This window comes from Lactuca saligna, chromosome 5 (assembly GCF_052625555.1).
Source record: "Lactuca saligna cultivar CGN05327 chromosome 5, ASM5262555v1, whole genome shotgun sequence".
Taxonomy (NCBI): Eukaryota; Viridiplantae; Streptophyta; class Magnoliopsida; order Asterales; family Asteraceae; genus Lactuca; species Lactuca saligna.
In genome coordinates this window covers 42,070,457-42,142,545 of record NC_136421.1, presented here as the reverse complement: position 1 = coordinate 42,142,545, position 72,089 = coordinate 42,070,457, and the positions used below count along the sequence as shown (strand labels likewise).

Genomic DNA, 72,089 nt, shown 5'->3' with positions numbered 1-72,089 from the left:
CATGTTCACAATTCGGGATAAACACCCTTTTAACCAGTTTTACTTAAACAAAAGACTCAGAAGGAGTATTAAAAATATATTGGTTTACAGTGTCATCAAGTGCCTTAGCAATTTTATACATACATAAATCTATTATTTAGGCATGAAAAACATCATTGTGATTTAGTTTTGGAACTTTTAAACTACCACACACTTATGGATAAATGTTGGACTTTTAGAAACAAATATTCAAAAACAGTCAGGCCTCGATAAAAGGCTACTTTTATACTAGTAGAAAATATAGGATTTTCTAGGAGTTTTCAAAACATATACAAACAATTACATTGAACAATTTCAAACATTTTCATCATACTTATACAAACAATGACATTAATTACTTATGAACTCACCAGCTTAAATGCTGAACTACACTTTCAAAATAACTTGTATTCTCAGGTCACCAGTAGATAGGTATGATGACCAGGTTTTGCGAGACGGAGCAGTCAAGACTCGTCTTTTATTTTGATTACATGTAGTAATATATTATTACTATGAAAGAACACACATGTATTAAACTATTACTATTAATGCAACAGACGATGTTGTTGCTTGTTTACTACTTTGCATTGTTATGATACTGTATATGAAGTCATCCACCCTCGAACGATTCCGCCGTTCTGGTTTGGGGGTGTGACATATGATTTATATGGCAGTAGGCTAAGACCATGTGGGGATTTCCATGACACCCAGAGTAAGACCCTGGAGGGTTTCCAGGGCATCCTTATATGTTTGCATGTGTAGCTTATGTGATTGATGTGGCTTATGTAACTTATTTGGCTGATATGATTTTTGTGATTATGTAGATTGTATGGGGTATGCTCTGGGGAACTCACTAAGCTTCGTGCTTAGAGTTTTGTTTATGGTTTCAGGTATCATCGGTTTAGAAAGGAAGGGCCCAACATGATCGCAACACACACACTCGTGTTTTCGCTTTATGTGATTTTTTGATGTAACTCTTAAAAATGCTTTTATTAAATTGTTTTTGAATGGTTGGATTAAGTAACATTTTTATTTGACTATAATGAAAAATGAAATTTTTACCCAAGATTTTTGGGTCGTTACAGTAAATTTTGCCATATCTGATCGTCTCTTGCAATCATTGCTGAGATCAACAAGAACCCGCTTTTATACCACTTGTTAGGACAAAAAACGAGATGACGAGTGCGGAATCTGAAGAACAATCATGAATTAATCACCATAAAGTTGCAAGTAATTTGTCAAAGTTTTTGCATATCATTGATTTCGAAATTGGACATACAAAAAAACCTTTTTAGGAAAAAGCTTACCTAACAAGCTTGGCTAATGACTATATATATATATATATATATATATATATATATATATATATATATATATGAAAATAAAACATGAGCCAAAAAACTAAAAACCCTAAAAAGACTAAAAAGTCTTCGATAATTAATAGAAATGTCAAACCAGTTTCAATATCTCAAACACTCAACATTTGGATCAGAATTAGATTTGACTTTTGAGGCCATGCATGGAATCTTCACCTTTTTGCCCTATTTTAGCCTAATAAGGCCGTCCGGTATGGTCGCAACGGACGGGTTCGTGGTCTAGCTGGCCACGAACCATGATCGTGCACACCATCCCGGTGGCTAGTGGTGGTTCGTGGTCGTGACGAGCCGTGGTCGGGACAACGAATGCAAACGGAAATTGTGATTGGGTGGCACAGTAACGGTCATATTTTAGGGTTAATTTTTTTTTTTAAATTTACTATTCAAACAACATTAAACCACTTCTATAAATACCACATTTATTCATTCATTTTACTCACACAATTCTTTTCTTCTTCTCACAATCACACACTTCTTTTGTTTCATAAACTCAAATCCAATGGCTCTTAAAAGGTTGAATTGGTTAGAAAATGAAGAAGCGAACTTAGCATTAGCCTGGGTAGCTGTTTCAGAAGACCCAGAAATACCTCCTAATTTTTGGGTAGAAGTTGAAAACGTTTTCCATGATTTAATGGGTTGCCAAAGTCGTAATCTTGATGAAATATGTTTCAAGTTTCGCGACATGATGGTAAAATGCTTTGAGTTCAATGGGATTTATAACTCTGTTATAAATAATGTGGACGAAGCCGACCCGTTTGTTGTTGCTATGCACCACTATGAAGATACGAAACACACGCCGTTTAAACACGTTAAAGCTTGACGAAAATTAAGAGAGTCCCCAAAATTTAGTGATTAAAAATAACGGTTTAAAACTAGTTTAAGTTCTTTGTGGTTGCATTTTTATTTTTTATTATTAATATTTTTTATTTTATGTTGTGTGATTTAAATTAATGTAATCTTTGTTTCATTGAATAAAAAACTAATTTTAAAAAAATAAATGTTTTATTGTGTTTGTGAATTAAATTTAAATAAAAAAACTAATTTAAAAAATATATGTTTTATTGAATAAAAAAATATGTTTTATTGAATAAAAACCTAATTTAAAAAAATATGTTTTATTGTGTTTTAATGTATTTTTGAATTAAATTTAAATAAAAAAAATAAGGTGGAGTGGTGTGTTTAGTGGTAAGTATCTCATAGTTAGTGGTAAAGAATGTAGTGTTGATGTGGCACCCACCACATATGTGGTATGTGGTGGGTATAACGGATGGTCTAAGAGTTAAAGACATACACTGGACATGCATATCTAAAAAGCACTGATTTTTATGATGTGGTTGGTGTTGGAGACTCTTTTGGAACTTTTGGACAAGTACACATATGGGTTGAGTGATTATTACTTAATCCATGTAGTGTTTTGGACCTTAAAGTTGAGATCTGTACACTTTAGAGGGTTCCATTAGATAAAGTTGGAAACTTTATCCATCTAGACCCTATTATGGACTAGATATGAGTTAGAGACCCTTTAGAATTGAAGAAAATGGTAGAATGTGTTAGGTTGCTAAAAACCATGTTACCACGGTGTGGCAAGGCGACCACAACGTGGTAGCAGGACTGGTCGCGACTATTTTGTCGTGTTCAACATCACGACGTGGTAAAGGACTGCCACGGCGTGGCGGTCAAGCTGAATTTGCTCTTCTTGATTTTTTTGACCATTTGACCTAGTTTGACCCATGGGTGAATTTTGGGAGTTTTTGATTATGTTGAGAATTAGTCATTTGATGGCCAGGTGTCGGTTAGAGCGGAGATTTGGAGCCAGGACCTCATCAGCTTTTGTCCAGTTATGAGGTGAGTTTTCCCTCACTGTACTTACAGGTCGAAGGCACTAAAGCCGACCCATTGGATTGAATAACTTGTTATGTGATAGTATGTTATTATGATCTGTATCCTGGTAGATCGGATGATGCTATGATTAGTGATTTGTAGATCTACTTGACTATCTATAGACTGGTTATATATTTATCTGTTATATGTTCACATATTTGGTTGGTGATTGAGGCTTTACTGCTTTGTGTGTGAGCCAATAGGTCGGGGGAATTCCAACCTAATGGTTGATTGTCCCCGAGAGTATTCCATCTCAAGGATGACAAGACTCGTTGTATATTGGCATTCCAACTCGGAGGTTGAAGTCCAGGGCCCAAATTTGATCCATTTAATGCCCATAATTCCCAAAATAGGAATCTTCTCGAAACCAGATGTTATAACATTGCTATTTCCGAAAATATACAAGTAAATTATGTAGATTGACAACACCATTCTTCATATAACATGTATTTCAAATATTTAATTATTGATAGGCTATACCTTCTGAGGTCCACACTTCACCATCCTCCTTCCAAACGGAAAATGTCATATGCGTATAAGAGGTTATTTCTTTTCAAAGTCTCGTTGCATAATCTATTAGGATTATCTTCATGTAATGCTAAACAGTAGTTATATGTTTATGTTTATATATTATTACATTTGAAATCCTAGTGTTACGTCATGTCAAAGAAAACTTGAATGAACATCATTATCGTTATATTTTGTTCATCTAAAAATAATGTATACATGACACAAATAATATTATAGGTCTTTATAATATAACACATGATAGGGAAGCACACACTTGCCCGTTTACCATGGCCAATATTCTCAATCCATTCATGTTGACTTTGAATTATATTTAAAACCTAACCACATTCTCTTCGAAATTAAACAACATATATACTTTGAATGCTTCCCAAAACAAGTTCCCACAATTCGATTTTTCTCACTCCTAGATTTCAAATTTATAACCAATTTTCAACAATAAAGCTCGTGATATGTATTTGGGAAAATGTTTAATGATCATGCCAATGGAATGAACCATATCAGATATGATGGTAGAATTCTCAACCTCCCAATGTAGTCCCTTGGTCCCATGAAAAACTAGGATCACGATCTCCATTCTCTAGTTTGCTCACCTTGTATGGCAGGGGCAAGATTTTATGGTTTATGTTCATGGAAACCGTATAGAACATGTTGCTTAAGTATTTCCCTTTAAGGGAGGAACATGTTATGATTATCAAATGTCACATGCATTTTAGAAACGTCTAAATCTACATTGAGTTGGATCATCAATTAAAATCAATATTAATCGAACCAAAATTGCAAACTAGTGTTGAATTAAAAAGTGAATATTACTATGTAATCCACATCGACTAGATTATCTTTCTTAATATGGATAATTATTCTAAGATTTTTTTTTTTAGATTTTAACAATATATAAGGAAGCTGGAAACATTAAATTATTGATTTTGTATCTATGGTGTTTGAAATAAAGTTGTTAAAACTTTAACACATATGCTAGTAAAAACTTGAAGTCAAGAATGAGATTATGAAGCATCAATCTACAGTATCATACCGAAACACGTTATGTCCAATCTTTGTCAGATACGTGATACGTGACATCTGAAACATTCTTTCCTAAATATAAGAGTTTGAAATAGTTTAATACAATCAATTCAAAAACTATACTCTAGGTGGGAATGAAGGATCTGTAGTGTGACATCCCCATTTTCACGGTCAAAAAAGACCGATTTTGTTTATGCTTTATGAAAATCAAAGTACCTCTTTTAATAAAAATGTTGCGGAATTTATTCCCAGAAAAACACGATAAATACGTTATCACAGCATTTCCAAAGAAACGTATTTTATTCATTTTAAAATATTTGGGATGTCATCGTCAATACAGAAACATAGGCATAAACAGAACTTACATTCATTTACACCAGTGATCTATATCTCCTTAATCTCTCAGTGTAATGTCACTTCATATCGACACCTGTGATGTAAATAAACTGAGTGGATCAGGTTGGGAAACCTGGTGAGTACATAGGGTTTTCAACCCACATTAATATAATTATTATGTTTAAACAATCAAACAATCAACCCAATTACCCATCCCCATTATCTTCTTTAGTCTTAAGGATCTACCCTAAGAATCAGCTATTCCTCGTTCACTTATTCCTAAGGATCGTCCTAAGGAATCGGCACGAAGTCCATTGCTGCCACGGTTTACACAACGGGCATTAAGTCTGCATAGTCGCCAGGGTTTAGGCATCAAGTCTGCATGATCACCAAGGTTTAGGCATCAAGTCTGCATGATCACCAGGGTTTAGGCATCAAGTCTGCATGATCACTAGGGTTTAGAGTACACTGGGTGAACACATCGTTCATAACACCTACAGGTTGCGAGCCTGCTAGTGTTCCACTGGACTGTCTAGAATAGTCCATGGTTGTCATCCATACTCTGCTGAATGACGAGACCATCATTTGGGAAAGGCTTCTCACATCGTCCACCTCTCACCCTCACCTCGTGGTCTATAACACCTCTCAACTCATCATCCAACTCATAATCCATCTATTACATCTACCTATGTTTTACCCCAACATTATTGTAGATATAAAATACATATACAGTTTAAATCATTTAAAACATGTATAAAATCGTTCATCTAGCATAGACAACAAGTACACGAATAATATGCACACATAGCATGTAATTTATATAAAATACTTCATATCTATGTGTAAGATGAAAGTAACTATGCACTCACTTGAAAGGTGGTGACTCTGCACTCGAACAGCTCTTCGATACTCTCAAAACAATTTCCTTTGATAAAACCTAGTATCAATACCACTAGGGTTTAGTCTAACGATAACTGTGACAAATTAATAGTTTGACTATTATTATTATTATATAAGCGTTAAATAAAACTCAATATAACTCATAATAATATCCCAAACAATTATTTTAAGGACCTAATAACATTACTATAATTATTTGGAAGTTATATTAAAAATTGCGTAAGTGTAGCTCACTTACAACGAATTTTAAAGAAAACCGGGCTTTGCTTGGAGCAGCATTTCCGAAACCGAAAGACCCTTTTTCTCGGGACTTCCCTCGGTTTCTAGGGGATCACCTAGACTTTAGGGGACTCAAAAGGAGATAGAGAGAGAAAGTTCTTAGAGAGAGAGTGAGAAAATGTGTGAAAAAGTTGGAGACCCTCGCCCCCCTTTTATACCCAGCGAGGCCTCGGATTACGCTGGGCGTAATGCTCGGATAAGAGTGTTAGCGAGCCTCCAGCTGCCTCGCATTTGGAAGGGATAAGAACCGAAGTACGCTGGGCATACCCGGCCTCGGAGGCGGGGCGTAGATGCGATTCTACGTGGCGTGATCCGAAGCGAAGCCTTGGTCAGCAAGCAACGGCTCAGATGCGGCCACGTCATCAACCTCTCGTAGATTTCGAAATTTTACACTCCGACTTCTAAAAATCATATCTTTCGCATACGAGCTCCATTTTCAACATTCTTTATATACACGCGTAGGCGGGAACGTACTCTACAACTTTCGTTTAGACTCCATCGGCAAATTTTGACTTTATTTTAAAAGTTATATTATTAACAGGCCGGGACAGGATTGGTCCGTTAAATTCTCATAACTTCTTCATCTGACGTCCGTTTTCGCCCATATTTTTCTCGTTATGCTACTCTTAACGAGATCTTCGATTCTTGTTTAGGTTGTGTCAGCTAAAAACCGCTCGTTCTAATTTTCGAATTTCGGGTTGTACACTGCTAATCTGAAACTTCGAAAAATCATAACTTCTTCATATGGAGTCAGATTTGGGCGTTCTTTTTATGGACGCTCTCGGTTTAACGTATTCTACAAATTTCGTTTAGATCTATAAGGCTAAATCTCACTCTATCGTAAATTCACTATTTACGCTTCCCGATGTCGTGCCGGTTTCGTCGCGAAACTTCGACGGGTCATAACTTCTTCGTTATAACTCGGATTTCGGCGTTCTTTATATGTACAGAAACCTTGTGACATATTCTACAACTTGGTTAAAATTATTTTTTCTAAATATTTTTTTTCGAAAAGTCATTTTCGACACTTATTGCCTCTAATTTGACTAGCCTGGATCTGCGGGCGTTACATGTAGCCTATGTCTAACCAATCCATTTAATGGCATCTTGCATTCCCTCCACCGTCTAACTGACGTTTAGGGATATAGTTGTAGATACATTAGTCTTAAACCTTAACTGTCATTTAGGTATATAGTTGTAGATACTACAAAACCCTATTCCAGATCGTTTCCTAATGCGGGGCTATAACCCAAAGGTCGGTTATCGCAAGGCTTAATGCCTTTGGGAAAGAGAGAGGTATATCTATTTGGTTGTGGGTAATGTATATTAGTTTTTCTTCGGCCATGACGTGGTGAAGCCTCACCACGATGTGGCGATAGATTTTGGGTTGTGGGAGTTTAATGACTCACCACATCGTGGTGATTTTGCCACAACGTGGTGGCGGCTGTTGGAGAAAAGCCTAAAGTTTAAGGTTTGAGCCCTATTTAAACTCCTTAATATCTCATAACCTCCCTCACATCAACCTGCATCTCTCCAAATCGTCCCTCGGAAACCCTAGATCCCTTGTGTGAGTTTTTGGCCTAAGAGTGTGTGTGTTTGGTGCTTGTGAAGGAAGAAGGTGGTGGAAGATCTTATTAGGGGTCCAAAGCAACGTAGTTTCAGGACTTTATCTTCCTCAAGCATCTCAAGAAGGTATAAAGTCTTCATCTTGATGAGTTAGTTAATAGATCTATGGATTTTGCCCATTTTTTTGTATGTCTTATTGTTTTGGAAGGTTGAATCTCATAAAGCTTGCAGCTTTATGAATCTACAGGCCATTTGAAGCATTTGGCTCTTTGGATCTGAATTAGATTTAAGTTTTGATGCTATGCATGGAATCTTTGCCCTTTTAACTTAATTTGACCTAATAAGAGTTCAAGACATGGATTGGCCATGCATGTCTAAAAAGCACCGATTTTTATGATGTTTTGGGTGTTAGAAACACTTCTAGAGCCTTTGGACAAATAACCTTAATGAATGAGTGAATATTGCTTAAGCCATGTAGTGTTTTGGGCCTTAAAGTTGAGATCCATACAATTTGGAGGGTTCTATTCGATAAAGGTGGAAACTGTATCCATTTAGACCCTATTATGGATCAGATTTGAGTTGGAGACCCTTTAGAATCGAAGAAAATGGCTGAATGAATTAAGTTGTTGAAAATCCAGTCACCACAGCGTGATAAGACGACCATGACGTAGTGGCAGGGGATGGTCGCGACTATTTTTGTCGTATTCGACGCTACGACGTGGTAAAGGGATACCACGATGTGGCGGTCAACTGAATTGACTATTCTTGACTTTTTGACCGTTTGACCCAGTTTAACCAGGGGGGGTTATTTTGGATTATGTTGAGAATTGGTCTTTTGATTGTTAGGTATCAGTTAGAGCTGAGATTTAGAGTCGGGGCCTCACAGGTATTGTTCAGATTCAGAGGTGAGTCTCCTCACTGTACTCGTGGGTTGAAGGCACCAATGTCGACCTACTAGGTTCTGTTATATTAGATGTCTTTCTGACTCTTGCATGGTATGTTGGGCTAGGTCCATGGAACAGGAAGGTCTAGGCCCATTGCATGTTATGTTGGTGCTAATTCTATTTGTGATTTTTATATTTGTGTGATCAGGCTAGGCCCAATGGTTTGGCAGGGCTAGGCCCATTATGGTGGGTTGGGCCCAATGTGAGGGCTATGGCTAATGGTATGTATGGTATGTGGTATTTTGAGGAATTCGCTAAGTTTATGCTTATGATTTTTATGGTTATGCTTTTAGGTATTTCCGGTTCGAAAAGGAAAGGCTCAGCTTAATCGCAAAGCATCCCCATGTTCTGAATTATGATGATTTTGGGATTGTACTATGATAACTATTTTCTTATAAAGTACTTTTGAATATTTAGAAAAAAAAATAATGAATGTTTGACTTAAAGATAATTAATGTTTTGATTGAATTAAAAATGAAATCTTTACTTTATAATTTTTGAGATGTTAGAGATACATTAGACTTAATGGTTTGTTAATACAGTTTTCTTTTAACTCAAAATAAAACATTGCAAACAAAAGGACCAATTTTACAAACGCCCAAAATTTTATTCATTTTCTACATTCCACATAAAGTTTTATATTTTTGTGAATTAACCCAAAATGTTATTGCAACAATTACGGGACAAAGCGACAACATTACGGCGTGAGTTGGCCACGTGAGTATCTCCTCTTGCTTTAACATATCCACTGACTCCTAGTGGTAGCTACACAGTTTCCATCACGTGACTCTCCCCGCAATTCAAGGTATATCATCCACCTCTTATTTGCCTTTTTTTTTTTTTTTTTTTTTTTTTTTTTTTTTTTTTTTTTTTTATAGATCTAAAGCGAACAAAAAGTTTCATAAACAAAAATTAGCATCACCTTTATAAGAGGTGAAACAAAATATGAAATATGTATTTTCTAAATAGGAACACGTTTTGGTAATTATCTTTGCATAACGAGAGCAAGAAACCAATGAATTGATACTCTAAACCATTCAAGGTCGACGATGTATGGTTAAAGGGACATTGATATAAAAAATTTCTAACATAAACGTACATTGACATAAGAAAAGATAATGAATAAACACTTAACATAATTTTATTGATATGTTAAGATGTTTGTTATTATACAAACTGTTATTGTATGTTGTTATCATATGTTTTAACTTAATAAAATCAGGAGTATGGCTTTATAGATAATTAATTAATGTCATTATAAATGATGCTTATTAAATTATGCTACCTAAAGAAAGAGAAAGTATTTATTAACTGATCCCTAAGAGGATTGCTTCTGCAGCATTTCCATGTTACATGGAACTTTCCCATTTCCTTTTTCTATTATTATTTTAATCATATCAAATAAATTGGAAAACTAATTTAGAGAAAACATATAATTAATTTTATATTATATACACAAGAACTTTGTAAATGAAAAAACTAGTACAAGACCCATGTAATGTACTATACGGATAGATTTTAAAAAAAAAATCTCAAAGTGTAAATATTAAATATTTTTTAAATCAAAATTTCGAAATAAATAGGCATACTAAACTAATGAACCAATATGATAAAAAAATCACTGATGAAAAGATCATATGGAATATCAATAATTGACTTGTCATGATTTAAACCATCAACATTTCTTTTTTCTATACATAATAGATTTTTGTTAAACAGGAAAATCTAATATACTTGTAAGTTAACACGTAACTCCACCTAGATCCGTGACGTGATTTGAACCCTCAACATCAAAGAAGCAGGACACTACCTGATATTGTTGGGCTAGAAACCTGATTTTTAAATGTTATTGTTTCTTCAATATCAAAGTTTTGAACACTTAATCTCATATTTTTTGTTAATCTTAGAACTTTTTATTTTGACCAGATGTAGGAATAATTTAATATAGCATTCACAATGTCTTGTCTTCTTCCGTTAAAAACTTGTGTGTATATATATATATATATATATATATATATATATATATATATATATATATATATATATATATATATATATATATATATATTAAAAACTAAGGATCAACAAATTTTAAAATGATATATTTCAATAGGATTTGACGGAAATAAAGAATTATTAGTCATTTAAAAAAGTTGTTGAAGTGTTAACCATAGTTTGCAATAACTTCAACCAAATCAATCTATTTTTAAACGATTGGTTAGTAGTTAAAAGATAATATCACCAAATTAGTAAAATTATTCAATGCCCAAAGTAAAACTCGGAACCTCCAATTTAAGATGCAAAACCTTTACTAACTGGCTAGTCACACATTATTTATCAAATCACTCTAGTAATCATGAAATGAGAAATTAGTAAGTACCTTTAATAAAAACAAATAACTGAAACATCAACCATAGTTTGTTATAAATTAAACTAAATCATTTTTTAATCATGAAATTAAAAGTAGTCATTTCACTTCTCATACAATCTTCATATGGTGAAAACTATGCTTACGTTTTTACATCAACTATGAAATGTTATCATATCACATAAATATTTAACCTTTTTTACATTATAAATGAAATTGACACTAAGTGTAAAAATTAGAATTAAATGATCTTTATTGGTTATTATGGACCAAATTATAATATGGCGGGATGTATGGAACCATTGCACAATCATTAAGAAGTGACGAAAAATGTTGAGATTAAAAAGATCCACAAACTTGTATAAACAGTCAAAATGCATGAAAATTCATTTTTTTTTTTTTTTTTGCTGTAAAATTAACATAAATGATGCAGCCAATATTAATTATGTCTTATTTGATAAAAGACATACAAATATAAAAGTATATTTGAGATGTCTCCTATAATAATTCAATCCTTAACTTTTGGACTTATGATTTGTTGGTTGAAATTACATGTAAATATGTAATTAGTAAATAGGGTAATTTTGATTAATTGATGGATACTTTTAAATAATGAAATCTTTTAACTTATAAATGTGCCAAAGAATCTACTTTTCACTTTCAAATATATGTTTTCTATATTTGTCCAATAATTAGTCTTTTAACATGCAATATTAGAAAACACACACACACATATATATATATATATATATATATATATATATATATATATATATATATATATATATATATATATATATATATATATATATATATATATATATATATGAGTAGTGTTTTTGTCATGTGTTACCATAGTAGACATTTTAATTAATGTGTTGTCACTTGTCAATTTATTAGTTCTTCATTTTAAATTTATTAGGCATCCTCATTAATATGATGCTATTTGTTAATGTATCTATTCTCTATTTAAATTTTAAAATTTATATTATTGTTTTCATTAATTCACAAATAAAATCTCCCTATACTAATAAAAGAGTAGTGTTTTTGTCATGTGTCACCATATTAGACCTCTTAATTAATGTATTGCCACGTGTTAATCTATTAGTTCTTTATTTTAAATTTATTAGACATTCTCATTAATATGATGCTATTTGTTAATGTATTTATTCTCTATTTTAAATTTTAAAATTTATATTATTGTTTTCATTAATTCACAAATAAAAAATATCTAATATATATTAAAAATCAATTTTACATATTTATTTGAATCAACGATTATAATTTCATATAACTAATAAAAATATCTTTTAAATTAATAATTAATTTAAAATAACCGATTAATAATTTTGATTTTTACTATAAAAATTTGATTAATTTTATAACCGTGGTTATAAACTAGTATATATATATGTATATATATATATATATATATATATATATATATATATATATATATATATATATAGAGAGAGAGAGAGAGAGAGAGAGCTAGGTTAATGTGTTTCTTATATTTATTGTGTACTAGAATACACAATAGAAATTTAGTAAAAATTAAATAATTATCTGGTTAAATAAAGATAGATATTAAATTATTTACATAATTGTATGTATTTTAATAATATCCATAATTATAATTATCCTTTATGGAAACTAATTAAATTCATCATTAATGTCAGCAATAATATTCTTTCAGAATAAATTCTTATGTGGAAATGGGAGTAGATCACGATGGATTTTATCACCAAACTGCCAAAGACAACGAAGGGTTTCAATGCTATTTGAATCATCGTGGATCGACTGACCAAGCGCACTCACTTTCTAGCGATACAGGAGAGTTCATCGGTTGAGAAGTTGGCCGACTTGTATATCCACGAGATCGTTGCTCACCAGAGGGTGCCGGTCTCTATTGTATCAGATCGCGACATTCGGTTCACCTCCCATTTCTGGCAGAAGTTCCACGAGGAACTGGGCACTCGACTGCACTTCAGTACAGCCTACCATCCACAGACAGATGACCAGAGTGAGCGGACCATACAGACTCTCGAGGATATGTTGAGAGCATGTGTCATTGACTTCGGTGGGAGTTGGGACTCCTACCTACCTCTTGTAGAGTTCTCCTACAACAAGAACTTTCGTTCCAGTATTGGTGCCCCACCATATGAGTTGTTATATGGACGGATATGTTGCACCCCAGTATGTTGGGGTGAGATCGGTCACAAGGTGATGCGATGCACAGAATTAGTTCTGCAGACTACCAAGAGGATTCAGCAGATCAGACAACGGCTGCAGACCGCACATAGTCGACAGAAGAGCTACGCCGACTAACACTGATCTGAGATGGAGTTTCAGGTCGGTGACATGGTACTCCTGAAGGTCTCACCCTAGAAGGGTGTAATTCACTTCAGGAAGAGGGGGAAATTGGGTCCTCGATACATCGGGCCGTTCAGGATCATTTCCAGGGTTGGCAAGGTGGTGTATAGACTAGAGCTACCAAAGGAGCGTAGTCAGATCCACAACACTTTCCATGTGTCACAGTTGCGAAAGTGCATATTAGATGAGGAGGCAGTGGTGTCATTGGATGACATACAGGTCGACGAGCGCCTGAATTACATAGAGAGGCTAGTGGCCGTTTTGGAGAGGAAAGTGAAGGTTCTACAGAACAAGGAAGTACCTTTGGTATAGGTATAATGGGAGCACTGAAGCGGATCTAAGTGGACTTAGGAGCCGGGGTCTGAGATATGGAGCATTACCCGAAGTTATTCACCGTAGAGGATGTAAAATCAGGATTTCCAGGTATGATAAAATGAGTATTTATTTTCGAAGTTATGAGAAGTAACTTGACGAGTTGGCACCTTAACTCGTCAAGTAGTATTGCAGCTTGGTGACGTGGAAAATGAATGGACTCTACGAGTCGGCAAGTTGACTCGCCGAGTCAGCGCTGTTAACAGAAACCCTAATTCTCTCAGGCCTGGGCCTATTTAAAGGCACTTATAGCCTCCTTGGCCCCTTCCCATCAGTGTCTTCATCCCTTGAGAGAAACCCCAGAGCTATCCGTGAGCTAAAAAGGAGAGAGAGGCTAATTGGAGGTCATTTCTTTGAGAAGAAGGTCAAGGGTGTTGCAATGATCTTCGAGGAGGGTTGGTGGATCAGTTTCATCCTCATTTCAAGCTTCAGATCTGGTACAAGCTCTTATATCCCTTGTGTTTGAGTAGATTTCCTTTGGTGGTTAAGTTAGGGCTTGTATCACCTAATTGATGGGGTTTTGGGTGCATCCAAACCCTTTTTCCAGTTATTTTGTAGATCTAGACCTTGTGAGGTCCAGAGAACCTGAAAGTAGGCGGCCATGAAGGAGTAACCTTGGAGATTTGAAGCTATGAAGCTTCAGTGGAGTCATAGATGTATTGAGCAAAATACACCATGTATGAGCCTCAAGTTCAGAACTTTACGTGACTTTTGGGTGCTAGAAGGCCATATCTATAAGTTATAGAAACAGATCTGACCTCAGAAGGTCGAATGAGTGTTGCTATGGAGGAAACTAGTCGAGTCCATAAGGGAACTAGATGAGTCGTATCGGGCTGCCCCACGATTCATGACCAGTGGTAACCCGTCGAGTGGAAGGTTCACACGATGAGTCGAGTGAGACTTTAAAAGGATCCATAGGACACACTTGGACTCGCCGAGTCACCCATGTGTACTCGACTAGTCTGGTCAAATTTTGACCGTCGACTAGAGTTGACTTTAGTTGACCTTTGGGTTTTGGTCAAGCGGATTCAAGAGAGGTCAGAGAGGGGTAAAATGGTCTTCTACCCATTATTAGAGATGAGAACATGAGAGGATTTTAATTAGAGATGTTATCAAATTGATAGGAGGAGGCTAGGACGGGATATTCAAGCACGAGAGTTTATCCGACTTCATACGAGGTGAGTGCACCCACCTTGAGCCCTAAGTGCACCCAAATGGCTGTGAGACTTTGTGAGTGAGATAGAGGCCATTTGTTCATCATTTTGTGTGATTTTTGCAAGAAGGAAGGAGAAGATCAAGCTTGAAGAGTTGGGGAGCTTGGATCTGCTTTTATTTCATCAAGGGAACCTTCTTGAGGTAACTTTCAGAGCTAAAACTTCGTATTTTGGTTGATGTGTCAATTCTAGGGTTTCTTCTTGCCTTATTTGGCTTGATTTGGAAGTATGAAAGGTCCCATGAAGGAATGGAACCTAGATCTGGACCTTAGCAGGTCCAGAAGTCCCCAAATAACAAGCTTTATGTCCATTCTTTTGAGTTGGAAGCTAGGGTTTCCATATTAGAGGTTATTTCTCCAAAATGAGCCTTGTATGCGTTGCATGGCGACCAAGACTGAGACTTTACATGACAAATGAGCTTGGGAAGGCCAGATCTATGTGTGTATGGAACGGGTCTGACCGCAAAAGCTAGTTTTAGCTGATGCATGGCATGGACTCGCCGAGTCTGAAGAACAGACTCGACGAGTCGCTTGAAGATTGTCCTTGTGACCACCCAGTGTGTAGTCCTGCCGAGTTATAGGTGACTCAGTGAGTCACAGAGAGTTAGAAAGGTTTTGACAGGTGGACCGAGTCGACTTGGGACTCGCCGAGTTGTCCTTGCGACTCGGCGAGTTGAGTCGCGGTGGCCCCGTGATTAATGCCCAGGTGGAACTCGTCGAGTCAGGGAAGTACTCGACGAGTCAAAAGGGAAATCCTTGCAAGTTGGAGAAAACGCGTAGACTCGCCGAGTCACTATAGTGCACTCGCCGAGTCCGGTCAATTTGACCAAAGTCTGTTGACCAAGTCGACCAGTGTTGACTTGATAAGAATGTTCAACCCTAGTGGTACAAGTAATGATTATAGATTCATGATGTCATAGGAGGATTACAACTCGGGGGTTCGAGCACGAGTGATTCCAGGGTTCACGAATTAGCGAGACATACAAGGTGAGTCTTCTCACTATAATATACCCGGAAGGGTTTGACTGTGTGATCGGAAGGTCGAACGTGATATGAGATATATGTCTTATGTGTAATAAGTTATTCGTTATATGTGCCATGTGTGATATGCTTGATATGGGCCGGAAGGCAATATGTTATGGGCCGGAAGGCGTGGTCATGTGGACCGTAAGGTTGACGTGGGTAGGACTGGAAGGTTTACCCAGTTGGGACGGAAGTCCCCTGAGACACATGGACCGGAAGGTCAAGGCCTGGAAAGGCGTACGTGCATAGGTTGTATTTTGGGGAACTCACTAAGCAATTATGCTTACAGTTGTTGTGTTATGTGTTTCAGGTACTAGCGACGACCGTGGGAAGGCGTCGGCGTGATCGTACACACACTCGGGGAAATCGTTTTGTGATTTTGTTATGTAATTGGTCGTGACGAAATCGTTACATTGGAACCTAAATTTTATTACTCGATGTTTTTAATGATTGTAAAAAAAATGAAAAATTGGTTTTGAAATTCATGACGTTACAAGTTGGTATCAGAGCCTTGCTTTGAGGGATTCGGGTACACCTTCAAGCGTAGCTGAACTCAAACCGGGGATTTGAGAAAAATTTAAATTAATAAATCAATAAAAATTGATAAGTGATTTCGAGACAACCAAAGAAAAAGGAGTGTGTACGGTCAGCCAGCGCCCGAACGGTAAAATCCCTAAAATGCTCTTACAATATGTGTTATGAGATATGATATAACATGATACGCATGCTAGTAGACTAGGTATACATATTAGGACTAGAGTGGCCTGATTTTGTGATGCCTTAGTCTAGGGAAACCTGCTTCTATGAGGTGCTTGAGAGCGAGTGGGTAGCTAGTGCGTGAAAAAAATAGAGTACTCAGGATTCGGGGTTTGGGGAGGAGGACTTGGGGTGAATACTGACGCGGTGTAATTGGTAGTATTGGGCCCGTACTACTAAGGACACCGGGTCAGTGGGCAGCCCAAGTAAAAATCCCTGGGTATCGGAGACTGAGTAGGATTGCGTTATCGAGTGAAATTATGCCCGATAGAGTCTCTGATATTTTTATGTTGTATTTCAGAGACATCATGGTTGGACCACGACACAGACCTGGTACGAGTAGTGTGACTGACGAAGAGCTTCGTCAGATGATTCATGAGGAGGTAGCTGCAGCGATCCGGGCCGAGATTCCGGAGATGTTTGGGTCTATTAAGACCACGCTGATGGAGACATTTGACGAGCGGTACGCCGCGTTGACTGAGGCAGCCGCCGCTGCAGCTACCGCAGCTGTGGCCGCTGCCAGACCACAGGGAGGTGACTCATTGCTGTTCCGAGAGTTCAGCAACACGAAGCCACCGGAGTTTGACGGGACGCAGGATCCGATCGCTGCGATGAGATGGATTGCTGATATCGAGGGATGCTTCTACACTTGTTCATGTCCGGAGCATCTGAGGGTATGGTTCGCCTTGAACCAGCTCCGCCTGGGAGCAAAGGATTGGTGGAAGTTCGTGACGGTGAACTTCACTCTGGAAGAGGCCTCAGCTATGACGTGGGAGAGGTTTACTGCTATGTTCAGAGACGAGTATGTTCCCCCGGTTGAGAGGGAGCGGTTGGTTCAGGAGTTCTTGACCCTCAAGCAGGGTAATGATTCTATTACGGTGATCACGCGGAAGTTTCATGAATGGGCGATGTTCTGCCCCGAGCAGGTGTCCACGGAGCAGGCTCGGATGAGTCGGTATTTGGGAGTGCTGAGGAGGGATATCCGGGAGTTCGTATCGAACTCGTCATATCAGACTTTTGCTGAGCTTCAGGCAAATGCCAGGAAGCGTGAGATCGAGTTGGAGACCCAGGCCAGGGAGGAGGCCGAGTCTCAACGGGTGGATCGGCGGCCGGCTCAGGCTCAGTCTCAGCCGGCAGCCAAGCGGACCAAGTCCGCCGATTCGAGATCTGGAGGTCCGAAGGGCCGCACTTGCGGAAAGTGCGGCAAGGGTCACGAGGGGGCATGCCGATCGGGTGCTTGCTACAAGTGTGGCAAGGAGGGGCACATTGCCAGGGATTGCCCCAAGGGATTCATGGTTTGCTTTCATTGCAACCAGACCGGCCATCGGAAGGCCGAGTGCTCCCAGCTTCGCCAGGGATCCACGCTTGCTGCCAGGGTTCCCGAGATTCGGCCAGTGAAGGCCGACGCTCCGAAGGCTCGTGGGAGAGCTTTCCAGTTGACTGCGGAGGAGGTCCGCGCAACGCCTGATGTCGTAGCCGGTATGTATTCTTTCATGTATTTACCTTTATGCTGAAATATTGTGCTTATATTATGATATGCGTAGGTACTTTTCTCGTGAATTATGTGCCTGCTTTGGTATTATTTGACTCGGGTGCGAGTCGGTCTTTTGTTTCGTTGGCTTTTAGCCAGCACATCGGTACTGATCGGGAGGTGATGAGTCGACCCCTGCGAGTTGCTATAGCAAATGAGAAGGCGGTATACGCCACTGAGGTGATTCGAGGATGCGTGCTCGAGATTTTTAGGATCGAGTTCCCTATAGACTTGGTTCCTATAGCTATGGGAGATGTCTGCGTTATCGTGGGCATGGACTGGTTGAGTAAGTTTGGAGCAGTCATTGACTGCGAGAGACAGCTGGTGATGATTCGAGACCCTAGTGGGGGAGTACTCATGGTTTATGGCGAGGGGACCCGGTGTGGGTCGGCGTTTTGTTCGGCTGCCAGGGCAAGGCAGAGGTTGCAGCGGGGCTGTAATGGATTCATAGCCTATGTGATGGATACTCGAGTGGCCGCGGGAAGGCCCAATTCAATTGATGACGTTTCGGTTGTATGCGAGTTTTCGAATGTGTTCCCCGAAGAGTTACCGGGTGTGCCTCCGGAGAGGCAAGTGGAGTTTCGCATCGATTTGGTTCCGGGAGCGGTGCCCATCGCCAAGGCGCCTTATCGTCTCGCTCCACCGGAAATGCAGGAGTTATCCTCGCAACTTCAGGAGCTATTGGGGAAGGGATTCATTCGACCAAGTAGCTCACCTTGGGGAGCGCCGATTTTGTTCGTCAAGAAAAAGGATGGTTCACACTGGATGTGTATCGATTACCGGGAGTTGAACAAGTTAACGGTTAAGAACCAATATCCGTTACCTAGGATCGACGATCTGTTCGATCAGTTGCAGGGGGCATCTTGGTTTTCAAAGATTGACTTGAGGTCGGGGTATCATCAGATGAGGGTTCGAGAGGAAGATATCCAGAAGACTGCTTTCAGGACTCGCTACGGACATTATGAGTTTGTGGTGATGCCTTTTGGGCTAACCAATGCCCCGGCCGCGTTCATGGATCTTATGAACCGGGTGTGCCGGCCGATGCTGGATCGGTCAGTGATCGTATTCATCGATGATATTTTGGTGTATTCGAGGACTAGGGATCAGCATGAGGAACATTTGAGGGAGATTCTTGGGGTTTTGAGATCGGAGAGACTGTATGCCAAGTTCTCCAAGTGTGATTTCTGGTTACGAGAGGTCCAGTTCCTCGGGCATCTTGTTAACCAGAAAGGGATATTGGTCAACCCAGCCAAGATTGAGGCGGTGTTGAGGTGGGAGGTGCCGAGATCGCCCACCGAGATCAGAAGTTTTCTGGGTTTGGCTAGATATTATCGCAGGTTTATCAAGGATTTCTCCAAGATCGCTGTTCCACTTACTAGGATGACCCGGAAGGGTATTACATTTTCATGGGGATCGGAGCAGCAGTCCTCATTCGAGATGCTTCGTCAGAAATTGTGCGAGGCTCCGGTGCTTGCACTCCCGGAAGGGATGGAGGATTTTGTGGTGTACTGTGATGCCTCTATATCGGGTTTGGGGGCGGTGCTTATGCAGAGGGGTCATGTGATAGCGTACGCTTCTAGGCAGTTGAAGCCTCATGAGTCGAGATATCCCACCCACGACTTGGAATTGGGGGCGGTGGTGTTTGCCCTCAAGATTTGGCGACACTATTTGTATGGGGTTCGGTGTACGATATACACGGACCATAAGAGCTTGAAGTACTTGATGGATCAACCAAATCTGAATATGCGACAGAGGAGGTGGTTGGATGTGGTGAAGGATTACGATTGTGAGATCCTGTACCACCCGGGCAAGGCTAATGTGGTAGCCGACGCGTTGAGCCGTAGGGCGGATAGTGCCCCGATCCGAGATAATTGCATGAGACTGACGGTATTGACCCCGATTTTGGATATTATTCGAGGAGCTCAGGTAGAGGCTGCGAAACCAGAACATCAGAAGAAGGAGCGGGTGGTAGGTCAGGTATCAGGATTTGTCACGGATGGCCGAGGGCTTATGACTTTTCAGGGTCGGATTTGGGTACCGTTTGTGGGCGGTGCGCGTACTATGTTGATGGAGGAAGCACATCGATCGAAATTCTCGATTCATCCCGGTGCTACGAAAATGTATTTGGATCTCAGGAAGGAGTATTGGTGGCCTTGTATGAAAAGGGATGTCGCTTGGTTTGTCGAGAGGTGCTTGACTTGTCTGCAGGTCAAGGCTGAGCACCAGCGACCGCACGATAAGCTGCAACCGCTAGAGATTCCCGAGTGGAAGTGGGAACAAATCACTATGGATTTCATCACCAAGTTACTGCGGACTGCGAGGGGAGTCGATGCGATTTGGGTGATCGTGGATAGGCTGACGAAGAGCGCTCATTTTCTAGCCATCAGCGAGAGCTCTTCTGTGGAGAAGTTGGCCGAGCTATATGTGAGGGAGGTAGTATCTCAACATGGAGTGCCGATCTCGATTATTTCGGACCGTGACGTGCGTTTCACTTCCAGGTTCTGGAAGAAGTTTCATGAGGAGTTAGGTACTAGGTTACATTTCAGTACTGCATATCATCCCCAGACAGACGGTCAGAGTGAGCGGACGATTTAGACGCTCGAGGACATGCTTCGGGCATGTGTGTTTGATTTCGGAGGAAGCTGGGACACCTATCTACCTTTAGCAGAGTTCTCGTATAACAACAGCCATCATTCGAGCATTGGTATGCCACCCTTTGAGCTGTTGTATGGGCGGAGGTGTCGCACCCCCATCTGTTGGGGTGAGGTAGGACAGTAGGTTATGGGTAGCACGGAGATCGTACTTCAGACGACCGAGCAAATTCAGCTGGTCAGGCAGAGGTTGTTGACCGCTCAGAGCCGACAGAAGAGTTATGCAGACAGATGCCGGTCCGAGCTTGAGTTTCAAGTTGGTGATCTAGTACTCCTGAAGGTCTCTCCTTGGAAAGGAGTGATTCGGTTCAGGAAGAGGGGAAAGTTGGGGCCCCGATATATTGGTCCTTTCCGTGTGATCGCGAGGGTGGGTCGGGTAGCCTACCGTTTAGACTTGCCAGCAGAGTTGGGGCAGATTCACGACACGTTCCATGTGTCGCAGTTGAGAAAGTGTATAGCCGACGAATCGGCGGTTGTTCCATTAGGGGATATTCAGGTGGATGCAAGCCCGAATTATGCTGAAAGACCAGTAGCCATCAGAGATCGGAAGATCAAGGTTTTGAGGAACAAGGAGGTACCCTTGGTATTGGTTCAGTGGCAGCATCGGAAGGGATCAGAGATGACCTGGGAGCCGGAACGTAAGATGTGTGAGCAGCATCCGGAGCTATTTGCCTAGCGGGACTTCGAGGGCGAAGTCTTGTTCTAGTGGGGGAGAATTGTAACAGCCCGGATCCCCAGGTATCTTTACTTTCATATTTTTGATATTCTGTGAGGGGACTCGGCGAGTTGGAGGTCGAACTCGCCGAGTCGAGTCGCGGTTTTGGACGGAGGTTCGCGTTCGGACTCGGCGAGTCCAAGGGATGGACTCGGCGAGTCCGTGCTGTTTAATGAAACCCTAATTTTCCGGTCCTAAGCCCTATTTAAAGGACCTTATGGCCTTCATTTGCAGCCACCTTGAGCCCTAAGTGCACCCAAACGGCTGTGAGACTTTGTGAGTGAGATAGAGGCCATTTGTTCATCATTTTGTGTGATTTTTGCAAGAAGGAAGGAGAAAATCAAGCTTGAAGAGTTGGGGAGCTTGGATCTGCTTTTATTTCATCAAGGGAACCTTCTTGAGGTAACTTTCAGAGCTAAAACTTCGTATTTTGGTTGATGTGTCAATTCTAGGGTTTCTTCTTGCCTTATTTGGCTTGATTTGGAAGTATGAAAGGTCCCATGAAGGAATGGAACCTAGATCTGGACCTTAGCAGGTCCAGAAGTCCCCAAATGACAAGCTTTATGTCCATTCTTTTGAGTTGGAAGCTAGGGTTTCCATATTAGAGGTTATTTCTCCAAAATGAGCCTTGTATGCATTGCATGGCGACCAAGACTGAGACTTTACGTGACAAATGAGCTTGGGAAGGCCAGATCTATGTGTGTATGGAACGGATCTGACCGCAAAAGCCAGTTTTAGCTGATGCATGGCATGGACTCGCCGAGTCTGAAGAACAGACTTGACGAGTCGCTTGAAGATTATCCTTGTGACCACCCAGTGTGTAGTCCTGCCGAGTTATAGTGACTCAGTGAGTCATGGAGAGTTAGAAAGGTTTTGACAGGTGGACCGAGTCGAGTTGGGACTCGCCGAGTTGTCCTTGCGACTTGGCGAGTTGAGTCGCGGTGGCCCCGTGATTCATGCCCAGGTGGAACTCGTCGAGTCAGGGAAGTACTCGACGAGTCAAAAGGGAAATCCTTGCAAGTTGGAGAAAACGCGTAGACTCGCCGAGTCACTATAGTGCACTCGCCGAGTCCGGTCAATTTGACCAAAGTCTGTTGACCAAGTCGACCAGTGTTGACTTGATAAGAATGTTCAACCCTAGTGGTACAAGCAATGATTATAGATTCATGATGTCATAGGAGGATTACAGCTCGGGGGTTCGAGCACGAGTGATTCCAGGGTTCACGAATTAGCGAGACATACGAGGTGAGTCTTCTCACTATATTGTACCCGGAAGGGTTTGACTGTGTGACCGGAAGGTCGAACGTGATATGAGATATATGCCTTATGTGTAATAAGTTATTCGTTATATGTGCCATGTGTGATATGCTTGATATGGACCGGAAGGCAATATGTTATGGGCCGGAAGGCGTGGTCATATGGACCGTAAGGTTGACGTGGGTAGGACCGGAAGGTTTACCCAGTCGGGACGGAAGTCCCCTGAGACACATGGACCGGAAGGTCAAGGCCTGGAAAGGCGTACGTGCGTAGGTTGTATTTTGGGGAACTCACTAAGCAATTATGCTTACAGTTGTTGTGTTATGTGTTTCAGGTACTAGCAAGGACCGTGGGAAGGCGCCGGCGTGATCGTACACACACTCGGGGAAATCGTTTTGTGATTTTGTTATGTAATTGGTCGTGACGAAATTGTTACATTGGAACCTAAATTTTATTACTCGATGTTTTTAATGATTGTAAAAAAAATGAAAAATTGGTTTTGAAATTCATGACGTTACACTTTACTTAGAGTGGTAATTATGTGTGACCAGAAGGTCTTATATGCTATGCAGAGTATGTGATATATGTTGATATGTGATATGTATGTGTTATGTTATGTTATGAGTAAATGGACCGGAAGGTCATCATGATATGGACCAGAAGGTCAAGATGAGACGGACCGGAAGGTCGATGAGGAGGACCGGAAGGTCACTACGGGTAGGATCGGAAGGTCTACCAGGGTTGGGACGGAAGTCCCCTGAGACACATGGATCGAAAGGTCCCATAGAGCTATGGTCTTGAGTGGTGTATGTGTTGTATATGGTATTTTAGGGAACTCACTAAGCATTTATGCTTACCGTGTTATGTGATATGTGTTTTAGGTACTTGCGAGGATCGCGGGAAGGTGCCGACATGATCTGTACACACTGATGAAGATTTATGTACTTGAGATTCTGGGGTTGTTTATTGAGATAATATGTGATACAATGGGTTTTGAAATTGTTCTTATGAAATTACTATGATTAAAAAAGAAAAATTGTTTTGGAAATTCACGTTGTTACAGAGGACTTCGAGGACGAAGTCTAGTTCAAGTGGGGGAGAATTGTAACACCCCAACTCTCAGCTATAAACTTTATAGCCTTAAATTCATTTTGAAAGGTCTACTCGACGAGTTGGATGCCTTGACTCATTGAGTAGGAACGAACTTGGCCGCGTGTATTAAGTGACCAACTCGACGAGTTGAAGGACACAACTCGATGAGTTAGAGTTGGAGGATGAAATTCTAATTTCCAGGGTTTTGCACCCTATTTAAAGGGTTATTAGCCTCCCTTAGCCTCCCTTACAGCCCCCCTTGAGCTCAGAAACCCTAAATCATATTTACTCTCCATATTTGTGTGTTATTAATCCTGGAAGGTGGACTTTGGTGAGAAGAGATTGAAGCCCAAGGAGCTTGGAGCAAGGAGAAATGATGGATCCGAATTCTACTCCATCTTAGCATCACTTTAAAGGTAACAAGTCGTTACCTTGGCTCTCCCTTAGCTAGATCTCTTCATGCACAGGTTTAGAACCCTTTCTAGTGTATTGTTGTTGTATTTCCGGAGTTGGGCAAGATTTGAGGTTGCAACTTCAGATCTTGGACTCCTTTAGCCCCTTATTGTCACAAAGTTGTAGTCTTTGTAAAGTTGTGGCCTTCCCTTTGCCTTCAACTTCTTCTTTAGCCTAGTTTTGACTCTTAAGGCCTTGCATGCATGTAAAGTTTGCAACTTTATGTGGTAACTAGGCCCTAGGAGGCTAGATCTATCAATTGGATCTTTGGAGTAGCTTAAAATCATCTGGACAACAAATGGACTGCATGAACTCGACGAGTTGGGAAGGGTTTTCCCGTTCTTTAGTTTATGCATGGACTCGGCGAGTCAGTAAGAGGACTCTACAATTCAGTTAGGATTTCACAACTTCTCGAGTTCTAGAAGGACTCGACGAGTCAGTGAGCTGCACTCAACGAGTTGGGTCAACATGGACTGGTGACCTTGATCGTTGACTTTGACTATAACCAAGACTTGACCAAGTTTGAATTATGGCGGACATTTTGGGTGATTTGGGAATTTGTAGAAAAGGATCATTGGTGGGTGTAGGTGTTGAACTTGGAGCTACATTTGGTGGAGTTTGACTTTATCCATTCGAGCTTCTTGTGAGGTGATTTGTCCTCACTATACTAACAGGGTCGAAGGCGGTCCTGCTTTGTAGGGATGAAAGTGGATCCAAACCCGGACCGGATGGACCCGGACTCGGAAAACCCGGAACCGGTTAATGGGATTTTGTAGAACCGGAATCCGGACCGGTATATAGGAACCGGTTCTGGGTACGGTTCCGGGTAAAGTGGGTCTAGAACCGGAAAACCCGGAAACAATAAAGTGGGTAGGTTGGAACCGGATAAAGTGGGTTTAGAATCGGAAAACCCGGAAAAACCGGAATTTTTTGGTAATTACTTACTACTTAGCGGATTAAACTTAGAAAATTTTCATATTGATATCCCGACTTTGGGGGACTGTAACTCATTGAATAAGAAACTAAAATTAACAAAATTATAGTCTAAAATCATGTACAAACTCTAAAATACACTCTGGAAAAAAGCACATGTCAATCCGACTTTAAACGAATGAGATATGCATGTGTTAACATTTTCACATAATACAAAGTACAAAAACAAATTGCTGAAAAGTTGAAAATTTTAAGTTTTGATATCTCGAATTTGGAGGACTGTAAATCATTGAATGTTAAACCAAAAATGACAAAATTAAAGTTTAAACTCATGTAAAAACTGTAAACTACAAGTTGCAAAAAACCATATATCAATCCGACTTCAAACGAATTAGATATGCATGTTTTAAAACTTTCACCGAATACAAAAAAACAAAAAAACTAAAAACTTCCAGCTTTGATATCTCGACTTTGGGGGACTGTAAGTCAATGAATATTAAACTAAAAATGGCAAATTTATAGTCTAAAAACATGTACAAACTCTAAACTACATGTTGGAAAAAACCGCATGTCAATCGGAGTTGAAACGAATGAGATATGCATCTTTTAAACGTTTCACAAAAACCGGTTCTGGCCCTAAAAGTGGTTCCGGTTCCAAACACAGGTTCCAGTTTTTAGACCCGTTTTACCCGGACCCGATGGACCCAAACCCGGATTACCCGGAACCCGGATAAAGCCAAATTTTAAACCCGGAACCGGAACCGGTTTTATATATTCCGGTTCTAACGGTTCCGGTTCCGGTTCCGGTCCGGGTTTCCGGTTCTAAATCTCATCCCTACTGCTTTGTGCTGAAGGCCAACATACCCAGGGCGGTCCGGATAACCTGAAGGCCCTGCAAAGGGGTTCAGTCAGGTCAAAGGCCTAGCGAGCGGTCCGGATAGGTTGTAGGACATGCGAGGCGGTCCAGATGTGCTAAAGGCTCGGAGAGCGGTCCAGATAGGCTAAACGCCTACGAGGCGATCCAGTTAGGCTGAAGGCTTATTATGCACGTTGTTTGCTTATATGTTATTGATATGTTTTATGGCGTTGGTATTTTGGGGTAACCCACTAAGCCTTCGAGCTTACATTTATCGATTATTGTTTCAGGTACTTATGATGATTACGGGAAGGCGAAGGCGTGATCGTACAGCTCCTCATATTTTATGATTTTATGATTTGATTCTGGCATACTCTAATATTATACTATTTTGAAAACAAGTTTTGTAATAATCTCCTGTTTTGAAATGTTTTAAAAAGTTTAAATTTGGCATGATTTTTATGGATGTTACAGGTTGAAGTTAAGCTTCATTGCTTAAGAATGTAGGATTTTGAGCGGAAAAAATGAGATATATAAAAAAAGAGAGAGAAATTGTAAAAGTTGAAAGAATTTTGGAGCAATCAAAGTATAAAAATCAAAAGATCAAAAATTTTGAAGAATCAAAAATTGAAGATACCAAATATCAAACAAGAAAGCGTTAAATTCAAAGAAGTTGAAAAGCAAATATCAAAGAATAGATGAATTCGAAGAGCTCCATTGTGGTATCAAAGTTGTAATTTCTTTCTAGATTACATGTATGCTTGGGAAGCTTAACCAAAAATACATTCAGATTAAGAAAGATTTCCGAGGATGCATTCAGAGGGTTGCAAAAAGTGAGTGTCATATAAACTAAATGGTGAATGTTCCTAAGGATTGTGACTATTTAGGGTTGAAAGTTTTTTTGGAATTATAGATACAAATACATACATTGCGGTCTTGGAATAATTGCTAGGTTTAAAATGATTGTTTATCCGATATTGGTAAATTAAAAGTCAGTTTTCTTGGTTACAAGCGAAGGTTAAGTGTGAAGTAATTTTGATATGTATATATCTCTATATATTTTTATATATCATATCTTAATATTTTAACCTCAATTATTGCTATTTAGAACTAAAATGTATTTATAATGCTTAAATTTATATTTTACAGGTATAATTGTTATTAGAGTGGAAAGGAAGCAAAAAGACTGGAATTAGAGCTGGATTGCAAAAAGCAGAAAAGATGCTAAAGAGGCCTATTAAGCCCAACGCAATGGTTGTACGCCCAACGTACTCTAAAATTGTCGATTACACCCAACGTAGTGAGTCGTACACCTAGCGTACTAGGCTAGGTGCCCGGATCCAGATCACGATTATTTTCTTAGTACTCTCCGCATAAACTGACTTACGCCCAACATATGTAAGTCGGTTCTAAGACCTATAAGTTGCAATTTTCGGCCAAATTAAGGGGAGAACTCGATTTTTATTGATTCTTGGTTGTTAAGTAACCTTCCTTTTGCCATTTTGAGAGTCTAGAAGGTGGCCAGAAGGCCGTTAAGCTGCCAAGAGCGAAGATGAACGATTGGGGAGTAGATTCATGCCAAAGATCATGTGGTTTGTTTATCTGACCAAGACTAGCATTCCACTATGATTCCATTATGTGCTACTTTCTGATTTGGGTGTTAAAATCTTTTATTTTGTGTTTATGATTGAATGAATCTTTGAGTTTATGGTTTAATTGCTATTTGGATTGTTTATTATTATTTAATTTATTTGTCAAGTCTGATTGAAAGATCCATTTGTATTAAAGATTGTTACTTCGTTCCCTATTGTTGAATTAATAGAGTTGAGATGACCATTTTGACTGGGTTAATTTGAATCATAGTTGTCTCTGACCATTGGTGATTATGACTAGAGTTGGACCAAAACCTAGGGTTAGGAATAATTGGTGAACTTTAATATGTGTGCATGAGTAGATGACCATTCTATGCATGATTTAACTCCTATGACCATTAGGGTTAAATAAGATCAAATCTTGCTTAATACAAACTAAATATTGATTTGCATGATTGTTTGTTCACTTGATCAATGAACTAATAGTTGTGTTGAAATCAAATGAGTAGTAGTCATGACAATGATGCTAGTCATATTAGGAATCGATGAATAATGAATAAATATCCATTGTATCATTAATCTAAATCAAGATACTTAAAGAGATTTGTCTTCGGTCAGTTTATCGAGATTTGCAGTTTAAGAGGATATGTGATTTGTGTAACCTATAATCAAGAATTCCAAATTAATTCACCATCGTTCCCTCTCGCTCAACACCTGATCTTACCACAACTATACTATTGCACGATTAGGTACACTGTCTAGTGTGTTTATTAGTCTGGTTGAGATAAAATCTATTTTATAAATTTAGAACTTAAGTAATTAAAAAATATATAAAAACACACATCATGCTACATCTCATCTTTAATCCATTTCTCACTTATCTTTAATCCATTTCTCACTTGTATTATGTTATATTTAAGTGACTTGTCCTCTAGGGTAAACTTTTAATATTTCCGATACATATGTCCATGCTTTTATGAACTATATTATCATGGGTACATAGCTAAAAGCAGCAAATTATAACTCATCTTCCTTGCTTGGCCATATTCCGGTTTAGGCAACATATTTTTATTTTCTTTACTATAATGAAAATTATAACTCATCTTCCTTGCTTTCATGTTGCCCAACATTCATAATTAAAATCACACACCTCTAAGCCGTCAATAATTATATTAAAAAGTAGCAAATTTCACAGTATGAATAAAATGTCATTGCGAATACCCAGTTGACATATAAAAGAACGAGTTGACGTAGGTACAGAAAACGGGGTTATGACTCCGTCTTCATGTTATAAAAGACGAAACGGACACCGTATGAGAACATCTCCTCATTCTCTTCATCAAAACCGCAGAGAGAGATAAATAGAGAGAGAGAGAGAGAGAGAGAGAGAGAGAGAGGGAGGGAGGGAGGGAGGGAGGGCCCTATCTTTCATCACAGGTTCTTTGCTTGATCTTCGTCACAATTCTCAACTATATTAACACGAAGACAACTCAAAACAGAAACAGATTCAAATATTACAATCCATGGTTGGAGTTACTTCACCTGAGAGATGAGAATTGAAGTCCAGTTGTTGAATTTCTTGTAGAAGCTGAATTCCGCGGAAATATTTGACATTCAGATCAAAGGTATGCATCTGTTGATCCTTTCGGTAGTTTTCATCTCTTTCGAACTGTACTTCTGTATTTGATTCTTCGTTTTGTCCATTTTCACGGTAAGTTTTGCTTTTTCATCACTCTGTATATGATCCTGGTTTGATTAGTTACTCGATTATTTTAGACTAGTTGTCTAGGATTCTGCTTTCATTTGAATCGTTTAGTGTTAACACTTAACAGTACGTCAGCTTAATTCATCAACTGATTCCAGCAATCCTGTTGTTTATGAATTTCGCTAGACTAAAGAGCTGAAAGAATTTGAATGTACTACGGGAAATCTAAGAGACTTTCTCTGAGATTTTACTTTTTCGTTTATGAGTTTTGATCTGAAAGTGGTGGAATTCATTGCATCTAACAGAATTGCGTACACAATAGCGTGAATACACTTCTGAGTTTCAAGAGGAGAAGTCGCAAACACAGTGGCTTCATCTAACTGCGCTGCTTCTACTGGATCTGGCCAGCTAATTTGAATCCGTAAAGTCTCACTCTGCTTTCCCGCGATCTTATCGAAGAACGGGATGTCAGTTATATAAAATTGCCACGACTAAATCGATCGGAATCTGAGAAGCAAAATCTCCAAATTAATCTTCCTTGAGGCGCGGAGATGGAGTTTTCTCAACCCCGACCCTGTGGAGCCCAAGGTACCATCATATAACATCTCTCATACACAAACGTACAGCTCAAGTGGTTTTCCGTGGTTGCGCGTGGAGCGGCGCGTGTGTTTGTATTGAGAAAAATTAACACCAGCTTTGTGTAACCTTGATTTTGCAGGTGCTAAGCCGACGCATGACTTTCTTTCACTTTATTCACCTCCCCAGCAAGATCCTACTCCCAGCATTCCCGGTATATTTGCACCCTCTTCCATTCTAATTACTTTAATCAATCATCATCATCATATATATAGATGCGAGTGAAATATCATATCAATTGAAATGCGATTGATATGTTTTACCTCATCGACACAATCAAACAACCAAAATTTCATATTTGTGTGACTTGATTGATGTGCATACACTTTTTGATTTGCGTGCGAATCAATTATCAAGATAACATTTAATCGAATGACATGAAATCTGATTATCCAAACAAACCCACGAATTAGGTCGTACCCGTGAACCCGATACTGGGTCCAGGGACATAGACACAGTCACAAGGTTCTGGTAGGCCATTGATCATTTGGATTTTAGCCTCGCTGACACAAATGTATAATGTCGCTGATATCGATTGGGATTTCTTTTCAAAACTATTAAATTATTTGATCTTAATTTTGATTCAGGTGGTTTCCTTAAGACTCACGACTTCTTTCAACCACCGGATGAACAAGTTGAGAAAGAAGGAAATAAGTTTGACCATATTCTTCCTGGGGGAATAGCGACATACAGCATAAGTCAAATATCATCATCATCTTATTCATACATGAATATGAATCAAATTCAAAGCCAAAAGGTAGTTCCAAAGGCTGAAGGGATTGAGATATCGGGTGCACAATGTCAATCAAGTAGTATCAATAATAACAATGATGAAAACTCAAACTGCAGTTCTTACACAGGGAGTGGTTTCACGTTTTGGGAAGAATCTAATGTAAACAAGGGTAAATCGGGAAAGATTGGAATGCCTTGGATGACGTCACATTCTAAAGCTGTTAACACTGGTGAAAAGCCCAACAGCCCACGCTCAAAGCACTCTGCTACAGAACAGCGTAGAAGGAGTAAAATCAACGACAGGCATGTTTCTCTAACCCTAATTTTCACTTCCATTTTCTGGATTCTTTTTTTTTTTTTTTTTTGGTGAGATCGATTTATAGAGTTTTGTAAAACTTGTGCAGATTTTCGATGTTGAGAGGAATTATCCCTCATGCTGATCAAAAGAGAGATAAGGCGTCATTTTTGTTGGAGGTATACTGGAGGCAGGGTTTTTTTGAAATGTAAGGGTAAAATGGTCAATTTTATTGAATACATGATATATTTGTAGGTTATTGAATATATTCAGTTTCTACAAGAGAAGGTGAACAAGTATGAGGATTCATACCAAGGAAGGAACAACAAGCCTCCATTGGTAAATTCATACTTCTACATTTTCTAAGATATAAAAATAGGATTAAACAAATCAATAAAAATACATTGGTATTTCTTGTATTTAACATTTTTCAATTTATTTATTTATTTTTTTTTTTGGTTTTTTTCTAAAAGAACAACATACCAAGTGATGAACCACAAGTTCCAAACGGCATAATTGGCGTTTCAACCATGTACTCTCAAGGGTGAGAATCTTTATCATTTTTTCTCATTTATTATGATATTTTTTTATGGAGTGAAAATAAGTTTTGAATTTAATTTAAAAAAAAAAAAAAAAAAACAGAATATCTAGTGCTCTAACACAAGCGTTAAAGAGTTCGGGTGTGGATTTGTCAAAAGCCAACATCTCTGTAGAGCTTGACCTTGGAAAGAGATCAAGCACCAATCCGAAGGTACTGTTTAGGTTATGTGTTGTCTGGATAAATGAATTTTTTCTATAAATAATCAATTATACATATAGAAATATTAAATATATATATAATGGTAGGGTTAATGAAAATATTTATGTTTCATGATTACAAAAGGAGAATGAGAGTCGTTCCATTGAGGAGGGTGGTGAAGGGTTGAAGAGGTTGAAGATGAGGAGAAAGTAAAAGTTGGTATAACAAATTCAATTATTTTGATCCTTTGTTAAGGGGTCCTTTTTTAACATATTGAGGATCATTTATGCATTGTTTTGTCTTCAAAGTATATTGTACATGTGCTTTTTTATTTTTTTTTAAATTTTGTCTTCATAGAACTGTGTATTATTAAGATGATTGGGAGATGAAAATAATAGACTTATATTCATAAAACTCTAATAACGTTATAGAAATAAAATTTGCCTAAAAAGAATTTGTACTTTTAATGTTTGCTTAGTTTTGAATAGGTTGCATTAACCGAACCTAGCCTTCGAAATCCTTTACTGTTATAATCAAGCCTTCATAACCAGTTACAAGGAAAAGCCATTTTTTATGAAAAAAAAAATTATTATTTTTTTATAATTAAGATTAATAATTTAAAATACAAAAATTTGATAACAAAGGAACCGCTATAAAAATGAGATCTTTAACCTGTTGGGTTTCAAAAGTGTATAACCAATCGAGCCTAATAGGGCCAATGATTAACAAGTCCACGTCAGGGTTGGACTCAAATCGATTCTTGTTGCTAATCCATAAACATTATGATTCATACAAATTTTGAAAATTTATATAAAAGAAAATGAAAAGGTGCATGGTGATTTAGATTCATTCAAAACCTCATTCTTTGACTTCAACTAACACCTTCCACAAAAAAATTTATGACAAAGTGAAGATTCCACCCACCACGGAAGCAATTTGCTAGGGAGAAAATGCAAAATTATAGCTGGATATATAAAAATTGGAAATTTCATTCATATTTTTATAAATTTTAAGTATTACTTTTATATCCTTATAAAATTATAAACTACATATATGTCTTTATATTACATTTCCCGAATTAAAGATTAGTATTAAACCAATTTAATTAGGATTAAACCACTGAAAAGCTTCAAAACATTTTTTCTACTCTTCGGAAGTAGTTTTTCTCCATTAATTAGATCATATTTTCACATATATTTTTTATTCCAAGTAATGGGTCGCCAAGATCTTCATATATGCAATCACTTTTTATGATTATCTTCTACATAAATTTATGTCATAGATTGAAGGAGCCAATGTACAAAAAGTGAAAAATACTTCCTCTGTAAATATTTGGACCCACAACATAACAAAGGCAAGATCTATAAACATACACACTAAAAGGTGAAGAATTTATAATGTTCTAACGTCGTGCTAGCCTTTTAATATATTTTGTTGTTTAGTAAAAACAACAACTAAAAGGTGACGACCATATAAGATGGTCACTGGTTCAATTCCAGTTCTTCCAACATATTCCAAATTTACCGCATGCATATAACCCACACCTCGTGCCCCTTCTTTCGAAAAAATCCATCCCCCTTTCGCTCAGATCATCATCACCATACACCAAATTAATCAAGCAATGATCATAGTTCAATTCCAATTCTTCAAACATATTCCAAATTTCCAAAACGTTCAATTCCCTTTCAAACATATATATATATATATATATATATATATATATATATATATATATATATATATATATATATATATATATATATATATATATATGTGTGTGTGTGTGTGTAATTTTAAACTTCATAAAGATATAAAAGTAATATTCAAAATTTATAAGGATATAAATGAAATTCTTCCAAAATAAGGAAATAAATTAGAGTCGAACTAATAATCATTTTTTATGTAATTATGATAATAACACATATATGAACTTAATAACACAAGTTTATATTTCAAAATCATTTAAAATACAAATCTAATTTTAATTATGTAATTATGAAAACCCTGATGTGCTAAAGATAGTTAAACTCATTTAAAATACAAATTTAGTTTTATATTTATAAAAGCTAACAAACCAAACACTAGGCAATGGACCTGATAAGAAATTAGATAGTTTAGATGAGTAAGGGTGTTAAATATATAGAGAACAGAAGTGTACTAATACATTAATATCATTTTATTAATCAATCTTAGAAGAAAACATATAAAAAGAAATAAGTGTCACTCAAATAAATAGGAAATAAACAAGTAAACAACCAAGACAATCATGACTAACTTAATAAATAATATAATCTTGTATTTAATCACTCATCATTCTAATGATGATTTCATTTAAAAGGATATTGATTTGTTGTTCACCGATTCTTAAATTGATTAAATCAGATGGTCAAGTCATTAATTATATAATTCTAAGTTGTCTACCAGCAATGATAGATCCCCTAGACGTAGTCCATTATTTCATACTATGAAAAACTCAATTGATATGATCAGTCTCAGAGTTAGTGGCAACTTCTCAAATTGGATAAACTACTAACTTAATCATCGATATTAAATTAATTATTATGATTAACCTCGGGATACGGCCAGCCACTAGTCCTGTTACCTACCTCATTAATGGAGTCTTAGGCCATTAATGTTAACAAAAGAATATGATACAAGATACTTAACTCAAACCTAATGTTAGACCATACACTCATTACATACATAACATAACAGAACTAATATTAATACGTATAGATCTTTAATCAAGCAATCATAATAATTTGAACAACTTTCAATAACGAAATAGCAATCAACAATAAAACTAGGACTTCATAAATATCAAATACTCATAAATGGTTTGATCTCAAATCTTGACAAGAACATATAATAAACCAAAAAATTGACAATTTAGAAAAAAAAAAAAAAAAAAAAAAAAAAAAAAAAAAAAAAAAAAAAAAAAAAGAGAGAGAGAGTAAACAATTTGATAAACTAATGATTCTTCTCTTGATCTTCAAATTATTGCTTCTATTTTAGCATGTCGGGTGATATAGGCTTTTGACCCTCAAACGGCCTCTTATGTACTTGATCTTTTGTATTATTTTTATTTTTTGATATGATATTCTTGCTCTGGACAATTTGAGGGTCTATCTATAGTTTTTCATAATCGACTTAAATCTTTTAAAAATTTGAATTCGCGGCGCGAAATAAAATTCGGAAATTATCTGCAGAATCTATGTATAGTTTTTCAAAATCGTCTACGTATAGTTTTTATTTTCTGATATAATATTCTTGCTTTGAAAAAATTTTAGGCTCTATCTTTTCATATTTAACTCCAACTGAGTTGTTTGCTAAATATTTCATGAAAATATGTCCGAAATGGTCATTTTCTACTACTATTTCACAAACATTTCAATTTCAGCTTTAAAATATAAACATAAAACAATTAAATACTTTTTGTCCAATTTTAATAAACAAAATACCTATAAAATTATCTGAAATAGTCCATAAAATACGTATAATAAGACATATCAAACCCACAAACAATCCAAATGTACATGCAACTTGGTTATCTCAAAAAATGCTAATATTTCTTTTAGTAAATCTAGAATCCTTGTGTAAAATTTGTAGCCATCAATTAAAAAAAACACATAATATAGATTTTGACTTGTTTGTTTTCGATTAAACTGCACAAATGGTCCTCGTGGTTTGCTTAAAATTATCACTTTGGTTCAAAAAGTTTGAACTAACACTATAGGTTTAAACATTTCATTTTGTTGCGAGTTTGGTTCAATTTAGTATGGATTTTTCCATAATGATAAATTTGCCCTTGCTTTTTCAATTTTTATATTTTTTAAAGATTTTTTCTGATTAAAAGAAAAATAAAAAAGAAAATTTTCCTTTTTTATTTTATTTTTATAATTTGTATAACAGAAAAAATACAAACTCTCTCTCTCTCTCTCTCTCTCTCTCTCTCTCTCTCTCTCTCTCTCTCTCTCTCTCTCTCTCTCTCTCTCTCTCTCTCTCTCTCATGTTTGTGTCCATTTCCCACATCTTCTTGTTACTTTAAACTTAAAAGAAACTTGCATGCCATGAACGAAATTTGCAGCCTCCACCATCACCACCGGATCTGAATACTTGGAGCTCTAAATGGTGGGAATTCAACCACCTCCTCCATCGTGTCCATCTTTTTCTCTTTCTGTGTCACACCCCGGTCAACGGTGAAAATTCCGAGCTTGTGCGATGTCATCATGGTTCACAATTATTGATTACATTGAACAGTATAACACAAATGTTATTTTTTTTATTACAAAATATATTATATATCGTACTAGGTTTTTAGAATACAAGAAACCAAAAATTATAAGTAGTGTTAAATAAGATAAGTACAATATAGATAAAAAGTACTCTGATGATCCCATGAAGATTTTCCCAATAGATTAATACGGCCGACTCTTATTTTCCTAAGAATACATGAGATTTGAAAATGTCAACATAAAGTTGGTAAGTTTACAGGTTTGTATATTTTTATTAACGTACTTTTTGCTCCAAAGAATTTTTTTTTTTTTGTATATAAGTATTTTCAAACTTATATTTGTCACACCCTCGAACCAGACGGCGGAAACGTCCGAGGGCTCGTGTGACTAACAATTAAATGATCATCAGAATAAATATACATGAAACATTACACATTCATCACCAACATTGCATAATACAACCAGCATTGTTTACATCAAGTACATTGTTAAATTACATAAGTTCAAATTATTAAAAGTACGACAAGTGATGTTACATAAACAAAGTCAAACACACTTTGCAATTCTTCCAGCTTAACGATTACCTGAGAATACAAATTATTTTGAAAACGTCAACATATATAATGTTGGTGAGTTCATAAGTATGTTGGAGTAAAAGTTTTCATAAAAACCTAGAAAATTTGATATTTTCTATAAATTGTCTGAAAATGGTGTGAAAATCCAGTATAAATGCATGTGTGAATTTCATAGCTATAACTTGTATAAAAGCAGTTTAGATTCATTGTATCTTGAATGACTGATAAATATGCATGAATAATTTTCCCAGAAAATCCGATATTTTCCGTTTTATAGCAATGTTTAGATTTTTGTGTCCTTAAATAAGAGTTTTGCATTGACACCCTCAAAGAGTTTATCTTTAAAAGGTTTAACTTTTGGGTATCGAATCCCTAAATGAGTCGTTATAACCATATATGATAATGACAAGGTCGTCCGTCTTGGTGTTTTTCCAAATACCGGTCTTGATAAGGATGTTGTCGCCCTAGACTGGCCTAGTTTAGCTGTATCGAGCAGCTAAGGTGTGGGGGGTCACCCCGTATAGATCTATACACAAACTCCCGTTTTCCATCCAGGAAACTCTAATTATAACTACAGGCTACGATTATACACTCAGAGGTTCCAATCGACAAGTCTCACTAGATTCTCAACCCCCTTTTCGTATTATGTTTAATGTTTACGCATATGTTGTATGTTTTCGAATTTAAAAAGGGTACATGTTTATATAAGTATACGACGTGAAAATGATTACGCAACGGTATAGTTATGATCACAAGCACATGAATTCCACTCCAAGCCTACTTAGCATGTAAATGGGCCACGAATGCCCAATAACATGTAAGAAGGTAACTTGGGCCCCATGGACATGTATATGGGCCACAAAAGCCCAATAAACATATAGTCCATAAGTTAGGCTCAAATTAACATGTAAGTGGGTCGCAAGGCCCACTAAACACGTCATGGAACACATTGGGTTCAATATACAATTAGTTGGGCCCTTTGGGCACAACAGCCAGGTATCATGAATATTAAGCCCAATAGTTGATTATCGACGTATTTTGTTCGTTCGTTTTGTTTCGTTGTCTGTTTTAGCTCAAGGTTTACCAGAATGACGTTTTGAAGCTTTCTATTTGCAAAAATGACATGTTTGTCCAATGATTCTCATATTTTAGATAAGGCCTAAAGTTTTGTAAAAATGACATTTTAATCCATAAGTTATAAAAAGTTGCAGTTTTATCCCAAATGTCTAAAAAGTTACGGTTTTAGCCCAAAAAATTTTATTTTCACATTTAGGAATCTGTTTTGCAGAAAAGTATCAGCCCTTTGTTTGTAAAAGTTCACATTTTTAGCCCAATTTTGGAAAGTTTTACATTCTTGATCCATTTTGAAAATAAATGTTATTTTCACCTCCAAATTTGGTTTATTTACATTTATGACCCTAAATTTGGCTAAATAACATTTTTAAACCTTAAAATTTCATGTTTTTCGCAAATTGGGCCCTAAGGCCGTGAGGCCCAAAAGTTTGGCCGAATAAACTTAAATTTGCATTTTTGACCCTTGTAAAAGTATGCTTAGCATAAAAATATCTTTTTATACATAGAGGACCTGTTTGGCCCCTTTTAAAATAGAATTTTATCTTTTTACCCTTATCTTTTATTTTCTTGACAATTTTGACCATTAACAAGATTTTTGTTAAATTCTTTTGTATCTTAAACATGTTCTTCTTTGGCTTGGTAATATGACATGTATAATGTAATAATTCATAGATCCTTGCAAGATAATACTTGAATTTCGAGATTTGCTAAGATCTAACCTATTATTACCATATAAAGCAAGTATTCACACAAAACATACATATAACACATAGATCTACACATTTTACTTCTATTCTCCCCTAAAAATCTTATGAAAACTGAAAAAAAGGGTATAAACTCACCTTTGCTTTGATGTTTCGGTTTTAAAGAAGAAATGAAGAAGATTTTGGTCCTAGCAAGCTTTCTTCAGTGGATTTCGAACTTAAGAAGTTCTAGGAAGCAAAATCACCAAAACTTTTCTTAAAAGAGTGATCTAACAAGAGAATGGAATTATAAAACTTGGAGGTGTAAAGACTTACCAAGAAATGATGATTATCTTGTGAAAACCTCTTGAAACACAAGCAAATGTCTTGAGAAGTTTGGATGAAGAAGATGTTCTTGAGAGAATTGGAGAGAGTTTGGTGAAATATATGTGTGTATGAGGGCTCTCGGCCGAGTAGAAGAAGATAGAGGAGAGAGAGAAAGAAAGAGAGAGAGAGAGAGAGAGAGAGGGAAAGAGAGAGGTGAGGTGACTAGTATGGATACATGGGATATTTTAACGTTGATACTGATGGGTTTTGGTCATAAGACATCATATGTGCTCATACAAACCCTAATGCTTGGATCTAGGTTTCTCTATTATACATGCTTTGAATCCAAGACTATAAACCCTAATTCTAGCATTCAAGTAATCATATTAATATGTAATTAGGTTTAAGATCATACCTTGATTGTTATGTAGCAATAACAATCCCAAATCTCCTTGTAATGACTTTGGAATGCTTAGAGTCACAAGTGTCACTCCTCTAATGGCTTACAAACACCAAGAGCAAATGGAGAAGGTATAAAGAGAGAGGAGAGAGGTTAGAATTCGTCCTTAGGACTCCTTGGGAAGGGATACACGAATTCATGAGCCAAGGGGTGTTTATATAGGTGTAGAGATAGAGTTTCAGTCATTATCCTTATCTAGTTGCTTATCCACAAAGCAACCCATAAGATAATCCTTGAATCCTTATCATAGTCGAATTCTAAGGCCTTATCACCTCAAATTCGTTCACCCTATATTTAAGATAATCCTTACCTTATTTTGTAACTATCATATAATTACAAATCAGCCCCTCTAGTTTAATTAATTACACTTGATCACAAAATTAATTCTTAATTAATTATTGACCAATATTAATTAAACAAATATGATTTCTCCTTTAATATATTATTCTTATAACATATTAATAAATCATAATAACCTTTCTCTCTTTATTTATTTCTCCAATCAAGTTGCTTTGGTGAAGGCAACCCAAAAAGACCATGCACCATCGGGTCAAGTACATACCAAAATAGTTATGGACTTAGACACTAATCCAACAGATACATGTTGGGCAATATAGAGGTGGCATCTCCAAGTCAACCCCCCCCCCCCCCCCCCTTTAATTCTCTTTTTTTTTTCTTCTTTTATACATATTTTATACATGGGCCGAGATTTTGGGTCAAGAAGAAAGAGTTGAAGCAACTTGAGCCCATTAACTTTAGTTAGGATATTTGGATCCTAAACATAATTTTTTTTGGCCCATTGGGCCCTTGGAAGCATTCACAGCCCAATTAGAATAAAAGAATGGCTTATGGCTCACTAATGGTTGATTGGATTTGTTATGGCCCAATAAGGCCCATTAGGGTTAGAATGAGTCATCCTAGACCCAAATGGTCCCAAAATGTTTTGGATTTATGAATTAGGTCCAATTAGGATCCATTTAGGGCTTCTAAGTCCAATAAAGTTGAATTAGGTGCTTATTGGTCCATTAGGCCAAATAAGGTCCAATTAGGATCCATTTAGGTGCTTAATGGTTGATTGGATTTGTTATGGCCCAATAAGGCCCATTAGGGTTAGAATGAGTCATCCTAGACCCAAATGGTCCTAAAATGTTTTGGATTTATGAATTAGGTCCAATTAGGATCCATTTAGGGCTTCTAAGTCCAATAAAGTTGAATTAGGTGCTTATTGGTCCATTAGGCCAAATAAGGAACTCCTAGTCCAATATGGAGTTAAACCGAGATTCTTAGGATTTTAGACTATTTGATGAACATGAATGGTTAATCTAAAGGTGCATTGAGTGAGATTTACTTAGAATATAAGTTTTCCACTAGTTGAATGGTTACACAGGAATAGAATTTCCTAACTAAAATGCCAGTTGTGACAATATTTATGTGTTCTTTATTTCCAAAAGTACTTGTTCTATCGTATATAAGTATTTTCAAACTTATATTTGCTTTTTATCACTCGTCTAGATTTAATCAATAAAACTTATATAAATAATATCGGAACAAAATGTATTTGGAAATTTTTAGTCGAAAATATGGATTTATAATTCATAATTTTCTCTTACCAAGTTAGATTTAGATGAAAATAAAAATACAAATCTTGTATTTTCATTAAAAGTTGTTTAAACGTTACAAATTAAGCCTTTTACATTTGATTTACGACGTGTTCGTAAGTCACACCCGTTAACTTAATTTGATTGTTGTCACATGCTGTCATCTCTTAATAACCCTAAACGTGCGGAACTCAGTCGACACGGCCCAACATATCAGGACCATCGTCGCCCATCTTAAACTGACCACCGACGATAACCTATTACCCCCATATACACGGATTTGAAACTCATTGACTGTCTCAACAAATCAGTTGTGTTAGAACCCTAACAATGCCACGATGGAGATTCGCCTTTCCTGATCTGAATATGAAGGTGTTTGCTGTGGCTCAGGCGACCTCAACCTTCATCTCTATCCTTATCCGACGGTATTGCAGATTTGGTTTCGGCTAAGAGATAGCGACTGTAATGGGTGGATGATGGCTAGGGTTCCATTAATGGTGGTTCACAACAGTGAAGAGGAGGCGACAGGTTGGCGAAAATGAGAATGAAGGTTATTGGGTGGAGTTTTGCATCAAGCAGGTGGCAATGGCGGGCGTTTGGTAGTATGGAATGGTATCAAGAACAAGAGTGGGAGGAAGAAGATAAGTTGGATGGGTTAATTTTTTAGGGAGAGAGAGAGAAAGATAGTGAGAGAGAGAGAGAGAGATAGAGAGTTTGCATTTTATTTTTTATTTTTTCTGTTATAAAAAATTATAATAATAAAATAAAAAAGGAAATTTTTCCTTATTATTTTTCTTTTAATCATAAAAAATCTTTAAATAATAAAAAAAAACTGAAAAAGAAAAAAACAAGGGCAAATTCATCATTATAAAAAAGTTCATAGTAAATTAAACCAAACTCACAACAAAATGAAAAGTTTGGACCTCTGGTACTAGTCCAAACTTTTTTGGACAAAAGTGACAGTTTTAAGCAAACCACAGGGAAAGTTTAGTCTTTGTTTTCTTTATTTTGTTTCATTTAAAATTTAAAAGTGTCTTAAACATTTCATATAGGTAAAGACTAATAACTATACATTAAAGATAGTATTTTTTATACATTACTAAACTTTTTTTTTCTTCTTCTTCATATTTACCAGACTTGAGAGATGTTTGTTTTCTCTATAGCCAGATAAATAAGATGTGTGTAGATGTTATGAATGTAAATTTTAAATACCAAAAAGTCGTTAACTTATTAGTAATTTGATATAGCGTAATGATATAAATTCAATTATATTTTGTCATAATATCATTAATAACTTTATATAATAATAAAGTAAAGTATGTTATAAGTTTAACATAATAATTTAAATATGGAAATTAATCAAAACAAAATTCTAAAATAAAAATCGAAGAAAAAAGTACAAGGGTAAAAAAATCATTAAAAATGCATGGTTTGTGTCACACCCCCGAACCAGACGGCGGAAACGTCCGGGGGCTGTTGTGACTCAATTGAATATCATCACAATGAATATACATGAAACATAACATTATACATCACCAAGCATTGGAATAATACAACTGGTAGCGTTTACATTTAGTACTTTGTTCTCTAACATTACATGCCCAAAAAGTAGATTGTTCGGTACTAATTACACAAGCAGCAAAACGTCACTGAGTACACTTATCCCTTCGACTTATCCGTTACCTGAGAATACAAGTATTTTGAAAAACGTCAACATATGAAATGTTGGTGAGTTCATAAGTAATGTTTGAAATCCAATGTTTGTATCGTTTCGAAAACCACCAGAAAATCCGATATTTTCTGAAAATAGTATGGTAAAAAAAATGTGAAGATCCGTAAGTATGCTTGTTTGTTTTCTATAGATGTAAGCGTACGAGTTGTAAAATTCGGCATGAAATTCGTAAGTGTATTAGTTGAAAACCCTAGGAAAACCCGATGTTTTCCTATCACTTTGCTTTACTTAGTTTGTGTACTGTTATTTCGTTGCGTTAGAGGTAATCGTTGAGCTCCGGAGGCATTGAGTATACGGTGGGTGGTGAATTGTTGTGACGTCCGTTAATGAAAACGTCCAGTCGACAACCTTACAAGCGATCCCTTAGGCGTCACTCGCAGTTATTCACACAACTCAATCCTCCCGGACTTGTGTAGTCCCACGACCGGAGGGAAGAAAAGAAGGTGCGAAACCCTCGGTACTTCCCCGCGTCGTTCAAGACCATTGCAATTGCGAAGGGCCCGAAGCCCAACCCGCAATCGTGAGTTACCGACTTTACTAGCAGCACTGAAGGACCCTTGGGGACCAGCAGCATGTTTGCCATTGAAATTCCTTTTACGTTATGTCAGATCGGTAAAACCCAACACTTCGTAAGAGAGAGAGAGAGAGGTCTTCGGGCCTTAAGATCAGGTCATTGGGCTAGCTAGGCTCAACAAACAAGATTTTACACTTTTGGGGCCCAAAGATGGTGCGTAGACGTCTGTGCACACTCGCATGTATAGTGACTTCCCAATCGTTATTAGTTATGAATCGTAATGTCGTAATGTCGTAGTGTCGTCGTGTTAGTAGTTTCAGATTTTTATTGGTTCGAGACCGAACCAATTCGTTTGACAACGACTTTTGGTATTGTAATGTATTGTATTTCGTCGATAGGCGTGGTACCATCATTTGGTCAAATTGCATGTATTGAACTAGCCTTGAGAATTTTCTGTTTTCAGTCCCTCCTTATTTGTAAAATTTACCCTTTTCACCCTTTTATTTAAAAACTTTCCGGTTTGGTCCTTAAATCAATTTTCTTGACATTTTAATACCAAAAATTATTGAAATAAGTATTTTCCAGCATATTTTTCATAGAAAACAGCTTAAGTCCTTGAAATTGCAATTTTCTCGGTTATAACCCCTCTTTTTCGCAATTTTTATATTTTTGGCCCAATTTGGAAAAAATTTGCAACTTTGGTCCTTTTTAAATTTGAAAAAGCATTTTAAACCTTTGACAAGTACATGGAACACTTATAGTCCACTGTTTTACAGAAAAATGCAGTTTTGGTCCTCCAAAATAGAAAATTTCGCATATTGGGCCTCATTGGGCCGAAAATGTCATCTTTAGCCCAATAAGCTTGGAATTTATGTTTTTAACTCTCCAATTAGTATATTTTCAGAAAATACATTATGTAAACTGTTTTGACTCATCTCACCCATCAGATTTCGAAATATTTCATTTTAGGCCCTTCAACTTTGTATTTTCAACATTTTATGTCAAAAAAATGAGTTTTTAGCCCAAATTATGTGTTGTCAAGCCATTTGGTTATTTTTCTTAGTATACTTTGCATGTAGTAGTATATTTTATGCTATAATAAAATACATGTCTCGGTTTTTAGCATTTCATACTAGATCTACTATCAAAATCATACAAAACACACATATAAGCATAGAAATCAACCACAACATACACATAATGATGGATCTACACCTTTGCTTGTATTCTCCCCCACAAAAACTTATAAAAACCGAAAATAAGGGGGTATGAAACTCACCTTGGGATTTAGATTTCGGTTTTGAAGAAGAGATGAGGAGATTTTTAGTTCTAGCAACACCTTGAAGTAGTTTTCGAGCTTATTAAGCTTCAAATATGGAGATTGTGGTGAAAAATCCTCTTGTAAACACCCTAAATCTCGAAATTTTTGGGGGATGATGGAAGAGTTGTTCTTGAGAGCTTGAGAGAAATTTTTGGAAGTGAAATGTGTGTGTGTGTGCTCTTCTCGGCCAAGAGAAATAAGAAGAGAAAGAGAGGAGATAAGGAGTATTACATGAAGGGTAATAAGTGTCTAGATGTATGTGATTATCTAGATATATGCTAGATAATCATGTGTTGGCAAGGTCTAAATCAACCTCCTTCCATTTGTTTATTTTATTTTATTTTTTTTTAATTTTTTTTTGTTTTGGAATGATCTTGGGCCGAGATTGGGCTAAGGTAAATTAAGATGAGGTGATTTTTGCCCATTTTGGTCTTGATTGAATTTATGAAGCCCAAAAATCATTTTCGGCCCATTTTGACATAAGGGAATGGATTTATAGCCCATTAGGGTTAATTGGATTAGTTATGGCCCAATAAGGCTCATTAGAGATAAGATGAATTATTTTAGGCCCACACGGCCCAAAATGCTAAGGTTTTATGAATGTGGTCTATTTAGAGCCCAATTAGGGTTTCTAGGCCCAAGATAGTCAACTTGAAGGTTTATTGGTCCATTAGGCCCAATAAGAGAATCTTAGACCATAGTGAACTTGAAATGGGATATCTAAGGTTTCCAACCCTTATTTGAGCATATGAGATATATTTGAATAGGAATGGAGCATAGTATTCACTTAGAGTACAAGTTATCACACTAGGTGAATGATTGCATGAGAGTAGAATTTCCTAGCAAAAATGCCAGTTGTGACATCATCCCCCCGTTAGAGGGAATTTCGTCCCGAAATTCTTTTGAAAGATAGGTTCATGAATGAGAGAATAGGTGAGGGTACTTATACTTAATGTAGTCTCTACTTTCACTTGTGAATTCCGATCTACATTTTTGCGTTCCGTTGATCCCTTGCAATTGGAATGCAGCTTTGTTTTGTACGCTTTACTTCCTTATCCAATACATTGACTGGTTCTTCGACGAACAGGAGATTCTTGTTTACTTCGATCCCTTATAAAGGAATGATAAGAGTTTTGCCTAATATGAACTTTTTCAGATTCGAGATGCTGAACACAGGGTGTACGTTGCTGAGCTCTACAAGTAGCTACAGCCTGTTAGTCTTTGGACCAATCCGAGCAAGAATCTTGAATAGCCCGATGTATCGTGGGTTTAGTTTTTCTCGGATCCTAAAGCGAATCATTCCTTTCCAAGGAGATTCCTTTAATAACACGCGATCCCCGAATTGACATCCTAATGGCTTACGCCGCTCGTCAGAATAGCTCTCATGTCGGTTTCGCGATGTTTGAAGTCAGGCTTTGATTTGGATTATTTTCTCTGTTGTTTCGCAAATCGTTTCTGGGCTCATAAGAATACTGGCGAGTGATCTGCATTTATGACTATAAAGAGTTTCGAAACGAACAATCTTGATGCTCGTGCGATAATTGTTCTTGTATGAGGATTCAGCCAAGGGAAACTGGGTATTCCCTGACTTGATGAATTCAAACACCCAGACTGATAGCATGACTTTAAGTGGTTGAATGGTTCGTTTGCTTTGGCTATTGGTTTGAAGGTGGTAAGAAACGCTCATATCTAGCTATGTTCCCATAGCCCTCGGAAGTGACTGTGAAAGTCTTGAAGTAATCCCGTTATCTCGATCCGAGATAGTAGATACCGATATCTCATGGAGTCTCACGATCTCCTTGATATAGATGCATGTAAACCTTTCTGTCTTGTTTGATTTTAGTATTAGCAGGAAATAGGCAGCTTGGGTTAACCTATCGACGATCACCCAGTTAACGCCCAATTTAACTTGCGTACCTATAAGCTTCGTCTTTCAACTTCGAGAGTTTTATCCATCCATGCAGTGCCTTCTTCGCGATATTCTCCGACTTTGATGTTTTCAAGGCTGGTCGTAGATGTTGACAGTGTTTCGTTCTTGCTTCGAGGGCCGACGAGTATGTTATTGATGAGAATAATGAAAAGGCTAACTAGGAATGGTTGGGAAAACTTGGTTCGTAGGGTCCATGAATAGTGTGGGAGCATTCGTTATACTGAAGGGTATCACAATGAATTTGAAATGGCCGCGACGAGTTCGGAAGGCAGTTTTTGAAATGTCGCCTTCTCGGACTCAGAGTTGATGATAACCGATTCTTAGATCTATTTTAAAGAAGTAACGAGCTCCTTGGAGCTGGCCAAATAGATCGTCAGTCCGTGGAAGTAGGTATCGATTTTTAATGAGGAGATTATTCAATTCCTAAAATCGATGTACGTTCTGAAGGATCTATCTTCTTGAAAAACAAGACCGGAGCTCTCTAGGATGAGAAGCTTGGTCTAAGGAATCCTTTGCGCAACAATTGTACTCAGTTGACAGGATAACTTGTGAATTTTTGGCAAGAGTCATCCTATAGGGTGAATTAGCAATTGATGTGGTTCCCGATATGAGGTTGATTCGAAATTCGACCTGTGTCTCTGGGATATTCCCAAAAGTTCCTCGGGAAACACATCTGGAAAAAATCACATGCTACTGGAATACCTTGTATGCCTACCTCTTCTTCGGTCTTGTCCACAACATGAGGGAGAAGAACGTAGTTCTTCTGGTGCAGGCACTTCTGCGCCTTGATGCACGAGATAGGAAGAGGATTGTCGCCAGGTTTATCACCATGGATTATTAGAGTTTTTGTGATTAGGAAGGTGAAGGCAAACGGCCTTCTCGCGGCACATAGTATCAGCACGGTGGGGGCTTACCCAACCATGATGATCATCACATTAGAACTCCTAATATTTACTGGCATGAATTCTATTTGTAATGAATGGTCGTTTAGTGTTAAGGTGTACTCCACATGAGTACCCTAGATTAAATCATTTTTCCCTTTTGGCCATGTCCATTGAAAAGGCTTAGCTTAGCTTTGGGGATGTTGTTTTAGTAAGCGTTTGAAGTTGTTACTAACCAAAACTTCACTCGGATTTACCATTGAATAAGAGGTAAGCGAAAGAGTTGTCAAGTGGGAACGTACCAGTAACAATCGTTGGGTTTTGGATTGCTTCGCCTTGACCCAAGGTCAGGACCATTTCTGATCCTTCTGCTCCTCGTCTGTTATCCCTGGGGCAATTGCGCTTGATGTGACCAGTTCTTCCACACCTATAGCAGGTGCGACTGGTCTCATCATTGGTGTTGTTGTTAGGGTTGTTGCGTTTGTTGTCGTTTTCATTTGGCTTACGATTCTGGTATGGATAAGTTCTACAGAATTTGGCGGTGTGATTCTTTCGGTTGCATTTGTTACAATACATCTCCCGGCAGGCTCCATTATGATGGAATTTGCACTGATTGCATTTTGGAAGGATTCCAACGTATGGTCTCCTGGTTGTTGGTGTAATAGGGGTCATGGTCGCATGAACAGCAACAACATGTTGCTCCCTTGAGAACCCTTGAGTGAGTTGTCCCATTCTCTTACCTCCAGACCTCAGCTTCCTGCTCTTAAGTTTGGGGTTTGGGGTTCCTTGACAGGTTGTCACTTGTTGGTTTCCATGTTCGTTCCTTTGGCTGGAGTTGTCAATGCTATTCCTTCCTCCATTAGGGTTGTTTGCCTTGATCTGTGCCATAGCAGCGGCTACTGCTGACATTACAGCAGCTTGAAATGTAGCAGAGTCCATTTGCAGGAGTGGTGTCTCGCGGGTGCGCTTGTTATTTTTGCGGGATGGCATTTTTCCTGATGCACGTTGATAATCCTGATCGTAAGTAATGATCGTCATTCCTGGTTGTACTCTATAAGTTTTGCATCTTGTTGTATAATTCTTAGTGCCTCCATCTACATCCCTATGATGTATCTGCGGTAGTAAGTAATCACAGATTTGGCACGATTGTTACATCTATCCTTAGATTATATGGGTTGTTTTAGTTTCGAGATCCTTAAGTATCTAGTGGTTTCGAGGGTTCTCTTGTGCATATAATTGAGTCTTTGCAGTAATATGAAATCAATATAGCACATAATTAATTCAGGGGTAAGTACCATCTCAGTATACGAAAGGGAGTCATGTCGAATAGTAGGGAAAAAAAGAAAAGGCTGATCCTAATCGTGGCAGGAAGTGTCTGGTGGTGGTGCTGATGAAGTGGATGCACCTCGGAGACGAGCTACTTGTTGTTCGGTAGCTTGTAATCGTACTTCCAAACTAACTGTCTCGCTTGAGAGTCTCCATTCACTTCTTGAGTTTGCCTTTCATTCCTCCTATTAGCAAACCACATTTGTTTCGTTCGATTTGGGGTGTCCTGAGCTTGATTATCAATACCTCGGGTGTGTCAGACCAAGACTGGGAGGGCCTGGTCAACGGGTCCTTTATGGCCGATGGTCGGAGAGACCTCGGTTCCTGCCCTAGTGTGGTCGTATCCCCTGCTGGTGACTCTATTTCCAAATTTCGTATGCCCAAGGGGGCATGGAGCCACTGGGGCCCACACGATAAGTCGGTACTCTGGCTTTTCATGGATGGTTAATGACATCAGATTATGCATCCGAGTCATCATCATCTCTGCCCTTGGGCTCCTCCTCCTCGAGGTCCACTTATTGACTTGGCGGGTTCACCGGCGAGTTCTACTTCGTGTTCCTCCTGCGGTTCTTCCTCTGGATCGAGCCACCCTACTGTTCCTTGACTAGGGAGATAGGGTTTTCCTGACTAATGATACTTGTCTATAGTGTATTGCACGAAGGACTATGAATACTAAAATCAAATAGCATACCTATTCCTCCTATAATTCTACAACTATTGCATAGATTTAGTTGAGGTTCCTTTCTTGGAGATTAAGGGGTATGTTTTTAGATTCCCTAGCTATCACGATTTCTTCAAGACATGTGATGGTTGTACCTTGGAGGGAATGTAGTTGATCAGGCTACATCCGCTCCTTGATACAACTAAGAACAGTCCTGGATTAACCGAGATACTAGCATTATCTTGTTTGGTTCAGTGTTAAGTTCTCGTTCCTAATACAAGCAAGAGTGTTTTATTGTTATGTTTTACTTGTTTTGTTCAGAGTTATGTTAGTCCCTCTTTTGGTTTATAGTTGCATATCGATGTATGGTTAGATATGCTAGTTCACTATAAACAGAGCTCTGATACCAACCTGTCACACCCCCGAACCAGACGGCGGAAACGTCCGGGGGCTGTTGTGACTCAATTGAATACCATCACAATGAATATACATGAAACATAACATTATACATCACCAAGCATTGGAATAATACAACTGGTAGCGTTTACATTTAGTACTTTGTTCTCTAACATTACATGCCCAAAAAGTAGATTGTTCGGTACTAATTACACAAGCAGCAAAACGTCACTGAGTACACTTATCCCTTCGACTTATCCGTTACCTGAGAATACAAGTATTTTGAAAAACGTCAACATATGAAATGTTGGTGAGTTCATAAGTAATGTTTGAAATCCAATGTTTGTATCGTTTCGAAAACCACCAGAAAATCCGATATTTTCTGAAAATAGTATGGTAAAAAAAATGTGAAGATCCGTAAGTATGCTTGTTTGTTTTCTATAGATGTAAGCGTACGAGTTGTAAAATTCGGCATGAAATTCGTAAGTGTATTAGTTGAAAACCCTAGGAAAACCCGATGTTTTCCTATCACTTTGCTTTACTTAGTTTGTGTACTGTTATTTCGTTGCGTTAGAGGTAATCGTTGAGCTCCGGAGGCATTGAGTATACGGTGGGTGGTGAATTGTTGTGACGTCCGTTAATGAAAACGTCCAGTCGACAACCTTACAAGCGATCCCTTAGGCGTCACTCGCAGTTATTCACACAACTCAATCCTCCCGGACTTGTGTAGTCCCACGACCGGAGGGAAGAAAAGAAGGTGCGAAACCCTCGGTACTTCCCCGCGTCGTTCAAGACCATTGCAATTGCGAAGGGCCCGAAGCCCAACCCGCAATCGTGAGTTACCGACTTTACTAGCAGCACTGAAGGACCCTTGGGGACCAGCAGCATGTTTGCCATTGAAATTCCTTTTACGTTATGTCAGATCGGTAAAACCCAACACTTCGTAAGAGAGAGAGAGAGAGGTCTTCGGGCCTTAAGATCAGGTCATTGGGCTAGCTAGGCTCAACAAACAAGATTTTACACTTTTGGGGCCCAAAGATGGTGCGTAGACGTCTGTGCACACTCGCATGTATAGTGACTTCCCAATCATTATTAGTTATGAATCGTAATGTCGTAATGTCGTAGTGTTGTCGTGTTAGTAGTTTCGGATTTTTATTGGTTCGAGACCGAACCAATTCGTTTGACAACGACTTTTGGTATTGTAATGTATTGTATTTCGTCGATAGGCGTGGTACCATCATTTGGTCAAATTGCATGTATTGAACTAGCCTTGAGAATTTTCTGTTTTCAGTCCCTCCTTATTTGTAAAATTTACCCTTTTCACCCTTTTATTTAAAAACTTTCCGGTTTGGTCCTTAAATCAATTTTCTTGACATTTTAATACCAAAAATTATTGAAATAAGTATTTTCCAGCATATTTTTCATAGAAAACAGCTTAAGTCCTTGAAATTGCAGTTTTCTCGGTTATAACCCCTCTTTTTCGCAATTTTTACATTTTTGGCCCAATTTGGAAAAATTTTGCAACTTTGGTCCTTTTTAAATTTGAAAAAGCATTTTAAACCTTTGACAAGTACATGGAACACTTATAGTCCACTGTTTTACAGAAAAATGCAGTTTTGGTCCTCCAAAATAGAAAATTTCGCATATTGGGCCTCATTGGGCCGAAAATGTCATCTTTAGCCCAATAAGCTTGGAATTTATGTTTTTAACCCTCCAATTAGTATATTTTCAGAAAATACATTATGTAAACTGTTTTGACTCATCTCACCCATCAGATTTCGAAATATTTCATTTTAGGCCCTTCAACTTTGTATTTTCAACATTTTATGTCAAAAAAATGAGTTTTTAGCCCAAATTATGTGTTGTCAAGCCATTTGGTTATTTTTCTTAGTATACTTTGCATGTAGTAGTATATTTTATGCTATAATAAAATACATGTATCGATTTTTAGCATTTCATACTAGATCTACCATCAAAATCATACAAAACACACATATAAGCATAGAAATCAACCACAACATACACATAATGATGGATTTACACCTTTGCTTGTATTCTCCCCCACAAAAACTTATAAAAACCGAAAATAAGGGGGTATGAAACTCACCTTGGGATTTAGATTTCTGTTTTGAAGAAGAGATGAGGAGATTTTTAGTTCTAGCAACACCTTGAAGTAGTTTTCGAGCTTATGAAGCTTCAAATATGGAGATTGTGGTGAAAAATCCTCTTGTAAACACCCTAAATCTCGAAATTTTTGGGGGATGATGGAAGAGTTGTTCTTGAGAGCTTGAGAGAAATTTTTGGAAGTGAAATGTGTGTGTGTGTGCTCTTCTCGGCCAAGAGAAATAAGAAGAGAAAGAGAGGAGATAAGGAGTATTACATGAAGGGTAATAAGTGTCTAGATGTATGTGATTATCTAGATATATGCTAGATAATCATGTGTTGGCAAGGTCTAAATCAACCTCCTTCCATTTGTTTATTTTATTTTATTTTTTTTTAATTTTTTTTTGTTTTGGAATGATCTTGGGCCGAGATTGGGCTAAGGTAAATTAAGATGAGGTGATTTTTGCCCATTTTGGTCTTGATTGAATTTATGAAGCCCAAAAATCATTTTTTCGGCCCATTTTGACATAAGGGAATGGATTTATAGCCCATTAGGGTTAATTGGATTAGTTATGGCCCAATAAGGCTCATTAGAGATAAGATGAATTATTTTAGGCCCACACGGCCCAAAATGCTAAGGTTTTATGAATGTGGTCTATTTAGAGCCCAATTAGGGTTTCTAGGCCCAAGATAGTCAACTTGAAGGTTTATTGGTCCATTAGGCTCAATAAGAGAATCTTAGACCATAGTGAACTTGAAATGGGATATCTAAGGTTTCCAACCCTTATTTGAGCATATGAGATATATTTGAATAAGAATGGAGCATAGTATTCACTTAGAGTACAAGTTATCACACTAGGTGAATGATTGCATGAGAGTAGAATTTCCTAGCAAAAATGCCAGTTGTGACAGTTTGCGTTACATCTAGCTTATTTTTCAAGATTTTTTAAGTTGTCGTGTTTAACAAATTAAAAAAAATAATTTATTTGTGTTTCAACGAGCTTATCAAGCTTTTTTTTAATTCTTCTAAATATATCATTTATTACTTATAAAAAAATATAATCTTTTTACATGCTTTTTATGTCATTTTATATATTTCATCAAATTTATTAGCTAATTTACAAAACATTATATTTTATCAAATAACAACTAACTTTTTATTTATCAATTTGTCTTTCAAATAACAACTATCTTTCTAGATATCAACTATCTTTCTGGTTAATCCGTCATAGCTTTAATTTGCAAACTCGCATACCTCATTACATATTTGTCTAAATTAAGTTAATTGGTTAAAAAACATTAATAGTTGCTTCAAAAATTAAATACATTTGAAAAATATCTAGAAAGTATGTTATAAGTTTAACATAAATTCAATTATATTTTGTCATAATATCATCAATAACTTTATATAATAATAAAGTAAAGTATGTAATAAGTTTAACATAATAATTTAGATATGGAAATTAATGATATAAATTCAATTATATTTTGTCATAAAAAATGCATTGTTTACGTTACATCTAGCTTATTTTTCAAGATTTTTTTAAGTTGTTATGTTTAACAAATCAAAAAAATAATTTATTTGTGTTTCAACGAGCTTATCAAGCTTTTTTTTAATTATTCTAAATATATCATTTATTACTTATAAAAAAAATATAATCTTTTTACATGCTTTTTATTTCATTTTATATATTTCATCAAATTTATTGGCTAATTTACAAAAATTACATTTTATCAAATAACAACTAACTTTTTATTTATCAGTTTGTTTTTCAGATAACAACTATCTTTCTAGATATCAACTATCTTTCCGACGAATCCATCATAGCTTTAATTTGCAAACTCGCATACCTCATTACATGTTTGTCTAAATTAAGTTAATTGGTTAAAAAACATTAATAGTCCATTTGAAAATATATACATGTTTTCAAGTGTAATTGTATTTTTCATTTCTTTTAATAACAAAATTTTATTCGCGATGGTGTCATTTTCCGTTTAAAAAGTCGGTTGAAAAGTCAACTTTTGAAATATTCTTACAACTTTTATTGTTTTTAAACATTTTTGGAATATGCCATTGATTCTTTAAGGATTATTTAGAAATCAAACTTTTACTTCATTATTTTCAAAGATGTAATTCAAATTCAACCTTATTTAATTATTCTAACGCGAAACTTTCAACAAGATGGGGGGAAAAATATCATGTGGATATTATTGTTCATCCCAACTCATTCCACCCATACAACATTAGCTCAATATCAGTTTTATTTTTATTATTTATTTTTCTCTTTTTCAATCCATAACACATCAAACATAACACATGAAAATACTCAGCTCACTCCGTTAAAAATACTCAGCTCACTCCGTTAAAAATATACAAAACAATATAAGATATAAGTCTTAAAGCACATATGTGTTTGAGAAAGAGAATGAAACAAATAAATGGTACCACTCTTGGATGGTACAAGCATCTCAATCCACCTCTTCCTGAGCCACTCAACTACATTTAAGGACATTATAAAAGGATTTCTCAATTGTTTTAGCTAATTTCATAGGTAGATTTACTATGGGTTCCGGGGTATCCTGAGATGCCCCTCAAAAAAAATTTACCAGTGTAAATTTTTTCAAAAAGTTTGTTTCATGTAACGGTTTATACTTCAAAAAAAAAAAAAAGAAATTGGTCTACCCAAAAAAAAATCCAAGTTATTTTTAAATTGTCCAAAATACAAACTAGTTCAGATGGTGAAAAAATTTAGGTTATTACTACATGCTCCAAGAAATTGAAGACCGATTTGGGTAATAGAATAGATGACGATTTTATGAATGATGATTTGATTTGTAGTATAGAAAAAGAAGCATTAAAGAATGTTAAAATTGATAATGTAATTACTTGTTTTCGTAAAATGAAAAAGTGGAGATGTAAACTTTAAAATGTAACTTTATTAAGGAAGTTGAACTTTATTTCTAATGAATTGCATTTTTTATTTTTATTTTATTGTATATTACACAATTTTTTTCGGGATACCCATATATTTTGACCGTGGCTTCACCATTGGCTAATTTGATATTTTTCAAAGAATTTTTTTAGATAACCATTTGTAGCTCGGTTGCTTAGAGGGTGATATATGTCACATCAGTTCTACATTATTCATTTTTCTTTTCCCAATTGCATGGAAATGGTCTCTCCTTTTTTTCACTCTTTTGATACAAGTAAAAAAAAAACAAAATACAAGATGAAAATAAAAAGAGTTGTGGGAAACTATGGGGAAGGGATGCTGCTCGCAAGTGGTACTACCGTACCACCCAAGCCGGTGTTCCTACTGGTACCACGCTTCCCACAACCACCTTTCCGATAGTAATCCGTCTAGATTGTATCCTCTTAGAGTTACAAAATCACTTATTTGCAGTCTCCTATTTAAAGTGTTATCTTTATTATAAACTGCCAATAATTTTGCAACTCACATATCAAGTTCTCTTTTATTATGTATTTCAAAACTTTGTCCATTCGCGGGATGTGGAATTTATTCAAAAGATTGACACAAACGAAATAAGTTATTATCATTTTTATGTAATTTACATAGATATCATAATTTCAAAACAACATGCAATTATTTTGAAAATCCTATTTTTCTTGATTTGTTAAGCTTTTGAATGTTAGTTTTGTGTGTAAATATTATATAGTATGTAATAACTAACTAGAAATGTTACATAATGTCATTATCTGTCGTTATACACGCTAAAAACCTATTTTGAAACTCCATAGAAAAATTCGAAACTATTATGAATAGTTTTGAAAGTTTGTATTATCTTTATTTTTTAAAGTTTTTAGTTTGTGTTTCGTGTATATATGTTATATTTAATAAATGGGTAAACGTAGTATAGTGGTCCTGAGTTATTTATATACATTGAGAACAAATTTCAATGTTCTATGAACTCGCGCAAAAATTTCAAAACTTTGTATTTTCTTTAGGTTTTTTGTTTTTGAGTTTTAGATTTGTGTATTGGTGCTTAATAATTTGCTAAAGTTGGTATATAGTGGTTTGGATTTATGTATACACACTGTCAATTTTAAGACTCTTGTCATTATTTGGAACAATTTCAAAACTCACATAAACAAATTCAGAACTGTTATATAGTATTGTAGTTTTGATTATATAAATTAGAAAAAGTCTACAAATTTTTCGAAATTCATGAAACAACTTTGAAACTTGGGTTTTTTCCCCCTTGGTTTTATTGTTTTTTGATTGTTGTATTCGTTAACAATTGTAAGTTGTTGCATCTCCATTGTCCTCTAACCAAGATAACAATACTTAAGAAATGATGAATATTGCTATACGTGTTTTGCAAAGGGAGGTGTAGAAGAGCATGAAACCTTTATAACATTGTATTTCAAGTGTCATCTCCTTACTTGAGGATGGTTGCAAAAGAAATTTCCCAAAACATGGCATCCGTTGAATATTACAGATTTACAGATGATCGCAACTACAAGTCTTCAAAGTGGGAATGGAAGGAAATATCACCCATCTGATGATTTCCACCGCTTTTCTTTACTTTTGAAGGTCATAGTGAGGGAATGGAAGGAGGTATAATGGATCAACTACTTATTCAAATTCGACCAATAAGTAGATATTCCTCAAGAATCTTTTTGTAAATTCAATTCAATTATGTAAAACCTGTTAGAAAGATCTATAAAACGGTAAAAAAAATGTCTATGATAAGCCCCCAGTGTAACGCTCGCGTTTCCAGGCTAGGAATTATCATTGATGTAATAGTTTAGGTTAACCATTGTAACTCTTTTTGAAGTATTAATGATGAAATATTTAAGTATTATGTGAATTATGTGTTTATTTTCTTAATTATTATAATTTAATGAATTAAGAATAAAATAAGCATCAAATTTGAAGTGTGGGATAAGTCCGATATCTTTGCATAAAAATTTAGTAGTCGAAACAAGGATTCTGAAGATATAAAGAATGCCGAAATCCGAGTTATAACGAAGAAGTTATGATATGTCGAAGTTTCGCGACAGAACCGGCAACACTGAATGACGTAAAAAGTGAAATTTACATTAGAGCAATATTTAGCCTTAGTGATCTAAACGAAATTCGTAGCGTTCGTTAAACCGAGAGCGTGCATAAAAAGAACGCCCAAATCTGACTTCGTATGACGAAGTTATGATTTTTCTAAGTTTCGACTTAGCATTATGCAGCCCGAATACTCGATTTGAGACCGAGCGATTTTTAGCCGAAACAATCTAAATGAGAATTGAATATCTCATCGATAGTAGTAAAACGATAAAAAGATAGGCGAAAACGGATGTCGGATGAAGAAGTTATAAATTTATAACGGAGTTTTCCTATTCCGGCCTACTAAAAATAAATAATAAAAATAAAGTCAAAATTAGCCGACAAAGTCTACACGAAAGTTGTAGAGCGTAGTCTCACCTACGCGAGGATATAAAGAACGTCGAAAACGGAGTTCGTATGAGGAATATATGAATTTTTGAAGTTTATTAAATAAATTTGGTATTTAATTTAATTATAAGATATCGATATTATCCAAAGGGGGGAGTCAGCGAGCTGATCCAAGTTACGTCCAGCATAATTCGGTGGTTCAGCCCCAATAAAAGGGATGTGAAGGCAGCTGAGTTCTTTGCTCATTTCTTCCCTTTCTCTCGCCTTTTTGCATCATTTTTCGTGCAAGAATTATCCTGAAGCCCCGGTATCATTTCCGAGCCCCGAAGCCCCGAAGATCCTGAGAAGTGCAATTCCCGAGCCGAAGCTCTGCCCGTGAGGAGCCCGGTTTTTGTGAAGATCTTCCAGATCTGCCGAAGAATACTACTTCTACAAGTCGTAGTATTGTCCGATCATCTTCTGATCAAGTGAGTGTGTAGTTACTTTCTTCTAACGCATAATTATGAAGTATTTTATACGAAATACGTGTTGTGTGTATATTTTGTTGTTATATGTTTGAATGTATATTCACTTTCTCCTATCTCATAGATATAATTTATTCTCTATGAAATACATGTTATGTGTATGTGTCTCATCTGTTGTTTGGAATATGTATTGAATGAGAATGCTATATAGGTTTTAAACTATATATAAAAATATATATTTTTATCTACTAATATGTCGGGTAGAACATGGGTAGATAGTTGTGTGATAAACAAATGAGAGGCCTCGATGTTGTTTTTTATTCAGTCATCTAGCGGAGTTTAGATGACGACCACAGACTTTTCTAGACAGTTCTGTGGAACGCTAGCAGGTTTGCCACCTGTAGGTGTTAATGAACTTGGGTGTTCATTCGTTGTACTCCATCCCCCTCATGGTTGCGTTATTTGACATATATTGTCGGGAAACCCCCGAATGCATGTGTTGTTGCCCCAATGAAATATTCTAAGACTAGGTCCCTTGTGTTAGTTATTTTAGGGATGTAAAGTGAGAATAACGGGAATGGGTAATTGGGTTATTGTTGGTTGATGAAAATTAATTTAATCATTTATTGTGGGTTGAAAACCTTATATGCTCACCAGGATCCCAAGCCTGACCCACTCAGTTTATTTGTATTACAGGAAGTAGCGCAAGGGCATAAGATGGATGAATCATCAGGTTGTTTTGTTTACAAGTTTGTATATGTATATATTTGTTGAATGACTTGTAATGTTATCGTTTATGCTTTATGGTCTGTATCGGAACATGACATCCCGAGTTTTGATTATATAATGAAAATATATTTCTTTATGAAATGATTTGGTAAATATTATTTTATTACGTTTTATTTTTGGGAACAAATTCCGCAACTGTTTTAATCAAAGGATTACTCTGAAATCATTTTAAAAGCATAAATTAAACCGGTCTTTTCTGGCCGTGATTTTGGGGATGTCACACCCAGCCCTTCTAGTGTACAAAAGAAGGAACAAAAAGCCCAAGAAGGATGCAATCCAGTAATCAGTAGAAGTCCATTTTAGTTTTTTAATTTTTTGTCTTTTCTTAATTTATCTAGCTCGTTGTATCCGTTATGGTAATGGCCTCACCATTTTGTTGATCAGTATTGGGCGACCACCTTTTTGGTCTGGTCTGGTGTGGTACCCCCCAGTATTTATAGTCTTATTGTTCTTTCTAGAATGCAGAGAGGAATATTGTATGAATTTTATCCTTGGACAACCCAATCCTCTCGAATGATTGGAACTATCGAAATTTGAGCTTTGCCTTCATCATTCTACTGTTCTATTGCTCGTGTTTGTGGTGTGATTGACTAGGAGCATAACAACTGGTATCAAAGCAATGGCTGGTGCTGGGAAAAACATTGTTGCTCCTGATAAGCGCATAGAAGCAATGGAAGAAAATATGGGGAAGGTTTTTGATGAGCAACAACAACATAATTTGATTAACCAGCAGCAAGCTAGGGTTGTGGAAGATATGAAGCTGCTTCAGAATGAAATGAACAAGAAAATCAATCTATTGATGGGGAAGATGGACCGTGGGAAAGGAAGCACTACTCCAAAATCAGGTATGGCTACCCCTCAAACTAATACCGGGAATGTTAACCCAGTTCGTGAGGGAGGCAGTGGATCCGGATTTGGTTCTTGTACGGCGGTTGGAGGTCCTGAGTTGATCTTTAGGTCATTTGACGACACAAAATATAGGAAAGGAAGGTTTTAATATAGCCACCGCAAGATAGACATGCCTTCGTTTGATGGAAAAGACCCTGATGGATGGATTCTTCCAGCAGAAAGATATTTCGCCATCTACCAACAGTTAGACGGAGAGAAGGTAAAGGCAGCGGTGTTGAGCTTGAGCGGTGATGCCCTGGCTTCGTACAGGTGGCCGGATAAACAAAGTCCGATCACATCCTGGGGGGAGATGAAGGAAATTTTTCTCAGGAAGTTCCGTTCCATGAAAGAAAGAGACCTCCATGAACAATGGTCGACCATTGAGCAAACGGGGATAGTGGAAGATTATGTTCGGCGATTCATTGAACTCGCCGCCCCTTTGGAAGATGTTTCTGGTCGAGTCGCCATTGGAACGTTCCTTAGCGGGCTGATATAACGTCTGTGTTTCTGAGCTTACCATTTTTAGCAATGTAATAGTCTAGGTTAACCTTTGTAACATGTTTTGAAATAATAGAAGTGTATTATTTGAGTATTGTGTGTTTTGTGCTTAATTGCTTAATTATGTGGTTTGATTAATTAAGAATAAAAATAAGCGTCAAAATTTAAGTATAAAATAAACTTGATATCTTTAGATAATGTTGTAGTAGTTGAAACAAGGTTTCCGAAGATATAAAGAATGCCGAAATCCGAGCTATAACGAAGAAGTTATGACCTATCGAAGTTTCGCGACTGAACCGGCACCGCTGAATGACGTAAAAAGTAAAATTTACGTTAGAGCGATATTTAGTCTTAGTGATCTAAACGAGAATCGAAGATCTCGTTGTTAGTATCAAAGCGATAAAAAGTTAGGCGATAATGGACATCAAACGAAGAAGTTATGAATTAATAACGAAATTTTCTGTCCCGGCCTATTAAAAATAAATAATAAAAATAAATTCAAAATTAGCCGACGGAGTCTAAACAAAAGTTGTAGAGCGTAGTCTCACCTTCGCGTGGATATAAAGAACGTCGAAAACGAAGTTCGTATGAAGAAGATATGAATTTTCAAAGTTTATTAAATAATTAATAATTAAATTTAATTATTAAATCCGGCCTTATCCAAAGACGAGTCACTGGATTCATCCGGAGTACGCCCCGCGTACAACGAAGAATGTCGACACTTCGGATGACGCATGCAGTGACGATTTCGGAGGCGTACGCCCCGCGTACTGGGAGGCTCCAGCCTCCTATAAATAAGATGCGAGGGGTCCGGGCTTAATTGCTCATTTCTCCTCCATTTTGTGCCGAAGCTCTGCGTTTTTACCCCCGAAGCCCCGGTAATATTCCCGAGTCCTGAAGCAAGTCCTGAGATCCCGAAGATCCCGAGAAGTGTGGTTTCCGAGCCGAAGCTCTGCCCGCGAGAAGTTTGATTTTTGTAGAGATCTTCCAGATCTGCTGAGGATTACTACTTTTGCAAGTCGTAGTGCTGTCCGATCATCTTCTGATCAAGTGAGTGTATACTACCTTTCATAAACACGATAATAATACAAGTATGATTCGAGTGTATTAAGTATATTGTTGTTTATATGTGTGAATGTGTTGTTACTTTCTTCTAACGCATAATTATGAAGTATTTTATACGAGATAAGTGTTATGTGTATATTTTGTTGTTATGTGTGTGAATGTATATTCACTCTCTTTCATCTCATAGATCTGAGTTGTTCTCTATGAAATACGTGTTATGTGTGTGTGCCTCATCTGTTATGTGGAAAATGTATTGATTGAGCATGCTATACAGGTTTTGAAAATATGTATAAAAATGTATGTTTTATCTACTAATATGTTGGGTAGAACATGGGTAGATAGTTGGTGTGTAATAAACAGATGAGAGGCCTCGATGTTGTTTTGATCCAGTCATCTAGCGGAATTTAGATGACGACCACGGACTTTTCTAGACAATCCAGTGGAACGCTAGCAAGCTCATAACCTGTAGGTGTTAATGAACTTGGGTGTTCATTCGTTGTATTCCATCCCCCTCATGGTTGCCTTATTTGACTTATATTGCTGAGGAACCCCCGCAACTTGTGTTGTCACCCCGATAAAAATATTCTTAGATTAGGTCCCTTGTGTTAGTTATTTTAGGGACATAAAGTGAGAATAACGGGAATGGGTAACTGGATTATTGTTGATTGATAATAATTAATTTAATTATTTATTGTGGGTTGAAAACCCTATATGCTCACCAGGCTCCCAAGCTTGACCCACTCAGTTTTATTTGTATTACAGGAAGTGGCGCAAGGGCGTAAGATGGATGAACCATCAAGTTGGTTTGTTTACAAGTCTGTATATGTATATATTCGTTGAATGACTTGTAATGTTATCGTTTATGCTTATTGGTCTGTGTCGGAACATGACACCCGAGTTTTGATTATATAATGAAAATACATTTCTTTTATGAAATGCTTTGGTAAACATTGTTTTATCATGTTTTGTTTTGGGGAACAAATTCCGCAACTCTTTCAAATCAAAAGGATTTACTCCGAAATTATTTTAAAAGCATAAATGAAAATCGGTCTTTTCTCGCCGAGATTTTGGGGATGTCACAGTTGGTACTAGAGCATTAGTTTTAGCGAACTAGGAATTTTTAGGATTTCTAGACTTAAACTTAGAATGCTAAGTGAAATTTTGAGATGTGTGTCTGTTACATTTTAGACACGAGCACTAGTTTATTTTAGAAAAGTTGCCTAAAATGCTTTATGTGCTAAATGTTATATTTTGCCATATATGATATTATTTGTTCGGATCTATGGTCTGTTGCTAACCGGATCTAGAAACTTTATGTGTGTAGGATTCTAAGCGTACGTCTACGATATTAGAACTAGCATGTAAACGTTTCGGAGTAATAAGGATGATTTGAATATCTATCATGAATAAGGATCTAATTTCACCTTATTCGGTGTGTAGATAAAAAATGGTGAGAACAAGAAGTGGAGTTGGAAATGCTGATGAAAACAGGAATCAACCACCAGTGATTGAGCAAAGACCTGTCGTAGCAGCAGCACCTGAGCCAATAACCATGGCTGGTGTGCAAATGATGATTCAAACAATGTTGGATCGTCATATGGATGAAACTAGACGGTTGCTTCAACAGAATCGGGAAGAACTGTCAATTCGTGTGGAAGAGCTTGAATTAAATGAAGGGCACTCGGAAGGTGGAAACTTCAGTGGGTCTGTTGGTCAAGCCAACCCACCGATAGTTAGGCGAGACAACCATGATGGAAGGAATGATGGAATGGGATGCAAGTACAAGGACTTTCTAACTTGCAAACCATCGACCTTCAATGGAAAGGAGGATCCGATTGGAGTTATGGATTGGATCTCATAAATGGAATTGGCCTTCATGACTTGTGGCTGCAAAGGCAAGTTGCAGACTATCTATGCAGTGTGTCAGTTCCGAGGTGGAGCCGTTCGTTGGTGGAACACTCTAGGGAAGACTTTAAGCCCAAATGAGCCACTGCAATTGTCATGGGCAGAGTTCTTGGTGCAGTTCAAGCGCAAGTTCTGCTCGGCTCAAAATCTATTGGAACTAGAGAAAAAGTTTCTAACATTGACAAAGGGCAGCATGTCAGTTGATGAATACACCAACAACTTCACCGATGAGATGGAGTTTGCCTTGCGTATCGTTCCAGACGAGCTGACAAAGGTGGACAGGTATGCGAAGGGACTCCCATGGGAGTACGAGGTGCTAGTACGTCAGGCACATACTCTAGAGGCAGCTATTTGGGCTGCTAAGTCTGTTGAGAACATGATTAAGGGGAGAACCACCAACAAGGTTGAGGTTGGTGAGAAGAGAAAGTTTGAGGGAACATCTGGTTCCGGTAAGAAAGGCAAATTTTCGAAATCTGATTCGAAAAAGTTTGGAGGAAAAGGAGGCGAAGCGAAATGGTGTGATAAGTGTAAGAAAAAGCACTTTGGGAAATTTAGCGAGGATGTAACCTGCTACAAGTGTGGGAAGGTTGGACATTTTGCCAATGAATGTCCGAACAACAAAAGGATGTGTTTTGGTTGTAATGAAGAGGGGCACATTTTGAAAGACTGTCTGAAGAAGAAGGAGGCAGCTAAGCCCAACATTCCACCAAAGCCGAAGGCGAGAACATTCCTGATGACACTGGAAGCTACTAAAGATGAAGCTGATGTCGCTTCAGGTACCTTTCTCGTAAACACATTGTCTGCCCAAATTTTATTTGATTCTAGAGCCAACTACTCCTTTATATCGCATGAATTTGGTAGAAAACTAGCTCTGCTTGTTGATAGACTAGATAATGCTTTATTAGTCGAAGTTGCTAGTGGCAAGTTTGTACCTGTTATCCATCGTATGAAAAACATCTTAATCGACCTTAATGGGAATAATTTTCACGAAGAATTATTACCTATCGAACTTAATGGTTTCAACATCGTGTTGGGAATGGATTGGCTTAGTGACAATGATGCCGAGATATTGTGCAAGAAGAAGATAGTTAAAGTGAACCCGCCTGGGAAGGAATCGTTTATGGTGTATGGGGACAAACACCGAGTGAATTCTCGAATCATTTCCCTAATGAAATCCAGAAAGTGTTTGACCAAGGGATGTACATCATATTTAGCATTCGTGATTGATGCTAAGAAGGAAAAGAAGGTGATGAAGAGTATTCCTGTGGTGTGTGATTATCCGGAAGTATTTCCCGAAGATCTTTCTGGATTACCACCTGATAGACAAGTGGAGTTCATAATTGACTTGTTACCAGGAACAACACCAATAGCAAAAGCACCTTATCGATTAGCACTGACGGAGATGAAGGAGTTGATGATGCAACTTCAGGAGTTATTGGACAAAGGTTTCATTAGACCTAGTTCATCACCCTGGGGAGCTCTGGTGTTATTCGTGAAGAAGAAAGATGGAAGCATGAGGATGTGCATTGATTACCGAGAGCTGAATAAGGCAACAATAAAGAATAGATATCCGTTGCCGAGGATTGATGACCTATTCGATCAACTACAAGGTTCGAGCTATTTCTCGAAGATCGACCTAAGGTCAGGATATAATCAGCTGAAAGTAAGAGAGCTGGATATAGAGAAGACTGCATTCAGAAACCGATATGGACACTACGAGTTTTTGGTTATGTCGTTTGGACTAACCAATGCTCCAGCAGCATTCATGGATTTAATGAATAGGGTTTGTAATCCGTTCCTTGATAAATCTATGATAGTGTTCATAGATGACATTCTGATTTACTCAAAAAGCCAGGAGGAGCATGGCAGACACTTGCGAGAAGTGTTAGAAGTCTTGAAGAAGGAGGAGCTATATGCTAAGTTCTCCAAATGTGATTTTTGGATTCGTGAAGTCCAATTCTGGGGTCACGTGGTCAACCAAGAAGGGATAATGGTTGATCCAGCAAAGATTGAAGCTGTAATGAAGTGGGAACAACCGAAAAGTCCCATGGAGATCCGAAGCTTTTTGGGATTAGCCGGATATTACCGAAGGTTTATCCAAGGCTTTTCTTCGATCGCTACTCCGTTGACAGCTTTGACCCGCAAAGGAGCTACTTATGCTTGGAGTGAGAAGCATAAAGAAGCGTTCGAGAAGCTAAAGAAGAAATTATGCGAGGCACCGATACTTTCTCTACCCGATGGAGTTGAAGACTTCGTTGTTTATAGCGATGCGTCTGGGGTTGGATTGGGTTGTGTTTTGACCCAAAGAGAAAAGGTGATAGCATATGCGTCTCGACAGCTGAAAGAGCATGAAAAGAATTACCCGACTCATGATTTGGAGTTAGCAGCGGTAGTTTTCGCTCTGAAAATATGGAGGCATTACCTCTATGGCACGAAGTGCAAACTTTTCACTGATCATAAGAGTCTCCAATATCTCTTCAATCAGAAAGAGTTAAATATGAGGCAACGACGATGGCTAGAGTTACTCAAGGACTACGGCTGTGAGATACTTTACCATCCCAGTAAGGCTAATGTTGTTGCTGATGCTCTCAGTCGGAAAGTCAATCTTGAAAGGAAAAGACCAAGAGCATTGAGAATTGAAGTTGTATCGACTATTTTGGAAAGTATAAAGAAAGCTCAAAGTGAAGCTTCTGAGAAGAATGACCGAAAGGAGGAACGTTTGGGCAAAACGTTGGTGTTCGGTGTAAACAGTCATGGACTGAAGGTGTTCCAGGATCGGATTTGGATACGTAAGACAGGAGGAGTCAGAGATCTTCTAATGGAAGAAGCTCACAAGACCATGTACCCGATTCATCCCGGTAGCACTAAAATGTATAGGGACCTAAAACCCTACTACTGGTGGCCGACGATGAAGCTTGATGTTGCAAAGTATGTGGCTGAGTATGTGACTTGTGCAAGAGTCAAGACACAACATCAGAAACCGTACGGGAGTTTAGAACCATTATCTATGCCTATGGGTAAGTGGGAAGACATTGCTATGGATTTTGTCACTAAACTGCCCAGAACAAAGAATGGTCACGACATGATTTGGGTGGTCGTCGATCGATTCACTAAAAGTGCGCATTTCATAGCAGCCAGGGAGAAATGGTCTATGGAAAAGTTTGCGAATTATTATGTGAAGGAAATTGTGAGACTTCACGTGTTCCGCTAACGATTGTATCGGATCGTGATAGCCGTTTCACCTCAAGGTTTTGGAAAAGTCTACAAGAGGAAATGGGTACCAAGTTATGTTTAAGTACAACTTACCATCCGCAGACTGATGGTCAGAGTGAAAGAACGATACAAACACTTGAAGATATGCTAGAGCATGTACCTTGGAATTCCTAGGTAATTGGGATGAACATTTACCACTGGTAGAATTTTCCTATAACAATAGTTTTCACTCGAACATTAAGATGGCACCTTACCAAGCTTTGTATGGACAAAAGTGTCGTACGACGTCTTGTTGGATTGAGGCTGGGGAAAAGCAGTTTATGGGAGCGGAGATGGTTCATCAAACTGCTGAAAAGTTGAAAATAATTAGGGAAAGAATGTTAGCAGCTCAGGATCGTCAAAAGAGCTATGCTGACAAAAAGCGAAGACCGATGACTTTTGAAGTTGGGGATTCGGTTTTGCTTAACGTCTCGCCGTGGAAGGGACTTATAAGATTTGGTAAAAGGGGAAAATTAAGGGCGTGTTTGGCAAAAGTAGCTGTTAGCTGGAAGCTGGTAGCGTGTAGCTGGTAGCTGGTAGCGGGAAGCTGTAGCTTTTATTTGTTATATGAATGTTTGGTAAAAGTAGCTGGAAGCTTTTGAAATATATAAAATTACATAAAAGTACAATTTATTAAAAATAAAAAAAATATAAATATATTTTTAAGGGTAATTATGGAAATTGATTTCAAAAGCTCCGGAGCGTTTTGTTAAAAGCTAGATGAAGTAGCTTTTAGAATCGGAGCGTTTTGTTAAAACTAAAAGCTAAACGCTCGTACTGCCAAACGAAGCTTTTTGTTTAAACTAGAGCGTTTTGTCAAAAGCTAAAAGCTAGAAGCTCCCAAACGCTTCCAAAAGCTCCGTGCCAAACACGCCCTAAGTCCAAGGTTTATTGGACCGTTTAAAGTTCTTCAGAGGATTGGGAACTAAGCTTACAAGCTCGAACTACCAGAAGAACTGAATGGAATTCATAACACTTTTCATGTGTGTTATTTACGGAAGTTCACGAGGGAAGTTCCTGACATGATTCCACTTTCGGAGTTGAGAATCGATGAGAACAAAAGGTTGATTGAAGAACCAGAGGCAATTGTTGACCGAAAGACTAAGAAGTTGCGACACAAGATGGTCGAGTTAGTGCTTGTCCGATGCAAACACATGAATGTGCTGAATCTCACCTGGGAGACGGAGAGTGACATGATGGGTCATTATCCGCATTTGTTTGTTGAGGTGTGATCAATCTATTGATGGGGAAGATGGACCGTGGGAAAGGAAGCACTACTCCAAACTCAGGTATGGCTACCCCTCAAACTAATATCGGGAATGTTAACCCAGTTCGTGAGGGAGGCAGTGGATCCGGATTTGGTTCTTGTCCGGCGGTTGGAGGTCCTGAGTTGATCTTTAGGTCATTTGACGACACAAAATATAGGAAAGGAAGGTTTGAATATCGCCACCGCAAGATAAACATGCCTTCGTTTGATGGAAAAGACCCTGATGGGTGGATTCTTCAAGCAGAAAGATATTTCGCCATCTACCAACACTTAGATGGAGAGAAGGTAAAGGTAGCGGTGTTGAGCTTGAGCGGTGATGCCCTGGCTTCGTACAGGTGGCCGGATAAACAAAGTCCGATCACATCCTCGGGGGAGATGAAGGAAATTTTTCTCAAGAAGTTCCGTTCCATGAAAGAAAGAGACCTCCATGAACAATGGTCGACCATTGAGCAAACGGGGATAGTGGAAGATTATGTTCGGCGATTCATTGAACTCGCCGCCCCTTTGGAAGATGTTTCTGGTCGAGTCGCCATTGGAACGTTCCTTAGCGGGCTGATATAACGCCTGTGTTTCTGAGCTTACCATTTTTAGCAATGTAATAGTCTAGGTTAACCTTTGTAACCCGTTTTGAAATAATAGAAGTGTATTATTTGAGTATTGTGTGTTTTGTGCTTAATTGCTTAATTATGTGGTTTGATTAATTAAGAATAAAATAAGCGTCAAAATTTAAGTATAAAATAAACTTGATATCTTTAGATAATGTTGTAGTAGTTGAAACAAGGTTTCCGAAGATATAAAGAATGCCGAAATCCGAGTTATAACGAAGAAGTTATGACCTGTCGAAGTTTCGCGACTGAACCGGCACCGCTGAATGACGTAAAAAGTGAAATTTACGTTAGAGCGATATTTAGTCTTAGTGATCTAAACGAGAATCGAAGATCTCGTTGTTAGTATCAAAGCGATAAAAAGTTAGGCGATAACGGACATCAAACGAAGAAGTTATGAATTAATAACGAAATTTTCTGTCCCGGCCTATTAAAAATAAATAATAAAAATAAAGTCCAAATTAGCCGACGGAGTCTAAACGAAAGTTGTAGAGCGTAGTCTCACCTTCGCGTGGATATAAAGAACGTCGAAAATGAAGTTCGTATGAAGAAGATATGAATTTTCAAAGTTTATTAGATAATTAATAATTAAATTTAATTATTAAATCCGGCCATATCCGAAGACGAGTCACTGGATTCATCCGGAGTACGCCCCGCGTACAACGAAGAATGTCGACACTTCGGATGACGCATGCAGTGACGATTTCGGAGGCATGTACGCCCCGCATACAGGCGTACGCCCCGCGTACTGGGAGGCTCCAGCCTCCTATAAATAAGATGCGAGGGGTCCGGGCTTAATTGCTCATTTCTCCTCCATTTCGTGCCGAAGCTCTGGGTTTTTACCCCCGAAGCCACCCCGAAGCCCCGGTAATATTCCCGAGTCCCGAAGCAAGTCCCGAGATCCCGAAGATCCCGAGAAGTGCGGTTTCCGAGCCGAAGCTCTGCCCGCGAGAAGTTCGATTTTTGTAGAGATCTTCCAGATCTGCTGAGGATTACTACTTTTGCAAGTCGTAGTGTTGTCCGATCATCTTCTAATCAAGTGAGTGTATACTACCTTTCATAAACACGATAATAATACAAGTATGATTCGAGTGTATTAAGTATATTGTTGTTTATATGTGTGAATGTGTTGTTACTTTCTTCTAACGCATAATTATGAAGTATTTTATACGAGATACGTGTTATGTGTATATTTTGTTGTTATGTGTGTGAATGTATATTCACTCTCTTTCATCTCATAGATCTGAGTTGTTCTCTATGAAATACGTGTTATGTGTGTGTGCCTCATCTGTTATGTGGAAAATGTATTGATTGAGCATGCTATACAGGTTTTGAAAATATGTATAAAAATGTATGTTTTATCTACTAATATGTTGGGTAGAACATGGGTAGATAGTTGGTGTGTAATAAACAAATGAGAGGCCTCGATGTTGTTTTGATCCAGTCATCTAGCGGAATTTAGATGACGACCACGGACTTTTCTAGACAGTCCAGTGGAACGCTAGCAGGCTCATAACCTGTAGGTGTTAATGAACTTGGGTGTTCATTCGTTGTATTCCATCCCCCTCATGGTTGCCTTATTTGACTTATATTGCTGAGGAACCCCGGCAACTTGTGTTGTCACCCCGATAAAAATATTCTTAGATTAGGTCCCTTGTGTTAGTTATTTTAGGGACATAAAGTGAGAATAACGGGAATGGGTAACTGGGTTATTGTTGATTGATAATAATTAATTTAATTATTTATTGTGGGTTGAAAACCCTATATGCTCACCAGGCTCCCAAGCTTGACCCACTCAGTTTTATTTGTATTACAGGAAGTGGCACAAGGGCGTAAGATGGATGAACCATCAAGTTGTTTTGTTTACAAGTCTGTATATGTATATATTTGTTGAATGACTTGTAATGTTATCGTTTATGCTTATTGGTATGTGTCGGAACATGACACCCCGAGTTTTGATTATATAATGAAAATACATTTCTTTTATGAAATGCTTTGGTAAACATTGTTTTATCATGTTTTGTTTTGGGGAACAAATTCCGCAACTCTTTCAAATCAAAAGGATTTACTCTGAAATTATTTTAAAAGCATAAATGAAAATCGGTCTTTTCTCGCCGAGATTTTGGGGATGTCACAGCTGAAGCCTGCTATCAGGAAGGAATTACGTATGTGGACTCCAGGGGATCTGGGCCGAGCAATGGAATTAGCCCAACAAATTGAGGAGAAAAACCTAGCTAACAAACCCAGCGGGTTCGGGTCATTGGGTACTCGGACGGGCAGGCAAGGCAACCCACGAGCTTGGGAAAACTCACCATATACTCCTAACACGTCCACAACCAGCTTACGGCACCCCTCAGAAGAACGAAGACTGACTGAAGCTCAAATCAGTGAAAAACGATCCAAGGGATTATGTTACAAATGCGACGAGAAATGGCATCCGGGTCACAAGTGCAAAACCCTCTATAACATAATCTTAGTCAATAAAGAGGAGCCAACCCTAGAAGAGGAATGTGGGCATGAACAACCATTAGAAGGAGAGATCAATCTTCACATGACAGAAATCAAAAAGTCCATTGAAGTGTCCCTAAACTCCGTTTCTGGACTCTCCTCCCCTAAAACGATGAAGTTCCAAGGGGAAATCATGGGGCAAACTGTGGTGGAATTGATTGATCCCGGCGCCACTCATAATTTCATTGCTACCACCTTGGTAACCACGCTGGGATTACCAGTTAAGGATACCGAGCCCTATGGAGTCCGGATGGGTACGGGAGATAGTGAAGAGGGGCGAGGAGTCTGTCAAGGAGTGTTTTGACAGCTCTAGCAAGTCGATATTGTGGAGGAATTATTAACTCTACGGTTGGGAAACTCTGACATTATCTTGGGGCTCAAATGGTTGGAGACATTGGGGACAACTCAGACGAACTGGAAAACCCAAACTATGGAGTTCGATGTGGGGTGGGGGGGACAGGGTTAAGCTACAAGGAGACCCCTCCCTGAGCAAGTCCCCTATGACTCTAAGGGCTATGGAGAGGGAACTCAAACGCGAGAATTCGGGACTTATGGTAGAGTTATGCACTACAGAGGTTCAAGAAGCTCCCGTTAAGATGGTACCAACCTCTCTTACTAACCTCCTACACTGTTTCCACAAGGTGTTTGAGGAACCTGTTGGAATGCCCCCAAGAAGAGGAATCGAACACGCAATTGTGCTTCATGAGGGTACCCCTCCGATCAACGTTCGCCCTTACCGCTATCCGCATTACCAAAAGGAAGAAATAGAACGTATGATTCGTGAAATGCTATCTTCTAGGATAATCCAAACGAGTCACAGTCCCTACTCAAGCCCGGTTATTCTGGTAAAAAAGAAGGATGGCTTGTGGCATTTTTGTGTGGACTACTGTGCCCTGAATCGATCTACAAATCCCGATCATAGTGAAGGCCACTGATGTGTATAAGACAACTTTCTGTACTCGCGACGGGCATTACGAATTCAAGGTAATACCCTTTGGCTTAACTAACGCCCCCGCTACCTTTCAAGATTTGATCAACGAGATCTTCCGACCGTACCTCCGTAAGTTCATCCTTGTGTTTTTTGATGTATTTCTTGTCTATAGTTCCTCAGAAGAGACACATGTGCAACATCTTACGATTGCTTTAGAGAAATTGGAACAACATCAGCTCTACTTGAATCTCAAGAAGTATGACTTTGGGCAATCAAGGTTGTGTTATCTGGGCCATGAGATATCCTCAGAGGGCGTGAAGGATGATATTTCCAAGATACAAGCAATGATTGATTGGCCATCTCCAAAAAATATCAAGGAACTTTGGGGCTTCCTGGGTCTAACGGGATACTATTGTAAGTTCGTGAAGGGGTATGCTGGAATTGCTATTCCGTTGACTAAGCAGCTGAAAAAAGATAAATTTGGGTGGAATAAGGCAGCTGAAGAAGCCTTCCAACAACTGAAGGTTGCAATGACCACCGTTCCAGT

At 37.6% G+C, this 72,089-nt stretch overlaps 1 protein-coding gene across 1 annotated transcript; it reads left to right on the top strand.

Annotated features, from left to right (window-relative positions):
• Window positions 1-29,448: 29,448 nt before the first annotated feature.
• LOC144997761 (transcription factor BIM1-like) lies at window positions 29,449-32,557 on the top strand. Its single transcript, XM_078957631.1, has 9 exons — window positions 29,449-29,661; window positions 30,047-30,329; window positions 30,460-30,531; window positions 30,965-31,412; window positions 31,514-31,583; window positions 31,660-31,743; window positions 31,878-31,948; window positions 32,047-32,155; window positions 32,288-32,557. Exons 2-9 carry the CDS (start codon window positions 30,293-30,295, stop codon window positions 32,354-32,356), a joined length of 960 nt encoding a protein of 319 aa, XP_078813757.1. The 5' UTR covers window positions 29,449-29,661; window positions 30,047-30,292; the 3' UTR covers window positions 32,357-32,557.
• The last annotated feature ends 39,532 nt before the right edge of the window (window positions 32,558-72,089 follow it).

Bases quoted from the DNA above. Each gene is read 5' to 3' on its own strand.
- LOC144997761 (XM_078957631.1), top strand. From the start codon at position 30,293: ATGGAGTTTTCTCAACCCCGACCCTGTGGAGCCCAAG. The intron at 31,413-31,513 runs GCATGTTTCTCT...AAACTTGTGCAG, and splicing joins AGGAGTAAAATCAACGACAG to ATTTTCGATGTTGAGAGGAA. The intron at 31,949-32,046 runs GTGAGAATCTTT...AAAAAAAAACAG, and splicing joins TCAACCATGTACTCTCAAGG to AATATCTAGTGCTCTAACAC.